Source organism: Ovis aries, chromosome 10 (assembly GCF_016772045.2).
Source record: "Ovis aries strain OAR_USU_Benz2616 breed Rambouillet chromosome 10, ARS-UI_Ramb_v3.0, whole genome shotgun sequence".
NCBI classification, from domain to species: domain Eukaryota; kingdom Metazoa; phylum Chordata; class Mammalia; order Artiodactyla; family Bovidae; genus Ovis; species Ovis aries.
Window position 1 is genome coordinate 35,612,358 of NC_056063.1, and position 60,948 is coordinate 35,673,305.

At 47.6% G+C, this 60,948-nt stretch overlaps 1 protein-coding gene and 1 long non-coding RNA gene across 2 annotated transcripts; one reads left to right on the forward strand and one right to left on the reverse strand.

Moving 5' to 3' along the window:
• Nucleotides 1-12,370: 12,370 nt before the first annotated feature.
• Nucleotides 12,371-41,844, reverse strand: FGF9 (fibroblast growth factor 9). Its single transcript, XM_027973665.3, has 3 exons — nt 41,176-41,844; nt 32,308-32,411; nt 12,371-15,721 (listed from the first exon to the last, which is right to left on the reverse strand). The coding sequence occupies exons 1-3, from the start codon at nt 41,450-41,452 to the stop codon at nt 15,476-15,478; spliced, it is 627 nt and encodes a 208-aa protein (XP_027829466.1). The 5' UTR covers nt 41,453-41,844; the 3' UTR covers nt 12,371-15,475.
• Nucleotides 41,845-44,066: 2,222 nt separating this feature from the next.
• Nucleotides 44,067-60,383, forward strand: LOC132657255 (uncharacterized). Its single transcript, XR_009595132.1, has 2 exons — nt 44,067-45,330; nt 55,796-60,383. It is a non-coding gene; the product is annotated as an uncharacterized LOC132657255 (long non-coding RNA).
• Nucleotides 60,384-60,948: the final 565 nt, after the last annotated feature.

Sequence of the window (60,948 nt, forward strand, 5' to 3'; positions counted from 1 at the left end):
AAAAGCTACTTCTGGACCATGTCCCACCTCCCTGGAACATGGTGAAGCCATGCTTGCCCTCTGCTTTGCAGTCCGAGACATGCTGGCTAAACGTGGTGTTCTGGCTGCCCAGGCAAAGTCAGGAGGTACACATGGAGTCCACCATGATTGAAGGTAAACGCTAGGTGGGAGTTTCCAAAACCTAGAACTTGAATGGACCCATCTCTCCGGTGTTGAGTCAAGATAGGCGAGAGAAACTGAGGCCAAGGTCAGCGAGCCCAAGTGCAATCCCAGGACTGGCGTGAATCAGCTAGTGTGTTTTCTCTTAGACAGACATGATTGTGTGATTTCACGGATGCAAATTTGAGGTGTGGAAGGAGAGGTGCACCCTGCTGTGGCCTACGCAGGTCAGGTTCTATTCAACACGCTTTACAAACCTCACTTACCCCATCCTGACGACAGCCCGCTCAGAGGCAGGGATGAAGGGCCATGCAAAAACACACTGAGGAACATGGTGTGTCCCTGGCCACAAAGTTAGAAGAAACCATGGATACAAGATTCAAACCCAGGCCACCAGACCACAAAGCTTATACTTGTAAACACTGTGCTAACCAAGTTGGTAGGATGGGTATTTAATAAATGAATAACGACACTCATGCAACTTCCATGATCTAAAAACATCAATCAGCCTCATTGACCTTCCATGCCATGAGAAGGTGCAAATAAATACTATTTGTAAGCTGGTATCACCCATGTGTGAATTAACAGCAGAATAAATGATTACTACTTCCGCAGGTTCCATCCTTCTGTAAACAGTTAGCACAGTGGGAACGTGTCATGTTGAAGTCCAATACAGTGTAGGCACAACATGGCCTGATTTCCATCAAGACAACCATAGCTGGCTTATTTGCGGCCCTCCAAATATAAAGTTCTCATTCTAGTTGTGTAGAAAATAGAAAAGAGCCTTTGATTCTCTTCTGCCTTACAAAAACTTGTTTTCAGACCATTAATCTGCAATCCTGTATACAGTCTTGACATTCATGTCGTGTCTTCAGTATAAAGTCCTACGGTCCTAAGAACAGGTGAGTCAGTCACTGTGTTACACGTTGTATTAATTCTTCCCTCTAATCTCTAGTGAACTTCACAGCATCGTCTGCATTCCCAAGTTTGCTTCAAACGCTTAGCCCCTGTCTAGAGAGCAGTAAGTAACTGATCGAATGGTTTTATAAATTGTCTGTACATTTGTCACATGCTCCTTAATATAGTCCCCTGAGTGTGCTCAGAACCATCGGGTGTGGCTCCCGATTTAGCCCCATGACAAGTTGTCACGAGATAAAAACAGCTAAACAGGAATTCTGAAACTTAACTCCTTTAGTTCTGAACTAAAAATACAGAACGAATCATTACAAAGCAAGCCCAGAAAGGTATTCTATATGACACCACATGTATGTCTTGATTTTTCTTGCTGTTGTTCTTTCGTTTTGCTCACAGGTCTCCTTCACAGGAGGTTGTAAGTCAAGCCTCTCTCCCCTGCAAACAGTGTGCAATGTGGTTTGGGGCTGGGGTGGAGGGATCCCTGGACCACCACCGGTAATGAGCTGCTCTTTCCCGCCCCAGACGCACCTTCCTGTCTCTGGCAGATCAAAGTCCAAGGAGCCGGGTTTTAGAAAATGGTGATCAGGGACAAATATCGTCATGGTTTCCCTTCCTCTGGGTGTTCCTTGTCCTGCTATTCAGCAGATGTGAGGATCTCCTTGAAAGAGGACATGAGGCTGTGGTTGTCAGGAAGGGGGCTGACTGATGCTCCAGGATCACACTACCACCATCATCTCATGTCAACTACATGATGGCTGTTTATATAAATATGTAAAATATTTTATGTAATATTTTTTATTTTTTCCCTGCTGTATAATGGCCATACAACAAACTGTACAGAAATGTAGAATGTGAGGTTTGACATGTCTCTCCAGCCAGTAAATCAAGATCATTACCAAACCCATCACCCCAAGGTCTCCTCACTGCCCCCTCTTCCCACTTCTGCTGGCCCTGCTCTTCCCCAGGAAACCACCATCTGCTTCCTATAACTTCACATTTAGATTTAATTTTCTAGAATTTTATTCAAATAGAAACACGTACCATGTACTTTTTTGTGTAGCGTCTTTCATTCAGCTCAATTATTTTGAGATTTATCCATGCTGTGGCATGTTTCAATAATCCACTCGTCCTTATTGTGGAGTGGTACTCCATTGTACAGACATACCAGGGTTAATTCATTCCCCTGGCATATATATATAATATATTTGGGGGTTTTCCCAATACTTGGCTATTACCTTAACAGCTGCATATGTCTTTTTCTATTGGGTACATACATAGAAGTAGAATGTCTGGATCACACAGAACAAGCATTCCAGTTCCTCTGAATCCTTACCAACACTTAGAAGGGTCAAGTTTTTCAAATTTTAGCCCTTTTAATAGGTGTGTAATGGTATCTCAATGCAGTTTCATCTCCCATCTCCCTAAAGAGCAATGATGTTGAGTATCTTTTTAGGTAATTATTTGCCATTTTAATAATCCTTGGAGAAGTGACCATTTAAATATTTTGCCCACTTTACTGAGTTTCAAGAATTCTTTACACATTCTAGCTCTAGATCCTTAGGCAGGTAAGTCTGGACATAACTGGAAGATGTTATATTCTGTCAGCCTGTGGCTTTTCTTCTCATTCTCTTAATGGTGTCTTCGAAAGAGATTGTGCTCTTCCTATATTGTATCTGAGAAATCTTTATCTAAGTTCACAGATATTTTTTTCCTATTTGATTCCAGAAGTTTCATAGTTTTTGGTTTGATGTTTAGGTTTATAGTCCATTTTTAGTTAATTTCTATATATGGTACAAGGTATGGATTGAAATTTTTGTGTATGATCTATTCGATTGTTCATACCATTTGTTGAAAGGCTGTCCTTTCTTCATTGAATTCCCTTTGTGTTTTTGTCAAAAATTAGTCGTCTTGACTGGTAAGGATGTGAAGCAACAGGAACCCTCATCCATTCCTAGTAGGAATCTAAAACGGTACAGGCAGTTTGGAAGACAGTTTGACAGTTTCTTACAAAACTAAGCATACTGTTACCATATGATCCAGCAATCTTACTCCTTGATATTTACCCAAAAGAAATGAAAACTGTGGTTCACCAAAAACTCTGCACAGGGATGTTTATAGCAGCTTTATTCATAATTAACACAACTGGGGAAAAACCAAGATGTCCTTCACTGCATGATGGATAAATAAGCTGAGGTCCATCCAGGCAATGGAATACTATTTAGTGCTAAAATGAAATGAGCTATCAAGCCATGAAAAGACTGGGGAAAATCTCAAGTGTATATTACTGAGTGAAAGAAGTCAACCTGCAAGGGCTACGTTCTATATGATTTCAACTGTATGACGCTGGAAAAAGCAAAACTATGGAGACAGCAAAAAGATCAGTGGTTTCTAAAGGCTTGAGGGGTGGAGGACAGAAGATTTTTAGGACAGTGAAAATACTCTGTATGATACTATTAATATAATGATGGATATGTGTCATTATACATTTTCCAAACCCCAAAAACGTACACCAAGAATGAACTATAACAGAAATTATGGACTTTAGGTGGTTAAGATGTTGTATGGATTGGAGGGGAGGGTAGTATATGGGAAATCTCTGAACATCAAAATTGCTCTAAAAAATAGTCTTAATTTTTCAGAAGTATAGAGATAAAAGTAGTGAATTTAGCACATCAGATCTCTTTTTCAGTGATGTTGCTGCTATAATACATTTTCTTTATGAGGATTTGCTTTTTAGCATAAAATAGAGAGTAACAAATACAATTTTTAAAATGAGGTGTCTCCCGATTTGTGGGTCTCTTTATGGACTTTGTATTCTGTTCCAGTGATGGGTCGGCACAGTCTCAGTTACTGTAGCCTTATAAGCCTTGAGTTTACATGGTGTCAGGACTCCAACTGTGCTCCTTGTTCTGGATGTTCTCACTCCTTTCTGTTTTCATATGAATTATAGAATCAATCTCCAATTTCTTAAAAAAAAAAAAAAGCCTGTGAAATTTTGATTGAGGTGACCTCTGATCAATAGGCCAGTATGCAGGAGATATACAGCTTAACAACACATAAACATGGTGTATTTCTCCATTTATTTGACTTCTTTTATCTCAGCCACATTTTGTAGTCTGTGGTGAATTGGTATCTTGAATATCTTCTGTGATATTTGTCCCTAAATATTTGTATCCTATTAAATGTTACTTTTATTTCAATATCTGATTGTTCATTAAGTATAGACCAGACTTTTGGACTCTGTGGGAGAGGGTGGGGATGATTTGGGAGAATGGCATTGAAACATGTATAATATCATGTAAGAAATGAATCGCCAGTCTAGGTTCGATGCAGGATACAGGATGCTTGGGGCTGGTGCACTGGGATGACCCAGAGAGATGGAATAGGGAGGGAGGTGGGAGGGGGTTCAGAATTGGTGTACACCCGTGGTGGATTCATGTTGATGTATGGCAAAACCAATACAGTATTGTAAAGTAAAATTAAGTAAAATTTTTTTAAAAAGAAAGAAAAAATAAAAATAAAAAGATTAAAAGAAAAGAATATGTAGAAATGCAATTGGTTTTTGTAGTGCCTGGTGGCTCAGTGGTAAAGAATCTGCCTGCAATGCAGGAGACCTAGGTTTGATCCCTGGGTTGGGAAGATCCCCTGGAGAAGCGAATGAGAACCTACCCCAGTATACTTGCCTGGGAAATCCCATGGACAGACTGGCACGCTACAATCCATGGGGTCGCAAAAGAGTCAAACGCAACTTGGCGACTAATCGATAACTTGCATTCTGCAACCTAAACTCGTTTTTTAATTCTACTGGCTTTTCTGTAGATATCATCAAATCTTCTACATAAATGGTAATGTCATCTGCAAGAAAAAAATGGTTCTTCTTACTTTCCCATCTGGATGCCCTTCATTTCTTTCTGCTTAGGATCTCCAGGACAATGTTGAACAGAAGTGGTAAGAGGGAACAACCTTGCTGAGGGTTTTGTCAGGAATTATTTTTAATTTTGTCAAGTGCTGTTTCTAAATTTACTGAGATGATAACTTGCTTTTCTTTTTTGCTTGGTAATAAGTTGAATTACACTGATTTTCAATTGGCCAGTCAACCCTGCATTCTTGGAATAAAGTCCCACTTTAGACATGATACATAATTTTTTCTTTAAAAAAAAAAAGGTTGGATTCAACTCGCTAAAATTATATTTAGCTAAAATTATATTTAGAAGTTTTAAATCCATATGTTCATGATGGATACTGATCTGTCATTTTGTCTTCTTGTAAAGTCATTCTCTGACTTAATTCATAAAATGAGTTTTAAATATTTCCTTCTCTTCAATTTTCTGCATTTATCTTAAAGTGATATTTCTTCTTCTTTAAACATTTGGTAGAATTAACTAGTGATGCCTCTGAGTCTAGAATTTAATTTGTGGGGAGGTTCTTAATTGCAAATTCATTTACTAATTTTGTAATTAATATGAGTATCTGTATCTGTTGGTAAAGTTAATATTTCACATTTAAATATTAATAGCAATAATATTAATCCTATTAGTAAAAATAGGGCTATTCATGTTATCTATTTCTTCCTGAGTAAGCTTGGTATGTTGTAGTTTATGTTTTTCAGGTAATTTGTCCATCTAATCTAAATGTTTTAATTTATTCAACATTAAATTTTGTCATCAATTGTTCCTAGTATTACCTTATTTCATTTTAACATCTATAGAATCTATAGTAATGTAACCTCTCCATTTTTATATCTCTAACTTGTATCTTCTTACTTTTTTCTCTGATCAGTTTGGCTAAATGTTTATCAATTTTATTGATCTTGTCAAAGAACCAGTTTTTTGTTTCATTAATTTTTTTCTGCTGTTTTTCTATTTCATTAATTTCTACTCTGATCTTTATATGTCTTTAGTCCTGCTCACTTTAGGCCAAATTTTCTCTTCTTTTTCTAGTTTCTTAAGATGGAAGCTGAGTTCATTGGTTTGAGGATTTTTTCTTTTCTTTTGTTTCTTCCTTTCCTTTTTCTAATAAAGGAATTTAGTAAATATCGATTTCCCCTAAGTATTAACTTAGCAGTGTTCCACAGTTTTTGAGCTGTTGTATTTTAATTTTCACCTAGTTCAAGCTACTTTATAGTTTCACTTCTGACTTCTTTGAACCATGGGTTCAAAGTCAGAATATTTAGAAGTTATGTTTTCTTAGTTTTCAGTGTTTATGGATTATCCAGAGACCTTTCTGCTAAATTGGATCCTATTGTGGTCAGAAGGTATTTTATCTTACTGGTTGCTTGATATTTTTTATTTCCATAGATATTATTGAGCATTGTTCTGGGATAAAATTAAGCTTACTTTAAAATAGTTTGATCCTTTTTGGTGTTTCTTTTAAAGTATATTAGGTAGAACTGGAACAGTGTTTAGTCTAAGGCTAATTACTCTCCACTATTCACTGGATCAGATCTTTCTGTGTACTCCACCCAAAGCTCTGTAAATCCTGAGAGGTTTTAGTCTATTCCTCTACCCTTTCTAGAGGGCAATTACTAATCAAATGTATTTATAAATTGTTCATACATCTGTCACATGCTCCTTAATATAGCCCCTTCAGTGTGCTCAGAACCACTGGGTGTGGCTCCCCAGTAAGAGAACCTCATGATGAGCCATCACATGTTTCTGAGATAAAAACAGTCACACAAGAATTTGGAAACTTAACGACTGTTCTGAATTACAAATATAGACTAATCATTATAAAACGTGCCCAAAATGTACACCAAGTTATATCATACTGACTTTATGTATGTTTCATTTTTCGGAGACACTTTTCAATTCCAAGTAAACCAAGAAGGAATACCTTTGAGAACAATTCTAAACATCCAGTTGAATGGGAATCCAAAGAAGATCTCCAAGAGCCCAAATCCATTATATTATAAAGCACCAGATGACACTCTGCTTTAAACCACATCCCAGTCCTCTTCTCCAGAAAGAAGTGATATTTTATACAAAGGGGGCAAGAAGAAAATTACGACAATCAACTCATGACATTTTCACAAGAGGTAGGCGCAAGTTGTGTTAGGTGTTCAGTTGTGTCCGACTCTTTGCGACATGGACTGTAACCTGCCAGGCTCCTCTATCCATGGGATTCTCCAGGCAAGAATACTGGGGTGGGCTGCCATTTCCTTCTCCAGGCACAGCTAAGTGAGTCCATATAGATTCATATTATATATGAAAACAAATTTTAACAATTCTGTTCTGCTTTATAATCCCCCAAATATATCAATATTTGCTTGCTGAATAAATTAAGGCGTTTCAGTTGAAAAGTTCCCTTCACTTAAATTTTGGTCAGATTCTAAATGATCCAGTGCGTATTATGTTGAAAGATCATGACTTTCTCTAAGAATAAAACTCTATAGTTGACCAATTTTAAATGGCTTAAAAATTTAAAGCACCAAATGTGACCTTATGACTACAAAAAAAAAACCTTCTATTTATCCAAGCTACAATAATAATATTTATTCTTTCTATTTTAGTTTTAGTTTTCCTATAATTTGAGCTCCTGCTATTTGAAAAAAAATGACTGAAGTGTCCATAGCAACCAACTAATTAGGATATAGAGCAGCTCGATGGAGTGCAGTTTGACTTTTTCAAGGAGTTGGTGTGTTTGGCAACACATGTATTACCACGTAGAATGCAGAGCAGGGCAGTGGCTTGACTTATTTTCAGGCACGTTAATTCATGTACTTTGACAGGAAGCACTGCTGATATGATTCTTCCCCTTAATAATCCGCATTTTAAGAGAAGTGAGCATTTTGCTTCTGGAACCAAATGAAAGCTCTGAGATGAGAACAGCAGAATCCAGCCTTCTTGAACAGGAAATATGCCAGGAAGAGGGAACAGGAAGCATGGACATAGGCACATGAGAGTCACCTCAGAATTTAAAAATGCTTCTTGGAAGCAGATCATCATAAGAAATCCAAATTTTGCACCCTCCCTGGTGGCTCCACAGTAAAGAATCTGCCTGCCAATGCAAGAGATCCAGGTCCAATCCCTGGGTTGGGAAGATCCCCTAGAGGAGGAAATGGCAACCCACTCCAGTACTCTTGCCTGGAGAACCCCATGGTCAGAGGAGCCTGGTGGGCTAAGGTCAGTGGGGTCGAAAAGAGTCAGACACAACTAAGCAAGCACAGGCAAGCACCAAAGTAGCATTTCAGGACTCAGATCTATCTCTGGATGGCACCACACTGGCGGACGGCCATGTCAGGGAAATGTTCTGCCCTCGGGTTCTCTCCATCCAGGGCTGGTCATGTGTGTCTCCTGAGGATGGCGCTCTCTCTTCTTGCCACTACACTCTGCTTTGAATGCTCCTGGTGGTAGTTGATGCTGGTTAGTTGTTCAGTCATGTCTGACTCTTTGCAACCCCATGGACCATAGCCGATGGGATTCTCCAGGCAAGAATACTGGAGTGGATTTCCATTCCCTTCTCCAGGGGATCTTCCCAACCCAGGAATCCAACCTGAGTCTCCTGCATTGCAGTGGATTCTTTATCATCTGAGGCACCAGGGAAGCCCTGCTTTGAACGCTGCTCTAACTCAATTAGCCCTCATCCCACAAACCAAACACATCATAAACTCCTCCAGAGAAATTCTAAAGACCACCCACCACATCCCACTCATTCCGTTTATTCTGCAGCAGGCACTGAAGCATCTCTACTCTTCAAATACGGGACATACAGAGAAGACCCAGGAAAGCAGGAAGCCAGGGCCCCCTAAACTAGAAAAGGATTAACTACAGATTTTTAATTCTGGTGAAGACAAAATTAGAAGTTTTATCCCTCTAACTACAATGTGTAATTTCACCTCTTCGGTATAAATGTTGCTGTTAGATGCCTCTTTATATTTCTCTTTTATTTACCTTTAATTGGAGGATAAGTTGTCTTACAACATTGTGTTGGTTTCTGCCATTCATCAGCATGAGTCAGCCATAGGTATACTTATGTCTCCTCCTTCTTGAACCTGCCTCCCACCTTCCACCCCATCCCAGTGCTCTAGGTTGCTACAGACCACCGGGTTGAGTTCCCTGGGTCATACAGCAAATTCCCACCGGCTATCTATTTTACACATGGTATTGTATGTGTTTCCATGCTACTCTCTCTGTTGCCCCTTTCTTTATGTTTCAGTGAGGTCGGTTGTACGGGAGATGAGGTAGTTTCCGAAGCTTCATTGGTTCTTGTACCTTCAGACTCCTGGTACCCTTAAAAGATATCACAAATATGGAACTGATAATGTTTTGAAATTCTGGTGGGTTTTCCTGTGTATTTTCCCACAGAAGGAAAAATGGGGCTGCCTCTGTTTCAGAAGAAACCCATTTACTGCCCAGGAGCAGATCATCTACAGAAAGAATCTGTACCATCAGATTCAAGGACACTCAAAACACCGTCCTGGGGGATCAGGGGTGGGAGAGGGGTGGAGTGAGAGGGTGGGTCTAGCAGATGCGAACTTATATATAGAATGGCTAGCAAAAGGTCCTACTGTATAGCACATGGAGCTACATTCAATCCTGTGATAAACCGTAATGCAAAAGAATATGAAAAAAAGGGGGCGGGGGGAAACATTGTCTTAAAACAATAGGACTTGAACGGGAGTACATCTAACTATGTTCTTATATATTCCTGTAAATTGGACACATAGTTGAAGATGGGTGAAGCTCATGGAACATTGTCCTAATTGCCTTCTCATGTGGGCCCCCCAGTCCAACAGGATCCAAACTGCACACTTACATAGCAGTCAACATAGAACCCAAACTGAATTTAAGTAACAAGCTCTGAATTTGACTTCTTTTCCTGCACTACATCTTTCGTGCTGTTTCATGTCATATAGCAGCTGCTCAATACGTATTTATTGAAAGAATGAAGTGGATATTTTAAAGCTTGTATTTTCACCTCTTGTATTATTCTGTATTTTCAGTGCTATCCCATTGTGGACTGTGCCTGTGACATGAGGTAAATGAGAGGGGGACATTAAAGTAATATTAACAAAAATTAATAGGGTCACCTTCCTCTAAACACAACGAAAGTCTGTGCGTGCAGCCCCCAAAGACACCGTGCAGCCAAGCTGGCCTGACTGCAGGCCGACTGCCTCCATCTCCAGGAACCAAGGCCCCAACCGGTGCTGGCCAATCAGCCAGCCCTCTCCACTTTCTCAGGGTCCATCACGGGCCCTGAGAGTTTCCATCCAGGAAACTCTAGTAAAAGACCCAACGAGCCCAGATTCTCCACGAACAAAGCACCGTCGACACATCCAGAGGGCCAGCAGCTATAAGCTCTCTCTCCCATCCCTCCTGCTCTTTTATGTTTCATCTCAGACATGACAACCTCAGATCCTCAAAAGTCCAGGAGGCGCATGTACATATCCCGGCCCCCGGCCCCTCCCATCCCCGGATTCATCACAATACACCAGGGTGCCTGTGGTTTAAGCTCCAGGACCCCTGGGGGACCCCGCCTGTCTCTTTACTGCTGATGCCAAATCCACACAACCAAAGAAAGGGGGAGAGAAGGCGTGAGGAATAAGGAAACAGAAAGGGAGGGAGGGAGGGCAGGATTTGCTCGGCCGTGAAGAGACGTTCAGAAGACCGCCTCCTTCTGAAAGAGCAGTTATAGTCCTCAGCATCTTCACAGGCCAGGAGAAGCCCTCTTTTTATTCATCAGAAGCAGAAATCCCACAGAGCTGCCATGCACTCGCCCTGCACACCCACAGACACTGGAAGCCAGAGACAGCAGCCAGGTGGAGCCTCCAGAGTGCTCTGCCACACCCCTCAAGGTGTTCAGGGAGAAGCCTGCCAGAGTGTGTTCACAGCAGGGTTCCCCAGGCCGGGCCACGGACATGGTCAGGACCACTTGCCTATCCCTGGAGGCCCTGAGCAAGACAGGCAAACTCAGCAGCTCAGCCCTCCACAGGCTGATACACCATCTTGTAAATCTTTCATTCCCAGCATCAAATGTGCCCGGTTCAGTCCATGAAAAACAATAGAAATCACAACCAAAACCACAACATAATCAGAAGGATCTTCAGAAGGGCTGGGAAAAACAACAGCCAGTTACAAGCAGTTGGCCAAGGGTTGTTGAGATACCTGGTGCTGTGCTCAGTCGTGTCCAACTCTGCGAACCCCTGGACTGCAGCCCGCCAGGCTCCTCTGTCCATGGGGATTCTCCAGGCAAGAAGGCTGGAGTAGGTTGCCGTGCCCTTCTCCAGGGGATCTTCCCAACCCAGGGGTTGAACCTGGGTTGCTTATGTCTGCTGCATTGGCAGGCGGGTCCTTTACCACTAGCGCCACCTGGTAATTTTGAGATACACCTGGGGATGCCTGCAACTTTTTAAATTCAAATTGTTTTAAAAATGTTTTCCAAGACATAAGCTGGAATATATTCAGAGAATAATGAGAAACCTAAAGATGGGTTTTCTCTTTGACTATCAATCAACAGCAAAGAGGCCTCTCTTTGGTGTCTTCCCAGCCTCCCTGGTCGCTGTCAAAACACCATCCAAACTTAGAGCCGGACCCACCACCCTAGTGAGTGTGAGCTGGCACAGCGCCAAGGGGTAGGACCCACATGGGCAATACTTATTACCACTTTCTTCCCAAAGATGATAGAAAAGGCCATATCTCGTTTCTGACTGCTCCCCCTACCAACCCGGTGAAGAAAATGTCAAACAAAATTCTTCTAAAGACCCTAGGGAACTGGCTGCCCAGGCAAAGGGCAGGGAGAGAAGCCACACAGAGCTCTGCTCCCACCTGGCCAGCCCTACACACTCCCCAGGATGCGGTACTCTTAGTGATGGAGGCAGGCCCCTTGCAGTCTCATAATTCCTCCCTGTCCCACTGGCAACAATAAAATATGTTTTAAACCATGAAATGCCTGTGGACACAGTATGTCACTGCATGTATCACAGATACATGCACACAGACACACGGGCTTGGTGGCTCACGCCTGTTTTGAGTCCATCTGGTGCTTTCCCCAACCCCCACCATTTCATTGTGCTTTCGCACAAGTGGCCACAAACAGTGGATCTAAATCTGGCACGTTTCGAGGTCCAATGACACAGCACACACAGAACGCGACCTCAGACAGCGCCTTTGTCCCCTCACCGTCCATGGAGGCCTGCACACAGCTCCGAGTGCTGCCCGAGGCATGCCTGCGCCTCTCTAACCCTGGCACCCCCCACTCCTTCATCTCAGGCTCACAGAAAAGACAGACACCTGGGTGGGTCTGCTCCCTCCTCCCAGCGCCCCACCCCCTCATCCCCTCAACACACACGCAACAGCTGTAAGAGCAAGGAGATCGTGTTTTTAAAATTTCATCAGTTGGTGTAGGCACAGAGTCGGAAGCAGCTCCAACATGGACATCGAGTAAAAAATACCAGTTTTCCAAAGTCTGTAATTATGTATTTACACAAATTACATAATCCTGTATGTATTTACATACAATTACAGATTATCAAGTAAATAACACAGCATAGTGTCAATGAGATGAAATCGCATGAAAACCATAAACTGAAGCAGTTCACTGACCCACAGAGCAGGACATGGCAAGGACAGATGCCCCGGAGTGACCTGGCATGTCCTTCGACAAGGCCTGGGGACAGGTGCCGCAAGGTGATGTGGCATGTCCATTGGCATGGCCTGGGGACATTTGCATGACAGATGGGGGGGGGGGGGGTGATCAGTCCATGCCCGTTAAGTCTGTGACTGAGGTGCAGGGTTGGCACCAGTTAAGACAGTGGTTTGGCTGGCCAGGCTTATGTTTGTGAAAACTGGACCCACCACTCCAGAAGTGGGGGGCAGCTGTCCACAGCCTTGGGTGCCTTACAACAAGAACCGGGTGCAAAGCCAGGAGCTGGGGGTCTTACTCCACGGCCCCGCAGGACAGTGCCGGCCCCAGACCTGAGCCATCCACTCCCCCGGCACACTTATGTACAGAAATTGCATAAGTCAGTATTTATTTATTTACACACCATTACAGTTTATTATATCAGTTGCCAAAGCATATAACATTTTTTCTTAAAAAAAAAAAAGTCACTGAAAAAAAAAAAAACACCTCCAAAAGTCGACATTAAAGTAGCACTTTCTAGGAACCCATGGAGAGGTTTGTCTTTTTCGCAGATGGTTTTCTTTCTCTCCGACGGGTCAATCCAGCATCTAGTGCTACCTTAAGATCACTTTTGGCTGTCTCCTAAAATCAGTTTCTTCAGTGCTAAACATTGTACCCACGACATCCTAGAAACGTGATCCTTCCCTGTGGTCAGAGGCTTGGTGTTTCTCAGCCAAAAATATTAAATGCCTTTTGGAAAATCTACAGCCTGAATATGTGCACATATTAGCAGCAGCAAAGGGTTAAATAATAAATAAGAATACTACATCTTGGGATTAAATGCAGCTTCTGTTTAGAGGGGAAAAAAAGAAAATAAATGAAGAGGACACTCTGACCTTTATCATAAATCAGATATTTTACATTGCTTCTGACCCCTCCCCCACAACATTTCTTAATTCCAAACACTGGACTTGGTTTTTCCTTAATGCACATCAGTGAACCTGCCCATTCTCCACTTTGGGCCAGGGAAGGGGCCCCTTCGCTCATGACAAGAACCCATGAGCTTCTACCTCAAAACAGCTTTGACTCACCAGTGACATAGTTTTATTTTTCATACAGAATGTGCATCAGAGCAAAACAAAGCTGGAATATTAAACTTTAAAATCAGTTACATAAATCCCAACACATTTTTTAACTGTCACTTTCAATTTCCCATGTAACTGGCTAGAAAGTGTTATAAGCGGTATTTGAATTTGTTATAAATTTCTTCTTCTTAAATATTGCTTTAAGAATTTGGCTCTCTTCTCCTTAGTATAGAGTAAGAAATAGTCTCCCTTGCCCAAGGGCAGGTTTTAAAATTATTGCTACTAAAGAAATATGCATTCTTATGCTTTTTAGCATAAAATGTTATAAAAGGCTAGTAAAAGAGATATTATATAGTAACTTCCCCTCTAAAAAAATCAAGTGCTTGTGAAGACCCTTTTAAAAAACAAAACACAGTCAACAAGTATTTATTTTCCCTCATTGTTATGATTGATGGAGATTTATTAGTTTCATTTTGCAAGTCATATTTGAAGGGTGTTTATTATGACAGGTCACACCAAAAGCAATTTTCTATAAAAGATGTTACAATGACCCCTATGGTGCTTGTGTAATTTAATATTTGAGAGCCAAGTTTATAAGAATTACACTGCTGTTTTGATTCAGATTGTTGTCCCCTAAAAAAAAAATCTGTACCAAGTAAGCTTTTTTTTTTTTTTTTTTCCATTTTGAGAATTCTAAACCAGTACATGTTTGAAATGAGTCCTGTTGTTCTGGAGCTCGACTAAAACAAAAACACAGTCATTTTTTAGCTTTGGTATATTCTGTGATAGATTTAGACAAGTAGGATATATTCCAACCATCATGTTCAACCGTGGAGGAAGCCACTTAGGAGAGAGGAAATAGTACAGACACAGAATAAACGTTTGAGACCCAGTTAATCTTTAATCCTCTGGGGTAAGCTATGGGACAAGCAGTCTGAAGAGTGGATACTCGGTGTCATGAGCGGTACGCGTTAGTTTACAGTAACATGGGCACAACAGCGGCTGTCGCCTTCGGGACACAGGGCCATTCGAGTGTCTGAAATCCATGCATGCCACGTTCGCACGTGGACTCACCACAGGTTCTAGCGGACTTGCCATTTAATGCTTACAGAGCCTAAAGCTTCCAAATGCCTATCTGGCCTGTACATATTTCATTAAAAATAAACTCTATATAATAAATAAATATATAAAATAAATAAAATGTCGCCTTTGGAATCTCTATAAATAAATTTAACTTTTTTTCTTTTTCTTTTTTTTTTTTACTAAGAGGTCTTTGCTTTAAATTCACTGGGATGACACCCGTGACAAGGAACCGAGAAAGTCTTGTCGGTAAGACCGCGCCCACCACACCTGCGGAGACGCAGCGGGCCCGTGGCCACCGGCCAGTCCCGACGCGTCCAGCTGGAGCAGCTGTGCTGACCAGGATGAGAAAGGACAGACTGGGCAGGTACATGCATGGCCTGTCCTCTCTCCTCCCCACTCTCTGCAGGCCCTGCCCCCACGTGCCCCCCACCCCACATCCCCGGCCGCCCTCTGCCCCAAGACCCACCCGGCAGCGCAGCGGGCAGGGGTCCCGCGGGAGGACGAGCCCGGGGCACAGCACAGTCACACGTCCCCTCCACGCCTCCGTCAGGCTATGCATGCGACAGAGTTTGGCAACAATGGATGTGATGACACAGCAAATCAATAGGGACCCACCGCGTGAAACCTTTATAGTGGTTACTTTTTTAAGGGCTCAAGTGAAGAAACGGTCTTTGTCAACTTTGGCTTAGGATATCCTTATAGAGTTCGGGTACTTTGTCGGGGTCCACGGGTCTGGGTAAAAAATGGGTGAATTTCTGGTGCCGCTTAGTCCTGGTTCCTTCCCGGGGGGTCCCGTCCTTATTTAACGCGACGTAGAACCTCCGTCCAGTGTCCACATGCTTATACAGGTTGGAGGAGTACGTATTGTACCAGTTCTCTTCAAACTGTTCTCTGAAGACACACTCTTGTGTGAGTTTTTCCTGTCAAAAAACAAAAGCAAATATTTTGCAAAATCAGCTCCTTTCTGTATTTAAAAGTTGTTAAATAACTGGTGAGAAAATACCGATTTTAACCCACTTTAAAGGTACTCTGCAAAAGCTACTTACCTCTATAAATTCAACTATGTTCTAATTTTTTTTGTAATGATTAAAGCACAAAAAGAATCTAAATTTTTTCTAGTTAAACTTTTCCGAGTCCCAATTATCTGAATGAGTCAGCAGGCAAACGCAACTAACACCATGAGCTGTTCCTGTTTTCACCACAACAGTTAGGATGGAGACCATCCTGGGGGCGGGGAACCTTCTCGTGGACAGAGTTTCAGACAGCCGCTTCATCGTCAGCGTCCTTTCAGAGTCCTTGCCGTGCGGACCAACATCGCCCATGACGTTACAAGTTTTCTGCCCTTTGAAGCAGTGGAAGTTATTTATTACTCTACAAGAATGGTTTTCAAACTTCAGCATGCAGAAGAATCACTTCGGGATACTTTTTTTCTTTCAATGAAGAGTTCCAATCCCCAGCCCTTTAAAATTCTGAGCCAGAAAGTCTGGAAATACGCATTTTGAACAGGCCCTTGGGGAACTTGGAGGCAGCCACCACTGGGTCCACATTTTGAGATACAAAGCTTTCTATCAGGACTGGGTCTTCCTTAGTACAAAGAAGTGAAGACAAACATCCCAGCCCTCGGGCTTCCTTGAACTTAGACAGAAGAACCATTCCCCTCCCGGTTTAAAAGCAGAAAGGGTCCACATTTTCATAAATGTATTGCACTTTGCCCTTCACTGGAGCTTTATGAAAGCCTGGATTCCCAGGAACCACACAACCAGGGCCCCTGCAGTCCTGTATCCTGAGCGCCAAAAGGAATAAGGACAGAGGCCCTGCTCACATCTCACCCTCACCGTGAGCTCACTCCAGGCACAGACACAAATGAGGCAATGTGGGGTGGGTTGGGGGGCTGCTCTTCTTGCCGTGCTGAAACTTCAAGGTCCATACCTTCCCAGGCGGTAGTGTAAAAAATAAACACTAAAATGACTTTTGAAAATATTCCCCTTGCTCTTGCACACCTGGCCCCTTATGTAAGAAAGAAAACCTACAAATATATGTTCACTCAGTTACACACTTGAGGATACAACTCAGAGCACTGATTCACAGCCAGCCTGATGCACAGTGAGGGTAGGGACAAGGGGGGCAAGTCCTGCTGAGGATGCTGAAAACCAGAGAGGACTCATGAGCCAGCTTCCTGACATCGTTCACCAAACGCTTAAACCACCCAAGGCACACAGGACCCACACCTCCTAGGAGGGGCACTTCTAGGTGATCAAAAACACTGAGTGGGTTGATAACAAAATACGTCCTTGGACAATCTCTGTTAAGTGAGTTGAACCAGGGGAAAAGATTGAGCAAGAAAGACCAATGGGGAAACACTGGACCGCTGAGGTTGCAGGGGGAGCAGCAGCCCCTCCCCTGGGAACTAACAGAAAGGCCCCCATCTCCCTCCATGAGCAAACCCAGAGGAAACCCCCACACTGGGGAGACCAGGCTGAATTTGATTTCTCTTCCATCTCCATTAAAGCAGACAAAATAAAACTAGTGTTAAAGACATTAACAGCTACTTCAGACTTTACTTCCATCTGTATAATAAATATTCTCCCCACAGAAAAGACTACTCTTGGCTTAAAAGGTCTGGTTTGAGTTTGCAGTGATTAAGTAAGTTTTCTAAGCAGGCGATGTTCATTTATTTTCTGCTTAATAAAGTGGACCAAAGAATGGAATTGTAGAGCCTTCAGTTCTACCATGGAAATCAAAAAAGGAATTCAAATCCAGCTTTCTTTTTCTTAGCAGGAAACCACATTACCTGACAGATGCATGTGTGTGCTAAGTCACTTCAGTCGTGTCCAACTTTGTGTGGCCCCCTGTACTGCAGTCCGCCAGGCTCCTCTGTCCACGAGATTCTCCAGGTCAGAACACTGGAGCGGGCTGCCATGCCCCTCTTCAGGGGATCTTCCCAACGCAGGGATGGAACCCATGTCTCTGACAACTTCTGCATCTGCAGGTGGGTTCTGTACCACTGCACCACCTGGGAAGCCCTGGCAGATACTTTGTTTATGAAACAGGGTTCCCCTCCTCCTGGACCCTGAGCTGTGCCCCGGCTTCTGTCTGCTCTGAATACAGGTCACACCTGCTGGACACTGGCCCTCTATGGATCAGGATGAGACATGCCACCTCAGGGTCTGCACCCATGAGGGGCCTGCCTTTGGAGCCACAGGCATGCCCCCAGCTTCAGCCTCCACAGCCCCTCCTGGAGCAGGTCAGCGCCACACCTGGGGCGGGGCCAGGTCAGGCGCACAGCTCAGGACACCGCTGGTCACCAAGGTGGCTGTGGACACTTGACATCAGAACCTCTCAGAACTGGAGCAAACCTCAGCCAACAGCAAGTGCATCTTTCCCCCGAAAATGCCCTAGATGGGGGTCCCTGCTCAGGATCCTGTTGTCATGGTGACAGTGCATCTCCAGGAGCTCTGCCCAGACTCTCCACCTTCCACTTCTCACTAACAGAGGCTCCCTCCAGATATCCTGTCTGTCCAGGGACTTCCAAGGCCCCTCCAAAGGGGCTTTACATGTTTGGGGGGTATTGTCAGTTTACAAAAAAACCTTTTTAAAAAAGTTGAACGTGGTTAAGAAACTGAACTAATCTTTTCACTGCTCCACAAACATGGCTGTTTCCCTTATGAGGCTGTTGTAACAGTTGTATGTGTACAACAGTTGTAACATATTGTATGTGTATGTCGTTACACATACAATATAACTTTTTAGACAACTCAGAAAATGAAGTAAACTGTTCCACTATGATCTCCAGACAGCAGTTTTTGTGATGGCTGAAAGGTCAATCATCTCATTCTTGGGAGGACTGGATAACTTCAGTTAACTAGTTAAATGAGGCATGCAGACAATACATTGCCAAACGCCTGGTCCAGTTGAGCTCCTGTAATTATTATGCAAGGATTACAATGCCGCTCAGATAAACCTGCAGACCTTAAAAACTTTTTCTAATTTAAAGGATCATAAAAATTAAAGACCCTGATACCTTTCTATACCATGTATATGCTTTCAAATAATTTTTTCTTACTATTTGGGTTTATGTTAATATGTGATTTTTGTTTTAGACAAACACAAGATTTACAGAATTAATCTCTTCATGACCAGACTTCAGTACTTAGCGATAAAATATTTAGTTGAGGTGAATATATTTATGTTAGGAATGTGTAGTCCAAAGTTATTTATCTAAATTAAAAATAAGTAAATAGATGCAAATCAGGATAGCAAAAATATATATATTAACCTGTATTTATATATATATATATATATATGTATATATATATATATATATGCAGAGGAGAAGAAACAGTTTCTGCCTTCAAATAAACTATACACTTTAGAATTATAGAACTCAGATGTTTTAAAACTCACCACATGTTTCCAATGCAGACGGTTTATAGAGTATTCCACTATAAAGTGATCAATTCTTGTTTTATTGTATTTCCATGTTTTAATTTTTTTTTAGATTATTTAACTGTAGCTGTTTATGGCATACCTATCTTTGAACTGCTGGATTATGTCACTAGGCTTGGGTGGAGAATGTGGCTTTAATTCAAAAGTCTTCTAAAGCCCATGCTTTGGAACAAAATCTGGTGAATGTTAGCAACTATGGAAACCTCTTTTCATTTTACATCATCAAATTCTAAGCAGTGGGAAAAACTGAAATTAAAACTTCAAAACTTTTACCAATCCTATTAAAACCAAAGCATGAGATAATAATGTGAAAATTATAGTATGCCCCAGAGAATATTTAGGAATGTTATACGACATAAACTCATATGGACACTAATTTCAACTATTTGACAATTGGAAAATGTGTAATTCACATGGGCGTTACCATGCCCAAGTCCCCATTTAAAAACTGAAATCAGAAGTTTCCAAACTTTGAGAGTCAAGAGTTCTCATTGAAAATACTTAGACTTATGCTGCTATTTTAAAACATGATTCCATTTTTATACATATAAACATATGGTGTAGTTCTAACCACACCATCCAAATGGTTGCTTGTGTTCAACACAAAGAGTTGTTTAAACCCCCAGCATAAACATACTCACAACATGTAAATTCCAAAGTCAGAAGTCACATTGATAGGAGAGTTTCCAACCTTTTATAAGTTAATATTTGATGTAATCACTCATTCTCTGTTGTTGTTGTCCAGTTGCTAAGACCTTTCTCATCCATCACTGAAGTTTCCACGTGCAGGCTTATAGATTTCAGCAACCCTGTTCTCCTTACCTCCTTGTTGTTCAGTTGCCAAATCGTGTCTGACTCTTTGCGACCCCATTGACTGCAGCACACCAGGCTTCCCTGTCCTTCACTGTCTCCTAAAGTTTGTTCAAACCCATGTGCATTGAGTCGGTGATGCCATCCAACCATCTCATCCTCGGTCATCCCCTTCTCCTCCTGCCTTCAGTCTTTCCCAGCATCAGGGTCTTTTCCAATGAGTCAGCTCTTCGCATCAGGTAGCCAAAACATTAGAGCTTCAGCTTCAGTCCTTCCAATGAATATTCAGGGTTGATTTCCTTTAGGATTGACTGGTTTGATCTCCTTGAAGTCCAAGGGACTCTCAAGAGTCTTCTCCAACATCACAGTTTAAAAGCATCAATTCTTCAGTGCTCAGGCTTCTGCCTATCGTTTACCCCAGTCATGATATTTAGACTTCCCTTAACTACAATTACTTATATAGATGCACCTTCCTCATTAATAATCTAGCTGTAAAGTCTTAGTGGGAACTACTGCAAGGATTGGGATGATTAAATACAATGATGAAAGGACCATTAATAAGAAGCCAGGTCTTTTAATGCTTCTCTCCTGGGAGAAGTCCCCAAACAGAAAGCAACAAACACAGAGAACAGGTGGGAAGACACTGTGTCTTATTTGATTAGAAGCTCCAGTCCCTTAACATGTCTCACCTCCCGCCTCATTTTTCAAAACTTCTTTAAAATCCCCACCATCCCCAATGGGCCTGCTTTTACACCTGCAATCCTGGCCATCAAATGTGCCACTGGAATTGGGGGAACATGTGAAGCAGGTGTGTCTGGTGAATGCACATAGAACAGCTGGACAGGCAACACTGTCTCATCAAATATACAGAAAATTAAGAATTCCTACATTCTCTCCACTCCTCCCGCCAAACCAAACCAAACCAAACCCTCCAGAAGCGGCTTAAGCATCTGTGGACTCAAAGGCAGGGCCCAGTCTGAATCTGGAGGAACACACCAACATCTCCTAGCCTGTATGCTCACCAGCCACGTGGCACCCACAGTTCAGCCAAAGACAGGACCTGCCAAGAGTACTGCAAGGCAGACAAGGCTACTTAGAGGTAATCTTCACAGCTACTCCCAGAGACAGACATTTGTTTGGTACATCATGTTAGTTCACATACTTGCAATATATTTTCAGAGATGGAGACCCACAGGGGAAAGAAAGTCCCGCCCAAGGTTGAAGAGAATTCCCGTTTGAGAAGTTTAATATTCACTGTAGGCAATATTCTTACTTCTGTCTCAGTGTCTAGACAACACACATTTGATTCATCTGCGAAAAACTCCACGCAAGTTCTTGAAATTTCTTTCAGGATCTTAGAACACCTAGTTAAAAAGAAAGCTTATGTAACATTTCTTACCATAATCACTATCTTGATGAGAGAAGTCATTCAATGACCACTTAAAATGCACATCACAGACTTGCAAAAGCTGAAAAAACTTCAAGCTAAACATTAGCTCTCTCTAAAACATTGCTCTCTCTAAAAACTGAAAGTAGAAGCACAGACAATGGAGGAGAAGAGGAGAGCTTCAAGGCAGGGAGGTGGAATGAAGGAAACAATTCCTGTTGTTAAGGAGGCGCCTGGAAACAATGGGACCCAGACACCCAGTCTGCAGGACAATCAACACACACTGCAGGGGGTGGAGTCAAAACAGAAGAACGTACCAAAGATTTTCTGCGGTAGACCAAACAGGCAAGATTCAGGCCTTGGGTTGCGGAAATGAAATTAGAGAAACTGAAAGATCAACAAAGACAATGGCTGTGAAGCCCAAAGGCAATTTCTGAAGAACTACAAGATTCACAGAATGTCTGAAGTGACGGTGACCTCACACCCACATACACACACACCCCAAATGGGGTTGATCAGCCATCCTGGGGGCTCAAGTTCCTTCTCTGTGAAGAGAGGGTACAGGACCCAGAGACATCTAGGGTCTTTCTCAGCCTAAGATCAAATGGTCCAGCCTTGGAGCATCCAGTGTGGAAGCCGAGATGCCCACAATGACTGGAGAAGGACGCACTGAACAGGAAATGGAAAAGGAGCTGCAGCGTCGCTAGAAAATAGGGAAGAAACCAACTAAAATGTGCAGCATCCATTGCCAACGCAGAGACACAGCCAAGTGATGCTTCTGGCAGCGGCCAAGAAGGCAGGCTGCTGTTTCGGGGAAGAAAGGACGGGGACAAAGACAGGGCCGTGGCACCAAAGGCCTCTCCTTCCCTCTCTGGGAGACTGTCAGGACATCCCCCTTACAGGGTGTCTTATGTTGGGGGACCACTGCTGACCTCTTCCCTATGTTGACCTCAATAATCACAGCTCACGAATGAATGTCTGCCTGACCAACAAAACCTGTGTCATGAGCTGCCCCAAGAGAACTGACTGGGAAGAAAAGCCAAAACCTGTAAGAAAACAGTTCTCAAAGTCACAGAGTATCCAGAGTAGCACATGTGTGCTTAGTCATTAGTTGTATCCAACGCTTTACAACCCCATGGACTGTAACCCACCAGGTGCCTCTGTCGATGGGATTTCCCAGGAGTGGGTTACCATTTCCTTCTCTAGGGGATCTTCCTGACCCAGAGATTGAACCCATATCTCGTGTGTATCCTGCATTAGCAGGGGGATTCTTTACCCACTGAGCACCTGGGAAGCCTAGGGAGGGCCTAGAGCTGGGGGCAAAGCTGAACATGTCACACAAGGCAGAGGAAAGGCAGCCCCAAAGAGAAGTGACTGAGGACTGCAAACTTCTCAGACACACACTGTCATCTCCCCAAGATGCACAGAGAAACCCCTCGGGGGGTCACACACACACACACACACGTGTCTCTGCTATCTCCTGACTCCCTGGGTGCCCCCACCACTCAGCTCCAACTGGGTTCACATCAACCCAGACTCCTCTAGAACCAAACTCATCCTCCCAGCCCTCGCCTTGTGGTAGAGAAATGGCCCCATGCTCGTGCAAAGTTACCGGTGCCACTGTCCCTTCCTCTGAGCAACACGCGGGTCACTCTCTCAGGGCCCCTCTGCTAACAGCCCACTTCCAGGACAAATACGAGCTGACACTATCAGTCACCCAGGCAACAGATCCACAGGCCATCATGGCCATTTTCAAAAGAATGCCTTCACTCCGAGACCCCAACTCTGGAGGTGGACACTCTGGTGCCGCCATAGCTGGTAGACTTCGCCAGCATGTGGATAGGAGAAACCATCCTCGCCACCATCAGTGATGGAAACTCTGTCCTTAATAAAGAAATCCAACTATTTAATTCAACAAAAAACATAACATACTAATGTGCTGCGCTTGAGAAGAAGGTATACAAAATTAACCACGGCAAACACAGCTTTATGGTTTATAGTCTGAAGGATAACACAAGGGATGTCATAATTTGACCTGAAGGAAAATGCTTATTTCCTTCCTAACTCTTAACTTCTGAATTCAAACGTTCAAGAAACACGACTTCCATGGGTCTTGCACAGGGAGCTCTGAAGTCGGATAGGACAGCACATCCGTCGTGGCCGCACTCAGTCCTGAAGGAGGCTGAGGAGCCGCTGCTCAACCCCAGGGAGCCCAGATGGCGCCCGCGCCAGCCGTTCTCACGACGGGCTGTTGTCAACCCTGGTTCCTACTCCAGCCCGCAACCCTGAGGAGGCGGCCCTGGAGCTGGGGTCCCAGCCCTGTGCTTGCCCCACTCCACGCTTCATCTCCAAGTTCAAAGTCTTCAGGATGCAAGGACAGGCAGGAACCTTCCATCAAGACACAGCAAGCTGAAAACCAACTCAAAAGACAGGGAGGGAAGGAAAAGGGATGTAAGCCACTCCAGAGGACCCGGAGACAAGCCCCTGCAGACAGCGAAGCTGAAAGAAAACAGGGTTTGGGGAGCGGGGAGGAGGGGACACAGAGATCAACCCCGGGTGGGGAGCAGACAGCAAGCCCGTGTCCACGTCCAGGGCAAGGCCCCTGCAGGCCACGCGGAGCTGCCCGGTGGCGGCTTTGGCATGACCCTAACGGGTCCGCGCTCACAGCACACGGGCACTTCCCACAAAGGAGAAGCAAACCGCGGCGGTGATGTCAGGACGGTGACAAGGACGACAAAGGGCTGAGGGAGGAGGAGACGAGCTTGGTCAGGATCCTAAGCACTCACAAGCCCTTCTTGGGCTCCACTTGATACCACGGCCTCCCCATCCTTGGGGGGCCCTCAGCGGGGGTGCTGGGAAAGCACACGCATCTTTCAGCTGCCTGTGAGATCACCAACGGACACCCAGGTCAACGGACAAGCCCTCCTGACCAGGGCAAGGTTGGGGGGGGTAGCCCCAGGATGGGAGGCTTTCTCAGGGCGGCTCCAGGGTGCCAGCCAGGACACAGAGCAGCATGGCAGCAGTGTCTCCTGAGCGGCTAAGGACAGTGACAGTGGAGGACCCCTCAAACGTCAGTGTCGTGGCCTCTGGCAGCTGCCAGGAAAACCAGAAGCAGAGACAGGACCAGTGTGTGTGTGTGGGGGGGGGGGGGGCGGGCGGCGAGCGGGGGAGCAGAATAGGGACCCGTGAGCAGCCACATCTCCAAACCCTGCAGCCCCAAGGTTGCCTTCACACCAGCCCCTCCCAAACTGCCTTCTCTGTGAACCATCCAGATCTCCCTCCCAGCCCGGGATGAAGCCCCGCCACCAGCCCTCTCTGGACACAATTCCGTTACCTCAACCATGTTTGCACATCTGACTCCCCCCAGCGTGGCAAGTTCCCCTTGAACCAGCGCCAAGGTCGCCCCAGGAGGAAGCAGCCTTACACGCGATGCCGCTCTATGTGGATCAGGCCCTGAACTGCAGCTCCTGGGGAAACGCGGGTTCGGAGCCTGTTTCTCTACTCATCACATGCTTGTCAAACAGCCAACACACAGCCCTGCTTTGTTCTGTCTCCATTTAAGTTAATATCGTGGATTTGTCAGCTGTGGACGCAGGGCAGTGACTCAGGACGGCTGAGACTCCTGTGAGGCCCGTGTTTCCTCTGTGACACACGCCCAGACTCCCGCATTTGGGACACGCACAGCATCTCAGCACTAGGCCCCAGGGGCATTCTGATCAGAGAAACCATCCTGGAAAAGCACAAAAACATGAGACCCAGGCACTAAACATATGCAGGAGAGGATGCTCACTCAGCAGGAGCTGAAGGCACAAGGCCGCACAGCCTCACAGGGCCCTGGCCAGCAGTAGCTTCTGCTGCTACTCTTGGCAGGTTTGTGAGTCACACCATTCCAGGGTCATACAATTGGGTACACAAACTCCAGCTGGTGGACAAACGTGCAAGCACGTGGCCTGCAGTCACGAGGGTCAACTGTTCTCCAGCACCTACAAAAGTGCTGGCCTGTGTACGCAATGACACCGCCAAACCCTGTAGGGTTATGAAAACGAGTGAGTGTGCACTCGCGTGTGGGCGCATGTGGCAGGGAGTGTGCACGGCTGCCCCTCAGCATCAGTGCAAGGAACGCGGGGATGCAGAGACTGAAGAGAATCAGAAGGTCATGTCCCCTGCATCTAAGCCCCAGGCCAGGCCCCACCTGTTCTACAAAGAGATGCGATGTGGCGGGCAGGGGGTGGGGGTGGGGGAATCAGAGCACTGACTCAGGAAGCTTCTGTGCTGAGATCCTGGAGCCTAAAGGAAGCCCACCCCTAAGCACGAACCCCAGTCCCAGGCCATCCTTCTCTTTCTCTCTCCGTGCACATGGGTGCACTGAGCCCAGTTCATGGGCCTGACAATGAAAACCAGGTCCCTGGTAGCTCAGACGATAGATCGTCTGCTCCAATGCAGGATACCTGGGTTTGATCCCTGGGTCAGGAAGATTCCTTGGAGGAGGAAATGGCAACCCACTCCAGTATTCTTGCCTGGAGAATCCCGTGAACAGAGGAGCCTGGCGGGCCACAGTCCATGGGCTCACAAAGAGTCAGACACAACTTAGCAACTTCCCTTTTCAGAGCCTGTGATGCCTCCCCACCTGTGAGCCCTGCCACCACTTACCTGCCAGGTTAGCCACACAGGCCTCAAACCATCAGGGGAGTCAGCTTGCTGCTTAACAACAGAAACTTGACTACAGTTACATAAAGAAGAAGATAAATTTTTTTATAAAAGATGATTTTCCACTAATTAACAGCCAGGAGTATAGATGCTAAGGAAACAAATGAACCACTAAGTAAAAACTAGGCTGCTAGAAGGAAACAATTGTTTCAAAATCATGTCCCTGAAGGACAGACTAGACACTGCTCTGATAAAAGGGTTATTTCTGGGGGGGGAAATATATACATATATATTTTTTTTAATTCACAAAAACAGATGGCCACTCTTATGTGTATCAAACAAGATTAATTCACCTGCATTCAAACCAACTCCTTCCTTACCCTCTGTGTGACCTTTAGTCCGTCACTAAGCCACCAACCCCCATCTCCTCACCTCCAGCACAAAGATGCTCTACTAGCTAAACTGGCTAATACAGTAGGAATGGTCTCCCGAGGCGCTGCCCTCCTTCACAAAGAACTGCCACGCAGTCCTCTGACAGCCAGCAACCTGCGCATAGGATGGGAGGCCGGGCTCCATCACTCGGTGTCTGCTTAAAGCCACCCGCTTGCAGAGCCCGCCTGCCCCAGGGAGGCCACAACACAGAAGACTCTTGCCATTTCCCCTGCAGGAATGACACCCCTCAGACTCAGCATCCAGGACCCGCTGGCATGGCCGCTGCCGGAGTTGTCTCAACTGACACAGCACACAGACAAACCGCTGAGTCCAGCAGGGACTGGCCACCAGGCATGGTGTCCTGTTCCACAAGCACACGCTCATTCTGCATGTGCCCACGCTGCTCACACAGGTGCTGCAGATGCCTCACGGAGACCACAGGGACCACCCCCCATCCCAGCACGTTTCCATAGCTGCACATCCTGGAAAGATAAAGGCTAATCCAGGGGCAACAAGCTTCCTGCAGGAATATCATCTCGGACTTTTCATCTCCCAAAAAGTAAAGGAATCCTTTTAAGGCCACTCAAAACCTCCTGAGGCCTGCCTATAGCCACAGATGGTTGCCCAAGGATGTGTCTGTATCTGACGTCACCTTCAGCGCTAAGCAGCAAAACCCTCACCACTGGAACTTATGGGAAGAGAAACGACATCCTTGGACTGTCCGTGTGGCCCAGGTGACACCTGGCTTCCCAGCAATTCACCCAGGAGGCCATGGGAGGAGGCCACCCCCCCAACCCCAGTAGCCCTGGGGACAGGTATGCTGCACACGAAGCTGTATCTCAGCCCCACTCAGGTAGCTTCACCCATCACATCAGACCCCGCCCACCACTCCAGAGCCCAGCCATTCCACGGTCCAGGGTGAATTTGAATATACACGTGGTTTGCGTTGCAGTCGCCAAAGGAGCACAGAGTATCTATGTGTGTACATACTCAATTAAAACAAAAATAATTTAAGGCAAATGGGGTTTGGGGATGTGAGATATTTTGCCATTTCCTCTTACCGGGGTGGACATAAACCTTCATCCTGGGATGGGTGGTCCTTGAAGCCCCCCAACCACTGCCCCCCTCCGTGGAAACACCGCACGAGGGACAGCTCTGGTTCACACAGGCCCAGCCAGTGTGGACAGGCACCCCACGTGATGTTCTGGGCTTTAAAGTTTCTACGCAGTGGAAACACAGTCTGAATCCAGCACACCCTGGTTACTGATTACACAGACTCACATGGACCCAGCCGGGTGCAGCTGTGTCTCTGGAAATGTAACAACTAACCAACGGTCCACAGGTGCCTGTGTGACCAGCGTCTCTGGCAGGTGGTGGCCAGGCTCCCATGCTCCAGCACTGGCCTGAGTCCTTGCTTTGTCCCAAAAGCTCTGGCCCAGGAGCAAGTTACCCCACCTCTTCTCTTTCAGCCTTAACAGCTAAGCAAGGTCCCAGCAGCAGAAAACCGGGGTGGCCCAGGTGGAAACCCAGGATAGTGGAGGTGGACAATGACGGTTCAGGTCACGCTATCTACGTGTGACATACTACACAGGTACAGGCGTGACCAGCCAAGTGGCTGGGGTGACGACCCTACATGCCAACAGCATGCGACACACACAGCAGGGCCTTCAGGAGACAGAGACCGGCTCCTAAGAGCCAAATTCAGTGGAAAAGACCAACGAGAATGAAAACTCCAGACAGAAAACAGCAGGTGCTGAAAGGGATACAATCAGGCGTCTGTCATCCTCCTCATCACGTCTTCAGGTCCCATGCTCCCCTTTCCTGCATCATTACAGTTCTAGAGATTGTGCTGCCTCTTTTTAATGAAAATGTCAACAACTCTCATTAAAGGCAGGTTTCTTGAAACAGATTAATTGTTTTCAAGGCATTCTTTTTTAAAGAAGTATTTATTACAGTGAATTATTCTTAACACTTTGAAGTAACCTGATGATGCTCAGATGATTTAGGTTAAGACCCTAGAGGTAACGAAGCCTTACGTCTACTCTCTGTCATGAAAACAAAAGTGAAAAATGTAAACTAATATTCTAACATTTTAATTCTCTGCCCAAGTATACACTCGTGTGTGTGTGTGTGTGTTTGTGTGAGAGAGAGAGAGAGAGAGAGAGAGGGAGAGAGAGAGAGAGAGAGAGATCTAAAGAGAGAGAGAGAGAGATCTAATACCCTTCCTAAATCTCACCCAGGCAGGGTAGTCTAATCTTTACATTTGAAAAATTACACACCGTTCCTTTTATGCCTCCCTTTTTGGAGACTCCTATACATCCCTCAAAACCCAGTGAAATGCTGCCACCCAATTTCCCCAGGCAATTACTTAGACACTCTTCTGGATTCTCAGGATATCTGTGATTCCTCTAACATGGTGCAGTTCACACTGAACTGAATTATTTATAGGTCTATTTCTCCCACCAGAGTCTGAGATACTTGCTGTGTTGTCATGCACTTAGCACAATGCTGGGCACATATTAAGTATAAATGTTTGAAGAAATGAGCAGATGAATGGACATCTAGGGATGAATTCAAAACAGGATTACAATAATCAAACTCCATCCCAGAAACAGAATGGCTCAGATCTTCCTTAAATCACATCATAGTATACATCAGCAATAGAGTTTTTCCTGTCTCCACAGTATGACAGGGTGTGTGCATGCTAAGTCACTTCAGTTGTGTTTGACTCTTTGCAACCCTATGGACCATAACCCGCCAGGCTCCTCTGTCCATGGGGATTCTCCAGGCAAGAATACTGGAGTGGGCAGCCATTCCCTTCTCCAGGGGATCTTCCCAACCCAGGGACAGAACCCACATCTCTTATGTCTCCTGCACTGGCAGTTGGGTTCTTTATGACTAGCGCCATCTGGGAAGCCCTCTGACAGGGTTCAGAATACTATATATTTTTCTGAAGAAGTATTATCCCATTCACCTCTGACCTTTTAGATCTAATACTAATATAGTCTTGGAAGCAAAAGAACCACATAAATGAAAAGAGAAAAAACAATCCTAAATACACTTTACATTAACTTTTGCTGCACTTACACATGCATAGACTTTATAAAAGTGATGGCTAATTCCCCAAATCTCCTGTTCACCTTCTTTCCCAATGAGATCAGTCTTCCCAAGGTTTCCTCAATGTTTAGAAACACACCTTCTCCACTCCGCTGAGCTTCACACAACTTCATATAGGTAAACTTCTCAGCTACGGTTTCTGGCGCACTCATAACAGAATCGCTGCCTGCTTCTCCCTCCTTCTCTCGGTCTGTTTGGGATGGAGAGGGGATGTGCGGGTCACCCCATTCTCACTGCCACACAAGGGTGATGACAACCACAGTGCAGTGTGGCTCTGGCCACCGAGGAGATGGACTCCCTCACATCTGTGTGAGGTGTGCACACAGGCAAACCAGGCAGGCAGCATGGAAGAGGCAGTCCTGCTGTGTAACATCATGGGCACACAGAGAACATCAAAGGACAGGCAGGGAAGATGGGAGTGAAGCCCAGTCAGCCCAAGGCATGAAAGGCCCAGACCCAGAGCAGAGGAGCCGTGAGGCCGCCCGAGTCTAGCCCCTGTCTGGACAGGAGGAGCAGGCGGGGGCTCCTGGCATCCCAATGGCCACCACCCTCCCCGGACACCATCCTCTCCAGCCTCTGCCCCTCCCCCAGGGATGAACGCTAGGACAACACATCACAGCGCGGCTCAACATGGGGACAGCAGAGAGGGACATTCCCTCCAGCAGGGCCCAAGGGACACACTGACCACACAGGCAGAGACAGCCAGGGCTGCACCTCAAGGGTCGGGAAGCCATGAATAAACCACAATGTTCAATCCACTGCAACCCAACGAGGACCCTCGCCAGTGCAGGCCCAGGCTGTGTGCAGAGCAACACTGAAAGGAAACCTGCAGCCCCCACCTCAACACACTAGAGAACACGGACCCACAACAAACAGAGACACAACCACATCGGAAGTCTACATTCCTGGAGTGGACACATAACAAACATGGACACAACCAACATGGACACACAACCAACGTAGACACACAACCAACACAGACAAACAACCACACCAGAAGTCTATGTTCCTCCAGTGGACACATAACCAACATGAACACACAGCCAACATAGACACATAATCACACCAGAAGTCTACATTCCTCAGGTGAGGATGGAAACATAAAGAAGGCGCTGCCGGAGCCCAGAGGACACACACGCACACACAAGATGCTGACCCAGAACTCGGGCTCCAGTGGGTAGGGAAGGTTTTGCAGAAGAGGCAGTAGTGTCACCGAATCCTAAAGAAAAAAAGCTGCCTCCTGAGGCACAGGGAGGAGGGGACGGCAGGGCGGGGTGGGGGACACGACCCCACAGCCCATCAGATGACAAGTGACCAGAGAAGAGCAGGGAGGCAGACCTGAGGCACATGAGACAGGGACAGGAGACGGCCTAGCAGAGCAGACCTGGGCAGCAAGGTTTGGCGGGGCGAGTGGATAGAGGCAGGTGGCCGCCGCCTTCAGGGCAGGAGCTCAAGCAGTCTGAGCGGGAAGCGGCGGCGTCGGGGGCTAAGGAACCCTCTGTTGGTGGGACCAGGGTGGGCACGGGGGAGGCTGGAGGCTGAGGAAGGAAATGAGGGGGTGGGCAAATGCGGGCCTGATCAGCTGTCCACCAAGCAGGGCCCCAGCCTGAGGACACCTCCAGGCAGGCAAGGACACAGAGGGCAAGGGGGCTGTCCCACCTCTGCTGGGCACCTCAGGCTCTGAACCAGGCAGCGGGCCTCACAAACCCCGAGTCAGGCCTCCCCGCCACCCCATGGTCACCAGATCTCTGCCCCAGGGGGGCTCAACCGGGGACACGCAGAAAGGGTGGGGGCAAGGAAGAAGGCAGACGGGCCCCTGAAAGAAGGCAGATGTGGCCCCACAACGGGCCACAGCCTCGAGGACACAGGTCCATCTGCTGTGGACAGAACGTGGCCTCTGACTGCCCACTCGTCCATCCCTGCCTTCAGAGCACTTCACCTTAATGCATGCTGCATAAAACACATAAAACAACATAACGTATATGGGCTACACTTTATGTACACAACTTTTAAACAATTTGACATGAGGCACTGAGATCTATGCTCAGAAAACTCTGAAGACCACAATTCCAGGTGCCCGGCCAGCTGCAGTGAGTGCTCTCTGCCTCCACAGGGAGCTTCCAACCCACTGGAGACAGGAAGGAAGACATAAAAGAAAAGAAACTCATAATACTTACAAATAATTATTATATTTTTCTATTCCTTTTCGCCTACAAGAATATCTGACAGTAATTTCCATCTCCCTTGTCTCTACATAATGAAAATCTTATGTAGCTCAGAAAAAGGGCTGATACTCACTGCATGGTCTATTTCTAGTTTTAATTACAATGCTTGCCAAAGCTGGGGAGAGATCATTTCAATTCATTTCAAAAATAACTCCCATTCAATACCAGAAGATGGGATTTTTCACAGTTTTGAATTTTTTATTTACTGGGTAATGAAAATGGCTCAGCATATAAATAAAGCGTTTGCTTTAGAAACTTTGGTCTAGTGAAGATTCAGGGCTGACATCTATTCATAACAATGAAGTGGTTTTCTTCAAAAAAGTGAAAACCTACACTCCCCTTCCCACCACCACCAGTTTCATTTCTATTTATAACCTCAAGAAAGAGTGGTTCCCAGCAAACGTGAGTCAGGGAGGCTGGCGAGGTGGCCCGCTGCACTTACCGATCCATATAGCTCCCCCTTCTCATTCATGCCGAGGTAGAGTCCACTGTCCACGCCACGGATGCTGACCAGACCCACGGCTATACTGATAAATTCCAGGATCCCTGCAAGACCAAGACAGAGGGACACAGGTCAGGGCCTGGAGCACTGCCCTCCACACATCCACAAGCCCAGAGCACCGAAGAGGAGCACTTACTCAGGAATCGTCTTCTCTTAAAACCACTGCCCCAAAGAACTGATTTTTCCACTAGATCTTAGCTTCTAGTTATGAGACAAAAACATTTATCAACATGACACATAACAAAAAAAAAATGTTTTTAAATAAAAAGCTAGCATTTATTTTCTCTTTTAAACTTTTTATTTTATTTTATATTGGAGTATAGCTGATTAGCAATGTTTTGATAGCTTCAGGTGGACAGCAAAGGGATTCAGCCATACATATACATGCATCCATTCTCCCCTACACTCTCCTCACATCCAGGTTGCTACATAACACTGAGCAGAGTTCCCTGTGCTGTACAGGAGGTCCCTGTTAGTTATCCATTTTAACTACAGCCGCGTGGACATGTCCATCCCCAACTGCCCCCAACTATCTCTTCCCCCTAATTTTCCCCCCAACCTTCCCCCATCCTCATAACCATAAGTTCATTCTCTTAAGAAAAAATCTGGTATTTACATAGATATGGTAAGAAATGACAGGTCAGATAAGCCAGTGTACATGTTTTAAGTTATACGAGTATAATGTAAGAGAAAAGTTACTTCTACTTTAAAACTGTGAAATGAAGTATCCGTGTATGGGCATGGATTGGAAAAAAGTTCTATTCAGAGAGAAGTCTATGTCTCTTCAGTAAGAATGGAGATGCCAACCAAAGACTTGTCTGGTTTACATCGAAAATTATCCGGCTCTCTCTATCCAATATAACTGTATTATGCTCCATCTGGAAAACTAAAAGGCCTACATCCCAAATATTTCTGCTTAAACAAAGTATTGATTTTTCTCTGTGCTTATCTAAGCCGCAAAGAGATAGTTAAGCAATTAAGATAACACAATATTTGGAGGAAAAAAAAAATGCTCATTCCAAAAAAATGCTCTTGATTTAAAATAGGCATGGATTACTATAACCCAAAATCAAATCAACATAACAATCTTATTTCCTTCTTTCCTCTTGCTTACCTCACTAAGAATAACATTGCCTAAACTGGGCATAAATCCAGAATTTTATAGTCACACAACAGCAGCTCTAGGTTCCATAACAATAGTGTTGTTTTAACATGATTATCCAACGGCATTTTGGGACAATAGTAAGACACTCACGCTCAGCCATTTTCTCCACATTTTGTATTAAAGTGCTACACTCTGTGTAAACCTTGCATTAACACATACCAAATACTGAGCTGTTTTAGAAATATCTGCAAATATTAAAGTAATTTACTTACATTTAAAAAGTTTAGAAAAAATAGGGATAACTGCGCTACAGTCAGTCTCCTGTGACTTGTAAAAAAGCACTTACATGGATTTTTAAACAATTAATTTTGCAACTCTCACAAAACAGACTGTGCAGCAATCATAGCAAGACATGGAGTACATAAATCTAATAAAGCAAAGGTTCCAAGGTGATGGACAGAGAGAGAGAGACTGCTTATAAAAGGGTGTTCCTAGTCCTGTTATAAGCACAAAATGTAACACATTCTTTGAGCTTAGTTTACAGGCTGTCCATCTGAACATGCGAAAAAAAAAAAAAAAACACAACAACTATGTATTTTAACAGAATGTGAAATAATGTGTGGGAAAATATGATGAGAAATTGCCTTCTGAATCTGATAATCGGTGAGTCTCGAATGAAAAACACATCTGAAATAAGTTCATTAATCAGCCATTCCCTACCTCACAAAGCAAATGGAAAGACAAATAAGGCAATATTTCCATAAGAGTCAGTTCATGTGAGATGCACGCCCTTATTGATGAATCATTTTATTTCATTATGCCACATCCAACTCTTAGGATTAAAAATAACTTACACTGTGGCATTTTATTACTAAAGGAGTCACATACTACAGTGTGTCTCTTCTTAGCTACCTGAAAACACACACTGTAAATCATAGTAATCCTGAAATAGGATAAGGAATTCATTAAGGTCCAATTTTCACTGTAAAATGGAAACATTTTGCCCCATTGCAGCTGAACAATTTAATACAGTATGTCAACTGAAAGTCATAAAACTAAAAGATACTTGCACCTTCTAAGAGGGTATTTGATGATCTTTTCTTTCCCTAACATGAGGCAGCTCTGAGAGAACTAATAACAGCTATCAACGAACATTGCCCATCAGCCCCAACAAAACCTAAGTACACGAGCTCTGACAAAGCCATGTGCCTGGCTGGTCTACAGGACATCAGAAGCACCAGTCTCGTCAGTGACAACCCAAACAGCCAGGGTCCTCCAGCATCTAGTGTGTGCCCTGTGAGAGGCCTGACACTCGGGCCACATAACAGCCCAAGGCGTCATCACATGCGAGCCGTCAGATGACATATGGGGACACTAGGCTAAGGACAACCTCCCCGGGAGCAATCAGACTCCAAGGCCTAGGTCCTTACTGACCACGCACATCTTCCCATCAGCTTTACCTTTCCTCAAAAGTCTGGGATTTCTGTACTACTTTTTTTTTTAATTAATTTATTTTAATTGGAGACTAATTACAATATTGTAGCAGTTTTTGCTATACATTGACATGAATCAGCCATGAGTATACATGTGTTCCTCATCCTGAACCCACTCCCACCTCCCTCCCCATCCCATCCCTCAGGGTCATCCCAGTACACCAGCCCTGAGCACCCTGTCTCATGCATTGAACCTGGACTGGTGATCTATTTCCCATATGATAATATACATGTTTCAATGCTGTTCTCTCAAATCATCCCATCCTCGCCTTCTCTCACAGAGTCCAAAAGTCGTTCTTTATATCTGTGTCTCTTTTGCTGTCTCACATACAGGGTTATCATTACCATCTTTCTAAATTTCATGTGTATGCGTTAATATACTATATTGGTGTTTTTCTTTCTGACTTCTTCACTCTGTATAACAGGCTCCAGTTTCATCCACCTCATTAGAACTGATTCAAATGCATTCTTTTTAACAGCTGAGTAATATTCCATTGTGTATATGTACCACAGCTTTCTTATCCATTCATCTGCTGATATGGTCATTCCCTCACTAGGGAAATGGAAGATGTTGTCGAGATGAGGCTTGGCCGAGCCAGCGCTCAGGACAAGCAGCAGCAGAGGAAATGAAGAGCAGGCGGGCTCCTGTGTCTGCACTCTCTTTACACAGGATGTGGGAAGGTGGGCAGCTCGGTGTGTTAATATACTGATTTTGTGCACACACAATGTAAGTTCTGAAATGATTATTACACATTTTGGAAATGAAAGTGGTAAGAGATCAATCTTGTTATCTCCTGGCATCAATAAGACATGTACTCATTCATTAAATCAACAAACTAAGGAGTAAACCAATGGGCATGCCCGGTGGTTCAGCAGTAAAGAATCTGTCTGCCAAGACAAGAGATGTGGGTTTAAACCCTGGGTCTGGAAGATCCCTGGAGAAGAAAATAGCAACCCACTCCAGTGTTCTTGCCTGGGAAATTCCATGGACAGAGGAATCTGGAGGGCTACAGTCCATGGGGTCACAAAGGAGTCAGACACCAGTGAGCAACTGAACAACAACAAATTGTAAGCCAAGCACCACAGCAAGGACTAGACTATGACCTCAAAGAGCTTCCCATCTAGTGGGCAGAAGGACAGACAACCAGGTAAGTGTAATAACAATGGGGGAGATGCAATGAGAGGTGGGTATTTCTGGTAGGCAGGCAGCTCACTCAGGCTGGGAAAGGGGAGTCTGGGGTGCTTCCAAGGGTTAAGACCAGAGACAAGTCTTCAAGGAGAGAGACTTCAGATGAGAAGGAGCTACATCTAGGGACCCCAGATGAAAAGGATGTCATCACCTCAAACTAGCATCCTTAGCTCTGCAGCCCCTTAAGATGCAGAGACCTCAAAAAAACAGCCCAGCTTTTCATGAGGTCATCTCGTGATCTGAGGGCAAACAGAATCTAGAACATCTGAGTCACAGCTGCTCCCCCACATGCAGAGCTCATCAGAGCTACAAGGCCAGGAAGACCTGGCAACATGGCAACAAGCCCCTGCCCCACCCAGACTAGAATCCTTGACATTCCTGGTACTATCCTGTCCACCAGAACTCCAGAACCTCCAGCAGGTAGGCTATCCTCTCTCTGGGCCCAAGCCAGTGCCAAGCATCTGCTTCGGACTGCACTTATCTGAGCAGGGATGCCCCCTCCATGGCTGTTTCCACCAGCATGAGACACAGGGTGGGGTGTGGCTGTTGGCTCAGGAAGAACCTGGGGAGAAAGCTTCTGTGTAGACACAGAAGGGCAAGAAGGAAAGAACTAGGAAGAGTAGAAAGGAGGGAGGGAGTGGCCCGTCTCTCTTAGGCAGTGCAGGAGGGCCACAGCCATAGGCACCGATGGAGTGACCTGGGCAGCCGAGCTCCGTGATGGTGGCATCTAGCTGGGCCCTTCCACAGCAGGCAAGCACTCCCATGAGGATGCAGTCCCCGGGCCCAGAAGGCCTGGTGGGGTCTGACAGGGCCCACGGTCATCTGTGGTCCACAAGAAGCCAGGTCAGTTCCTGAACCCCTTCAGGAAAATGACCTCAGCACAGTATCCCCCTGACCCCAGACTCACCAGGTAAGCCGTGTTTGGCCCCAGGCTCTGTGCACATGGACCACTACCCCAAAGCTGGCCTTGCTCCCAGGAGGCCCTCAGCCCTGGGCCACACCTCCGCTGGCCCTGGGAAGTGCGTGGGCCATGTGAAACAACCCTCCAGCCTAAAAGCCCCCAACACTTAACAGACCTGCATTCTTCAGAGGACAAGAATGTGTGCAGGCTGTGGAGAGAGGCACCAGGGCAGGCTTTCTAAAATAGATTAACCTCCCCCCTCCAGCCCCCTGCTTGGAGAGAACGGCACACCAGGGCTGCCAGATCAGTCATCTCAGAGCCTGAGGCCTTGAGCAAAGCCCAGGGTTCATTTGGGAAATGACTAGCTGAACGGGAGCCACCACCTCACCGATTTTTCCAGAATCTGGGCCTATCCTGAGAACAGCATCCTTTCCCTGACTGATACTGAAGAACAGATACACAGAACTAAGTCGTTTCAAGCGAGACCCTTGGAAATTGGATTGTTTAACCTGTTTTTTTAAAGCTCAGCTATTGATCATATTTCTCCCCTCTGGCACTACTACTACACCTGACCCCGGGACCGGCCGCCCCAAGGCCCCGGCGAGGACCAGCCGGCTCCGCACCAGGCTGGGTCACCCGGCTCGGCTTCCGCGTGCCAAGTCAAATAGCGGATCAGGCCCCAGGCTCCCTGTTTTTATTATCCGCATTACCATTTCCTCCACTGATTTTTCTGCTCACTTTTTCCGTCCAGCACGATTAGGGAACGAACCGTCTGGTTCCCCTGGGCCTATCACCCCAGATGGGATCCTGGGTCCCCTTCTCCGGGCCTGGCCTCCGCACCAAGCCAGCGCCCCCCACCCGGGGAAAACAAAGGGCCCCCCGCGGCCCCCGCGCCCGCGTCGCGGACGTACAGCTCCCGCAGGCACAGCCGCAAGGCTCCCCGCCCCCCGCCCGCACTGACGATGCTGTGTCACCGCCGCAGCCGCAGTCACCTGCGTGGGGGCGCGGGGGGGGCGTCTCTCCCGCTTCCTCTGCCATTTCCCGTGGCAGGTGGAAAACGCACCTTCTGTTTTAACCGAGGTGCAAGCCCCCTTGGCCCCCTACCCACAGCTCCTCTCCTCTAGAGGCTTGGAAGACAAACCGGGGGTGCTCTCGAGGTCCCCAGGGCGCGGCTGGAGGGATGCGCGCGGGGGAGACGAGGGGGTCCTAGGTGCGGCGGGCGGGGCGAGGTGGGCGCCAGGTGTGCTGGCCGCGCCCCCCCGCCCGCCCCGCTCAGGGTCCTAGCGCCCACTCGCCCCCGGGCGGGGCCCGGAGCCAGGGTGGGCGGCCTGCGCCGCGCTGCGGACATTGCTGACACTGAACCTGCCGCGGCGGGAGGCCGCGGCGCTGACGGATCCTGTGGGGGCTTCTCCGCGCCGCCCCCGGATGGAAGCCGCAAGAAGCCGGCCGCCGCGCCCTCCCTCCCCGCCCCCACCGCGCGCGCAGCCCGCTCCGCCGCATCCGAACCCGGCGCGGGCGCGCCCCTCCCCCGCCGCCCGCGGCGGCCGACCCCAGCCCCCGGCCCCCACCCCGCCCAGCTCCGGGCCCGGGCTTCCGCTGCCCGGCCCCCCAGCCAGCGCCGCCCCCAGCTGCCCGCCGGCCGCGCGGGCGGACGGGGAGAGGACGCGTCACCTCCGGGATTGGGGGCGGGAGTGCCGAGGCCGCGTTTTGTTTTACGGTCTCCGTGCAGCCGCCGGGCCCGCGTCCTTGTCGGCTGACCCCGGAGCGCGCCTCTCGGCCGCCACCCCCCCATCCGGCCCCCGGCCCCCTCTGTCCACCCCGGTCCCTCGCTGTCCCCGAGGCAGAGGCACTGGATTCCTAATGACCGGGTTGCGTGTAGCGAACGTCCTACCCGAAAGGTGACTGCGTTTAAAAAACAAACAAAAAAAAAAGCGCACGGAGAGGAGGAGAAGCCCCAAGCGGAGCCTCCCGGTCTCCCCGGGCGGGCTCGGCTGCTCCGCACCGGAGGTCGCCGGCCGCAAGCGGGAGCCCACGGCGGGCTCCCCAGGCGGAGAGGGACGGCGGGTCCGCAACAATGGCACGCGGCCCCCTGCCTATGCCGCCCTTTGTCCCCTCTCTCTACCCCGCGGCCCCGGCCCTGCCGGCCGGCCCGACCCACCTCCGGCGCCGCGAGCCCACCGCTCCGGGACCCGGCTGTGCGCTCCGAAGGACGGAGAGGGGTCCGAGACGGGACTGGACTCCGGGGCCTCGGCCCCGCCGCGCGCGCCTCCGGCGGCTCCCGCCCCACGCGCGGCCACGCTGCTCCCGGCGGCGGCCCGATCCGCTGGACCTGCGTTCTCACGCCGCGAGCGCGAAGTGACGCGGCCCCGGGCTCAAGGAGCCCGATCCCTAAATGCGGCCGGAGTGCGCCCGGGCCCGGCGCCCCGGACTCGGCGGTCCCAGCAGCCCAGGACGCGCGGGGCGGGGGCGAGCCGCCGAACCCGAGCGCGTCTAGGACCGCGCGGAGCAGGCCGGCGGCAGCCGAGTGCGCGCGGGGCCCGGGCAGCCGAGTGGCACCTGCCGGCCGGCGCGCGGGGGCCCGGGCTGGGCGCGACGTCCACGCACCCGGCCGCCCGCCCTGGTCCGGAGCGCGGCGCGAGCGCTGGCGGCCTGGGGGCGGCCGAGGTGAGCGCTTGTGCGAAGTTTCGTCCTCGTTCCGCAGCGGCCGGAGCCGCCTCCACTTCTCGAGCTTCCTCTGGGTAACTGGAGACTGCAAAACGGACGGGGCCGCGGGAGCTGGGCGGGGGGGGACCCTGAGCCGTCTCCCTGGTGGGTCCCTCCGGGCCGAGGCTCGGAGAGGGAGGACAGAGGCAGGAAACCCCGGGGCCGGCCCATCTCAGGCCCGGGCCGGCCTCACGTCGGCCATCGTCTGCAGCCCACGAGCTACACGGACAGTTGAGACCGTGCTCAGCATCTGGCGTGAAGCTTGACGAACAGAAAGCACCACAGGACTTTGCTTTTACGACCTAGTTTAAGTTGTCAGAGGGGTTCGCTCAATAAGTTAACTCCTTCCAACAGTCCGGTTGCCCAAACACCGCCACCTCCCCCACCCCACCCCCAGCTTTATTTTGTAAGTATGGGGGGAAAAAAAACCAGGAGAAGCCCCTCCACCCACCACCCCCGGGGCGCTGCCGTCGGGCCCGGCGGCTCAGCGGGCACGTGTGTGCAGTCATTAGAGCGGACGGTCTCCAGCCTCCGGGGTCTGCAGCCCTCGTGCTGAGTCACAGACACCCTCCTCCGGAGATGAAGCCCTAGGAATGCCCTTTAAAATTAGCTCGCCGCTTTTGCATGCGCGCACACATGCACACCCGCACACCAGAGGCACCCAGGAATCCTACACAGGGCTGCGCGTGGTGGGAACTAGACAGCACAGGGCATAAGTCGATGGCTGGAAGGACAAACGACCCTAGACAGGGCCCTGCCCCTGCCCGAGTCCGTCCCCCAACCCCCCTGCGCCCTGCCCCTGCAGCCCCGGAGTCTGAAATACGACTTGAGTCTCTCCTCCCACGGAACAATCTGCAACCTTCGCCTAAAGCGCCCCAGTCCCACTCGGTGGGAATCAGCAATACGCTTCATTTACAATTTAAGCAGGACACTTTTTGGAGGAATAAAGGGAAGGGGCAAAAACTTCATTTGGCACGAGATGGTAAGCATTGCCTTGAGCAAAATGCATTTTAAGTTCTCCGTAGTTAATGATTAAAGCTTGAAACTCGTGGAATCACTCCATTCAAAAGAAACTTCCTAAACCCGATCTTGCCGGCCTATATGATGCAAAAGAACTAGGGGTATGTGTTATATTTATAAATCATGCCCTCCTTTAAAAAAAAAAAAGCCTTCCAGTGTAGACCCGCATCAGTGCCAGCGGCAGGTCTGCAATTCCGGAGGCTTTTTTCTCCCCTGGAGTTAATGAGACCGAATCAGTCCGAGACCAAGGGAGGCAGACCCCTTCCCGCAGACCCCTTCCCGCAGACCCCTTCCCGCAGACCCCTTCCCTCATCCCCCGCCCGCGCCCGGCCGCCTTCTGGGTAGCTGCGGTCCGAGCCTGCCAGCTCGGGCCCTCAAGGGTTAACGGTGCACCTACCGAACCGGCTGTGGTCCTTCCTGGTTCCCTGGATAGTACCGTTGGGGAAGATTTCTAAGTGAAATCCAGTCCTGCAGTACAGCTGCCTCCGCCTGAGAATCCCCTTTAAGTGATCCAAGTCCGTGACCGCGGGTCCCCTGGGAAGCCCCCCTGCTTCGGACTGACCCAGGTGGTCACTTAGCAAGACCGGGCTGTCCACCGGCAACACCGGCCCGTTCCCGAACGGCACCGCATCCTGCACGCCGAAATAGTTCCCAACTTCACCCAGGGGAGCCATCGGCAGAGTCGGCAGGCGTTCCGAGCACAGCGATAAACAATGATGATGGTGCCAACCCAGGAGGTACTCGGCGAGGTAAATCCAACTCCCGTCCCTCACTGCAGTTGCAGAGAGAAGAAAAGAAAAAGAAAAAAGGTCCTTTTCTTCAATCCATGAAATGCATCAATAAAAGTAACCTGCCGTTTCGCTGGCTCAGGTTCAAGGTCAAACCGCGGATAGTCTAAGCAAGCACCACTTTATACTCGCACACTGACATATTGATAAACGTATCTATGTATCTCTACACACAGATCCCCAGCTCTCGGCAGGCACGCAGGTCTTCATCTCATCCGACCGTAGGGAGGGAAAAAAATCCGGAGTTTCTCCATTAGGCTTGCGACCAGAATGACCATAGCAACTTAAATGCCTAGGCGTTATTATAGGGGTTTTTAAGATGCACGGGCTACGTCAGAATTTACGGATCCTGACTCCAGGAAGGCATGCGCTGTTTTTACTCTAACCGACTCTGCAGACATCAGCAGGAATCCTTCAAGGGAGGAAAAAAAAAAATCTCACGTTGGTGGCGGCGACGAATCTGCAGCCCCGTCCCCTCCTCCAAAAATGAGAAGGATGATAATAAAACAAAAAGAAGGGAAAACTTTAGGCGTCCAAGGCTGGTGTCCAGAGTCCTCCGGGGGCTCGGCTGGCGTCCATCGGCCGGGCGCGGGCGGCGGGCGGCGGCGGCGGCGGCGGGAGCGAGGGGCGCCGCGGCAGGACCCGCGTGCCGCCGGCGGCCGCGAACAGGTGTCGCCGGGGCGCGGGGCGAGGTGGCCGGAGCGCTCCTCCTGCGCAGCCCCGCGGCGCGCAGAGTGGCGCAGGCGGCGGCATTGGGCCGGGTTTAAGGTAGCGCCGCGCCGCCCGCGCTCCCCGCGGTCCTAGCGCCCGCCTCGCCCTCCGCGTTGCGGCAGGCCCCGCGCCGCGCGCCGGAGCGCGGGGACCAGGGGACGCCCCGAGCCTCCGGTCGCACAAAGGAGGCGCGAGACCGCGGGCCCCTGGGCCTCTGCGGCCGCGTCGCTCACGCGGAGTCGCAGCCACGAAGCTAACCCCTCGTTCGCTGCGGCGGCGGAGGTGCAGACTGAATCGGGAGAACTAGTTTTCCCACTTGGGGCTCGGGGGCTGCTTTGAGTTAAATAAAACTTAGCTAAGAGTTGGAGTGAAGGGGGCTGATTTAATGAGCTTGAACGGACCCCACAGTTGCGCTCTCATCTCTCCTGCAGACAGGAGCAAGCGGCGCGGCAGGTGGGACCGGTGAGGCGGGGGCGGGGGAATGTGCGCCCAGCCCCCTCCCACGCGCGCACACCGGCCGCAGTGGCCGCTCCTGGCCGGGTTCGGGGCTCTCCCGGCGTCTCACAAGCCGGCGCTGCGTTTAGGTCCCGCCCCGCGGCGCGGCGGGCTTGGGTGAGGGGGCGCCCGAGCACCGCCTCGCTCCGCGAGCTCGCCTGCGTCTGCGGAGAGTCCGGGTGCAGGAGCGCGCGCCGGGGGCTCCCCCTACCCTGGAACCCTGGACCGCGCTCCGAGGGGCGAGCTGGACCCGCCCTCGGGGGATGAGAAAGCCGAGGGCCCCGGGTCCCTCGCGGCCCCGAAGCCGCCGCCGAGCTGAGGGAGCCCGGTGCGGGGAGCGCCCAAGGGTCGCGGACGCTGCTTCCTGCTCTAAACCCGCGGGACGCACGTGGAAGTCGGAGCCCCGAGCCCGGGGCTCGGTTCTGCTCGCGGCCGGCGTCCCTCGCGCCCAACCCCGGGCTTGGGACAAAGAAATCCGGCGCCCGAGCTGCCAGGGAGCCGCGCGGCGCGCCCTGCGCCCGATCCCCGCGGGGCCGGTTGGAGCGCGGCACCCCCACGCCCACCCCCAGCCCGCCAGAGCGCCCGGCTCGCCCCTGCTCCTCTTTGTTCACATTGTCTTAGAAACGGCCAGACTCGCGGGGCCAGACGGTGAAAGTTGCCGAGACTGAGCACCGCTCCAGGCCGCGGGACGTGCCAGGGAGAAGCAAGGTGGGACGCAGACCGCGGCCCCGGCACTGGGAGAAGTAACTGCAGCGTTTTTATGGGGAGAAGTCGGGTCCGCCTCTGCGGCCGGCTCACGGCTGGCGGCGAAGGACCGGGCTGGCCCTACTCGGCACGGAGGGCTGTCGCCGGAAGACGAAAGGGAGCAATGAATCTGCAGATTTCTCGGGCGCCGGAGGTGCCGGCGACCCGGGGCGACCTGCCCCTGCCCCCCAGGCTGGAAGGCGTGCTCGGCCTGCCGGGGGGAGGGAGGGGGCGCGGCGTCCTGCCCCTCCGTGCCCACACCCGCCGCCGCAGTCCCGGGTCACTGCGCGTCCGGGGCTGCCTCGTGCGTCTCGCTTACGTGTGCGCGGAGCTCCGGAGCCCTGCCCCGCGGCCTTTACAGCAGTCACGTCGACGGTGGGCTTGAACCTGAACTGCCCGGCGGCAGACACCAGAGGCGGGGGAGGAAGTGTCCCTTCTCAGAAACCACCCGAGCTGCTCGCATCCACCACGGAGGCGGCCAGCGGCGCTGGGCTAGGCGGGGGCGTTACTGGACCACTTGGGTACAATGCGCCGGGTTGCTTACTTTTTTTTTTTTTTTTTTTTTTTTTTGGTAAAACCTAATGAAGAAAGACAGGCAGGCGGGCAGACGGAAGGAGCGATGCAGAGAGAGGGAGCCGCCCGACTCGGCAGGCCGAGCGGCACGTGGGCACGGGCCCTGAGGCCGGGCTGGGGACGCTTCCCACCCGCCGGCCGCGAGCGCATTCTTTCGGTCTGGATTTGGACCGGCAGCCAATGAGCCGAGAGCATTTCCGCTTCCGAACCCCGCAGCCGCGTGACGGCTACAGTAAAAGCGCTGCGGCGGCGGGCGAGCCCCCGCGAGCCGGTGGAGCACCTTCCCCGCCGCCGGGCGCCCCTCTCCGCCGCAGTCTCTCCGCCCGCGCTCCTCTGCGGCTCCACCCCCGGCTGCAGGCAGTGTACGCGGCTCCCTCGCCCACCGGCTAGCTCCCCCTGCCCCTCGTGCAGGGACGGACGCCGTGTCCTTCCTCTCGCCCATCACATCCCGTTTCTGCGGACCTCACCCACCCCCCGGGGCGGACGCCCTGCAGACCTTCCCGGCTCCGCCGTGGTGCACGACTCCCCTGCCCTGGCCTGTGTGTGTGCTGCACGGGTATTCTTCAGTTAATGCACAGAGGCTCAGCTCCGAGAGGACCCAGGCCTTGCTTTCTTAGAGGCACGCGGTGTCACCGCCTCGGAAGACTGTTGTTAGGAATAAAAGAGAAAATGCCCATGAACAGGCAGCACACAATAGAAGCTTAAGACGTGGTGGCTGTAACCACACTCTTCCTAACAGAGCTCCGTGGCTTCATCTGCCCGCGGGGTATTCAGCAAACATTGTTACTGATTTGAACCCAAAGCCCCCGTTAGGCTACCTCTTCCCAGTACGTTCATCCTTCTGGTTTCCCCGCCTTCCAGTTTGCCCCCTGTCTTTCCTGCTGATAATTTAGTCCCCGGACCCAAACAGGAGACTTGACAAGGGAAGTGAAGAGATTCGGAGGGGAGTGCGCACTAGGACGGGGTGGCATGCCTGCACCCGGCTTTGCCACCCCACCCGCTCCCTGCGACTTCCGGTTCCTCCCTCGCAGTCCTGCTGAGCGGATGCAACGATGGGGCTAGGATACCTGTGTGTTAAGTGGCCTGAAGCTATTGACTCGCTACAAACCTAAGGAGGCATTGGAAATAGTGCTCTGTCCACCCCCGCTGCTTACTCCATCCGCGTGTGTCTCCTTTGATTTCCTTCGACCCCCAAACGCAGACCATCCAGAACCCTTTTATTCTTTTCCTACAACAACCAGGTAAGGGGTCTCTGTCCTTCCATCTCCATCCCCCCATCCCCCCACCCAATAGCCCTTCCTCTACTGGTGGGCTTCTTGTGAGAAGTGGGAGGAGGGGCAGTGGTTCCCGCAGGTTGAAGTCAGTTCCCACACTGACCCCCATGGACTAGATTTGAGCTTTAATGATGAAGACAGAACCACAGTAGCCAACATTGATCCGTGGCTTCCTGTGCTCCAGAGACTCTACTAAGGGCTTTCCTGCTTTATCTTTTTAACCCTCAGACTACCTTACGAGGTAGGTACTGTTGCTATCCCATTGTACACCAGAGGAAATTGGCTTATAAAAGTTAAGTAACAGTACCCAGTGCCATGGTGCTCCTAAGTCGTGGAGCCAAGTCCACAGACCTCAGACCCCTATGGTGCAGACCCCAGCTGCCCTCTGTTTTACTGAACATATGCTTGTAAACGTTTAGAAATAGCATGTTTCCGTAAAATAAACATATACACATAAAAACAACCAGTTAAAATATGTAAGGAAGAAATAAAGGCCACACTTAAAATAGGAAAAAGATAAGATTCACAGGAAAAAACTTAACAGAAATGCACAAGATTTATATGAATAAATGTGTTTAAAGCTCTCTAGGGACATAAAAGAAAACGTGAACAAATGGAATGCCACACAATGTTCTTAAATGGAAAAACTAAGTTTCATAAATATGTAATCATTCCTAAATTAATCTAAAAACAGCATCATAATAATACTATCAGCTGTTTTTATTAGAACTGATGCTAAAATTAATATACAAATTTTAAATTGACAAAAAATGTTTGAAATTGACATTAAAAATGAAAAAGTAACTAGCAGCCATAAATATTTTAAAGCTGTACTAATTAAAACAGAGAAACATCATCCTATAACATTCATTTTAGCATGTGAATAAAGAGATAAAGCAATAACACAGAATAGGAATCACAGAAATAGACACAAATGCATATTGGAATTTAATACATAATAGTCAATGGGGGAAAAATGTGAACTATTGAGTAAATGATTTTGAAACAACTAGAGAGTAGATATCTAAATAGTATATAGTAGTGTCTATACTTCACATTCTACATGAAGATGAAACCTAAATGGAGCAAATATTTAAACATAAAATATAAAATCATAACAAGTACTAGAAGGAATAATGGAAGAGTTCCTTTATAATCTGAGTTATGAAGGCCTTACTAATTGTATCACAGAATTAAAATGTCTAAAAGAGAGTAATAATAAATTCAACACACACAAGACATTTGTTTAACTGCATGGGGAGAAAACGCAAATTTAAAATATAAAGGACAAAATGGGGAAAAAATGGTCATCTTATATCAAGACAAAGGACGGATTTTTCCTAATATGCAAAGAGCTCCTACAAATCAATAAGGCAAATATGACTTCTGGTCTCAGTTTGGACATGCAGAGCTTGGAAGTCTCTCTTCACAGAAAGAAAAAGGTTGAACAAAGTGAAAGTCAACAGCCCTTCTTAGATCCATCAGAGAATTGAGGTCACAGGACAAACTGCTTGTCTGAAACTGGAGAGACAGACAGATGCAGAGAATTCTTAACTGGAGCCCACAGCTGGAACCAGGATCAGTAGGAACATTTTAAACTATAATTGATGAATTTCTGGGGGCTCAGTGTGGACAAGTTTGACAATTAAAAACTCAGAAGAGCCCCAGTCTTAGAAGGGGCTCCACACTTTCCTGAGATTTGCCTCCAGAAATCCTACTAGGTTCTCACTGAGGAGATCTGAAAAAAATTCCTTCCTGCTTCCTTCAGGAAGAGGAAAAATAGTAACCATTTTGAATCATGTCCAGATCTCTCTGTTTTCCTTAACACAGCTTGCCTTCAAGGAGAACTATCTACCAGCACCTAACACACAGAGAAGGCAATGGCACCCCGCTCCAGTACTCTTGCCTGGAAAATCCCATGGACAGAGGAGCCTGGTAGGCTGCAGTCCATGGGGTCACTATGAGTCAAACACGACTGAGCGACTTCACTTTCACTTTTCATTTTCATGCATTGAGAAGGAAATGGCAACCCACTCCAGTGTTCTTGCCTGGAGAATCCCAGGGATGGCGGAGCCTGGTTGGCTGCCGTCTATGGGGTTGAACAGAGTCGGACATGACTGAGGTGACTTAGCAGCTTAGCAGCAACACACCTGCAGGGAAGGGAATACACAAGTCCAGCCCCTCCAGCCTTCAACGTGGGGGAGGGGAAATCCCAGACTCAAGCTCCCTGAGAGACTGAGACCTAGTCATGGGATCACAGAATACTCCCCTGCCCGCACACCTCACTGGCTGCATCCACCGGGCTTCTGTGGGATAACAGGGATTAGAGCTAAAAGAACTACATGGGCTCAGACCCTATTTAAGGAGTCTCCAGGGAAACCCAAAGACAACAGGGGAGGCAAAAACAAGGACACCAGAAGAAATTTTAGCCCCTGACACCATAACTACTACAAACAGTAAAAGCAGCCTAGCTCCCAGACAGATAAATATAAAACCTCACACTAAGGGACTATTGACCTCAGCAGTTTTTACCCAATACAACTAGCTTTCAACAAAAAATTTACAAGGTGTGCTAAAAAATAATTTTTTAAGCCTGTAATATGAAGAGACAAAGGACTCATTGGAATCAGACTCAAACAGACTCAGACATGATAGAGATTTGAGAATTATCACACCAGGAATTTGATATAACCATGATAAATATGCTAAGGGATCTATTTGGGGAAAATGGGCAACGTGGGAACAGACAGACAATGTAAGCAGAGAGATCAAGGCTAAAGGAAAGAATCTGAAGGAAATGCTACAAGTAAAACCACTGTAACAGAATGAAAAATGCCTTTGATGGACTCATTCATAGACTGGACACAGCCAAGGAAAGAACAAGTGAGTTTAATAATATGTTAATAGAGGTTTCTCAAGCAGAAATGCAAAGATAAAAGAAACAAATGGAACAGAATATCCAATAACTGTGGGACAATTATGAAAGGTGTAACATATATGTAATGGGAAGATAAGAAATATTTGAAATGATAATAGTTGAGAAGTTTCCAAAATTGATGACAGATTCTAAGCCACAGATCTAGAAAGCTCATAGATACCAAGTAGGATAAATACCAAAAAAATCTATGCTGTATCCCATGTTCCTCATATCATATTCCACGTCTACAATGTAGACAAACAAGGACAAAGAGAAAATCTTGCAAGTGGCCAGAGAGGGGATAAAAAATCTTGCCTATAGAGGAACAAGAGTAAGAATTACATCAGACTTCTCTTTGGAAACTATGCAAGCAAGGAAAGAGTGGAATAAAATATTTCAAGTGCTGAAAGAAAAAAGAAAAATACTAACAATAGGATAAAATAGTTTACAGAAAAGAAAATATAAATGGTTCTTAAACATTAGTAAATAAGCTCAATGCCATTCATACCAAGAAGAAATAAAAATAAAGCCACTGATATACCATTTCTTACCTATAAATCTGACAAATACTAAAAGTAATATGAAATGGTGTTAGAGTTTGGAAAATTCAGGTACTTTCATACATTACCACGGAGGTGAAATTGACACAGACTTTATGAAAAGAAGTTTGGTAATATTTATTAAAATTACAGATGCACAACAATGTCTTTGATGCAACAATCTCTCTTCTGGAAATTTCTCTTAAATACCTGAACATACATGTGCAAAATCATGTGCTTAGGAGACTCCTCACTGTTGCACTCTTCATGTTAGCAGAAGACTGGAAGCAGCCCATCAAGAATATCCATCACGAATAACTAACTGGTCATGTGACTTGTAATAAATCCATAAAGTAAAACCTTGAGCAGTTTGTTAAAGGAAAAAAAGGGAGGAGAGTAAAGTTTTCTTATACAGCTCTGAACCAATCTCCAAAGAATGTGCTCAGAAGCTCAGTCACATTGGACTTCTTGCGACCCCCATGGACAATAGCCCCCACCAGGCTCCTTCTGTCCATGGGACTTCCCAGCCAAGAATCCTGGAACGGGTTGCCATTTCCTTCTCCAGAGAATCTTCCCAAGTCAGGGATCAAACACAAGTATCTTGTGCCTCATGTGTGGGCAAGTAGGTTATATACTGCTGAGCCCCCTGGGAAGCCACAAAATCAGGGAGACCTTGATAAGAAATAAGAAATCATTCCAGGTGTGGTGCACAACCACTGTGACTGACGACAATTCCCTTGCAAGGGTCTGCCCAGTGGCCTTCACATTGCACTTGTTTCTCTTTTCAGACATAACAGACACAGAGCAGGGTTTAAAAACACCATGGGTGTCCTCTGGAATTTTATTAACTCGTTAGAATCGGTCCTTATCTTTCCGGTACTTCCTGTGACTCCATATTCTTTCCCAAGACTATATTTTCCCAGGTTTCCCCACACCCACTTCTCCCCAACTGAAGCTTAATTTGTAGCCAGGCACCCACTGCATCATCTGTCCATGTCCCGCACTCATATTTCCTGCCTCAGAACCTTATCATTAATGAAACATCCAGCTGCCTCGTTTCTCACAGTCCTATGCCTTTCAGCAATTCAATGGGTAATTACCTAGTTATCGTTCTTATAACAAGTACCTAAGAACATAAGACATAGAAAGAAGAGAAAAACTATAAAAGCATAAATTATATTAAGGAGAAAAAATAGTTTTAGAAATTTTTTTAATTTTAAAAATTAAATTTTAATTTTTTAAATTTTAAATTAAAAATTAAAATTAACAAATTTCTAGAAGCCATACATCAAATGTGGTAAAGGATGAGTGAAAAAGGAAAGAAGGGTAAAGAGAAAATCATTATTTTTTAAATACTTTTATTATTTATTTATTTTTGGCCATGTGGCATTTGGGATCTTAGTTCCTCGACCAGGGATGAAGCCTGTGTCCCCTGCAGTGGAAGCGTGGAGTCCTAACCACAGACCACCAGGGAATTCTAAAGAGAATATTAACAAAGAAAATAAGGGCATCTAATTCCTATTATCTCTCCTAGCAAAAACTTTATAATTCATGAGAAGGGCCAGGAGGGGCTTGTCCAAGGGCTTCACTGCCCTAGCCAAGCTGTGTCTTCTGCTTTCTCGTAAGGCCAGCTTGGTAAGGCTCTCTAGAGAGACAGGAAGGATAAACATGTCTTCCTCTTCTATGATATCGATATCACAGGAAGACATGTTTATCCTTCCTGTCTCTCTAGAGAGCCTTACCGAGCTGGCTTTACGAGAAAGCAGAAGACACAGCATCTTTGAGCACCTTCTTGTGGACAGCTTGGCCAGGTCAGCGAAGCGGGCACAGTGGCCACTCTCTGGCCCAGCTGGTCCTCAGCATGGCAGTCAGCAGGGCTTCTGCACTGACCTCTGGAAGCGATCCAGAAAGTCTCCCTGACCAGAACTTCACCCCTTGGACTAATGCAATTAAAATCGAACAATATTCATGCTGATGTATGGCAGAAACTAGCACGATATTGTAAAGCAATTATCCTACAATAGAAAATTAAAACAACAAACAAACAACAAGAGCAAATCAGAAGGGGAAGGGCTGTGGCCTTATTCACAAACTGGTCAGACTCTGAGGACACCATTAATATCGGTGTGGGAGCATTTACAGGGCTTCCCTCATAGCTCAGTGGGTAAAGAAAATGCCTGCAATACAGGAGACCCAGGTTCGATTCCTGGGTTCGGAAGATCCCCTGAAGAAGGAGATGGCAACCCACTCCTGTATTCTTGCCTGGAGAATGCCATGGGCAGAGGAGCCTGGCGGGCTACAGTTCACGGGGTCCCAAGAGTCAGACACAAATAAGTGACTAAAGAGAGAGAGAGTGCGCATTTACTCAGGAATAATTAAATAGCATGAGCTCAGAGAAAAGGAGGAAAACGCAGCCGCACCCAGCACACTGCATCGCGGTGAGTGGTTAATGTTGGTGAGGCATTCTTCTTTGCAATATACAGGAGTGACTTAGCAAAGGAGGTGGACGCATGCTCTAAACACCAACAGTGCTGACACTCCCTCCTCCACAGGGCTGTGTTTTAATCCATCACCCATCAGCGATCAATGCAAAGAAATAGAGGAAAAGAACAAAATGGGAAAGACTAGAGATCTCTTCAAGAAAATTAGAGATACCAAGAGAACATTTCATGCAAAGATGGGCTTGATAAAGGACAGAAATGGTATGGACCTAACAGAAGCAGAAGATATTAAGAAGAGGTGGCAAGAATGCACAGAGGAACTGTACAAAAAAGATCTTTATGACCTGGATAATCATGATGGTGTGATCACTCACCTAGAGCCAGACATCCTGGAATGTGAAGTCAAGTGGGCCTTAGAGAGCATCACTATGAACAAAGCTGGTGGAGGTGATGGAATTCCAGTGGAGCTATTTCAAATCCTGAAAGATGATGCTGTGAAAGTGCTGCACTCAATAGACCAGCAAATTTGGAAAACTGAGCAGTGGCCACAGGACTGGAAAAGGTCAGTTTTCATTCCAATCCCAAAGAAAGGCAATGCCAAAGAATGCTCAAACTACCGCACAATTGCACTCATCTCACATGCTAGTAAAGTAATGCTCAAAATTCTCCAAGCCAGGCTTCAGCAATACGTGAACCGTGAACTTCCTGATATTCAAGCTGGTTTTAGAAAAGGCAGAGGAACCAGAGATCAAATTGCCAACATCTGCTGGATCATAGAAAAAGCAAGAGAGTTCCAGAAAACATCTATTTCTGCTTTATTGACTATGGCAAAGCCTTTGACTGTGTGGATCACAAGAAACTGTGGAAAATTCTGAAAGAGATAGGAATACCAGACCACCTGACCTGCCTCTTGAGAAATCTGTATGCGGGTCAGGAAACAACAGTTAGAACTGGACATGGAACAACAGACTTTCCAAATGGGAAAAGGAGTACATCAAGGCTGTATATTGTCATCCTGCTTATTTAACTTTTATGCAGAGTACATCATGAGAAATGCTGGGCTGGAAGAAACACAAGCTGGAGTCAAGATTGCCAGGAGAAATCTCAATAACCTCAGATATGCAGATGACACCACCCTTATGGCAGAAAGTGAAGAGGAGCTAAAAAGCCTCTTGATGAAAGTGAAAGAGGAGAGTGAAAAAGTTGGCTTAAAGCTCAACATTCAGAAAACGAAGATCATGGCATCCGGTCCCATCACTTCATGGGAAATAGATGGGGAAACAGTGTCAGACTTTATTTTGGGGGGCTCCAAAATCACTGCAGATGGTGACTGCAGCCATGAAATTGAAAGACACTTACTCCTTGGAAGGAAAGTTATGACCAACCTAGATAACATATTCAAAACCAGAGACATTACTTTGCCGACTAAGGTCCGTCTAGTCAAGGCTATGGTTTTTCCTGTGGTCATGTATGGATGTGAGAGTTGGACTGTGAAGAAGGCTGAGCACCGAAGAATTGATGCTTTTGAACTGTGGTGTTGGAGAAGACTCTTGAGAGTCCCTTGGACTGCAAGGAGATCCAACCAGTCCATTCTGAAGGAGATCAGCCCTGGGATTTCCTTGGAAGGAATGATGCTAAAGCTGAAACTCCAATACTTTGGCCACCTCATGCGAAGAGTTGACTTATTGGGAAAGACTCTGATGCTGGGATGGATTGGGGGCAGGAGGAGAAGGGGATGACAGAGGATGAGATGGCTGGATGGCATCACTGACTCAATGGGTTTGAGTCTGAGTGAACTCCGGGAGTTGGTGATGGACAGGGAGCCCTGGCGTGCTGCGATTCATGGGGTCGCAAAGAGTCGGACACGACTGAGAGACTGAACTGAACTGAACTGATGTTTGAGGCTGTTTAGGATGGCATGGTTTACCTCAATAGGTTATATACACAGTGAAAGGACAATGAAGAATTCTTAGTGTTTCTAAGCATACCCCAACATTGAGAGAATGCTACATTTTGAATCAGTTCTCAGTGAAAAGGTACAATGAGATCCATTTGACGGTGCCCATTAGTAGTCTTTGAATGTTTCTTTAAGGACAGCTGGATTTTTCTTAGTGTGCTTTCCATCCTTCCAAAAGGGTTGGGTGTCCATGGAAGGGGTTTCAAGTATGTAGCTGACTATGTGGATTTCAAATGGGATAGTTAACCAGTGATGAACCCAAACCTAAAAACTATGGCTTTTTCCTCTGCAAAAAAATGATTGGAATGTGAACTAAATATGAAAACATAAATTGAAGCCAAACACCAATATTCATACACTTAAAGAAAAAAGGCGTGCTCCCCTTTGCTGAGTTGTAGAAAACCATTTACACTATAACATAAAATACAGGGCCAGATCCTGGGTCTCTGACATATTCTTTTCCACAGAACAAGATGCAAAGGGATGTTCCCCACAGTTCATAACTCCTGGATCCACAGATGATCAGGTGAAATAAGCAAAACATGACAACATAGCAAGGTAGAAAGAGGACAGTCTTCAGAACCCTGCCACCTGGCAAACTGGACAGGCTGGACAAGCTCATGAATGGTCCTGAGACCAATTTCCTCATCGGATGGTATTTGCCATGTACTTGGTTTGAGGATAAAAACAGAGAGACCATGGAAAATGCCTGGTACCTAAAAGAGACTCAGTAAAAGTTATTAATGAGCATAAATTAATGTTATGTACACAGTAAAGCTATTTTCAACAAAGGAACAATAAAGAGGAAATGATATTTATGAAGACTGTTCATAACAAAGGGAAAAGCAACAAAACAAGAAACCTCTTGAGACAGTATGACCCCCACCACACAGATGCACATTTGCCTGGGGCGGGAGGGCAGGAGGGAACCCTGGCGGACCTGCGGGATGCCTGGCCCTGCTGGTCACCGCCGTGAACTCTCCGCGTGTTTGTGCCCTAGTTCACAGACTTTCAATGGTGGGCTGAATGTTACTTACATAATGAAAAACACTGTTTTTGAATTTTGAAAGCTAAACGATGCCCTTTTCCATAAAAATCACCTCCTTCCTAGCAGAGACATTCAAAATATTGTTTTCTATACTCCAGAGCTGTTTGCATAATTGCTCATAATAATTTCATTCAGTTCATCATTTATTGAGCGCCCGTGTGCCAGGGTCCAGGAGGAAACAAAATAAATGAGATAGGGTCCTGTCCTCATTATGTCCCTTGACAATAACAATGGTGGTGGTTCTCCTATTGTAAATCAGTTTGTTCATTAGGCTTCCAGGGAAACAGAGAAGGGGGAGGGGTGGGAGGTTGATTGAAAGGCACTGTGGGGGCTGGCTTGGCAAATTCCAAGTTGGGCAGGCTTGCAGGCTGGAACGCTGGAGCACAGCAGAAATTTCCTGCACTTCAGGGAAACCTCACTTCTGCTGCTTCTTCTTTTTTAGAATGAGCATTCTTTCTTTCTTTCTTTCTGGTTTTTTTTTTTTTACTTATTTTTTCTATTTTTTGACTATGCTGAGCAGCATGTGGCATCTTAATTCCCAGACCAGGGATCGAACTTGCGCCCTCTGCAGTGGAAGCACGGAGTCTTAACTACTGAACCTCCAGAGAAGTCCCCTCACTTCTGCTTTTAAGGTTAAATTGATTGGATCAGGCCGGCCAGGTTATCTAGGATCATCTCTCCTGCTTCAAGCCATGTGGTCCAGACATTAAGGACATCACACATACTGGAGAACAAGCCTGGTGGATGGTTTGACTGGGTAATAGGGAGCTGCAGCCTCTCCAGGTGGACACTTCACACTGACCACCCAGGCACTCAACTTTCCTCTCCCTCATCTTCTCCTACTTCCTCCTTTGCTTAAAGCCACTCATATCTCAGCTCATTTCAGAAACAGGGCTCTCAGCAAACAACATTCTTGCTGATCCTCGGTCTTCCCTCCTAGGACCGGCAGGACACACGCTTGGTGGTTGTGGAACTTTCCATGGAACTGAACCATCGTTACTCAAACACAGTGTCATTACTACAGGGTGTAAGAGCTCTCTCACTAGATGGTGTTCTTACTCTGGGTAGGCTGCAGCCTTGATCCTGGCGAAACTAGGGTGGAGAGGGACCAGGGAAGTCACGCACAGCAAAACCCCTTCCTCTTAGCCACATGTCAAGTGTGAGGAGCCAACACTGCAGGCTCCAAACGTTTTGAGATTCCTTGTGCATGGTCAGTTGCTCAGTCGTGTCTGACTCGTTGCAACCCATGGAATGTAGCCCAACCAGGCTTCTCTGTCCATGGGATTCTCCAGGCAAGAATACTGGAGTGGGTTACCATTTCCTTCTCCAGGGGATCTTTCCCACCCAGGGATTTGGCAGCTGGATTCTTTACCACTGAGCCACCAGGGAGGCCAAGGGATTCATTAACTTTTACCTTTCTATCAAGCAGGCTCCTGTTTGAACTTACTTGAGGCTGCGGTCCCTCACTTAGTCACATGCCTGGCCTTGCTCATGGCATCTGTGTCTACACTGCAGTCATTCTCTCCCCAGGGACTCCAGGCCACTGCTGGAGATCTGTTTGGTTGCCACCAACGGGGGAGCAGGAGTACCACTGGCACCTACAGGGAAGAGGTGCGCTACACAGATGGGCAGGACCCCCGATGAAGCATTATCCAACCAGGTGCACCGATGCTGAGGTTAAGAAACCGTGGTCTAGCGTGAGTTCTGCCACAAATTCCAATCAAGTACCTCAAAAACTAAAGCTATACAGAAAAATAACTTGTTAAAATTTCTTAACTTTTAGTTTCCAGACATTACTGAAATTGCCCTTCAATATTATGTTAGAGTTTTTAGGGATTTTGAAAGCGAAAGATGAAGAAAATACATCTGCTTTTAAACTAGCTGAAATAATGTTCTGAGTGAAAGTAACTGATTGTGGTAAGAGTTTTAAATGTGATCATGTGTATGAGATGTCTACCACACTATTGTTAGTTTTTCATGAGGCAATTTACGTTATCGATGTAACATGTTTCAAGTGATTTAATCAATTTTCATTTATTCTTTAACTGAACCTACATTAAGTCATTTGCTCCTTTCAAAATGCATTTCATCTCAAATGTGGAAGGAGAGGAAGTTTTCCAGATCACAAGTGTAGCATCCTCATGCCCAGTGGTTCTGACTGACAAACAACACATTTACTTTTCTGCTAACAATCTGATATGTTTATCATTGAGGAAAAAAATAAAGGCTAAAAATACATGAAATACTCTGAACTTTTCATTCCCCATTGTATTAATCAGAGTTCTCTCAGTCCAGTTCAGTCACTCAGTCATGTCTGGCTCTTTGTGACCCCATGGACTGCAGCACACCAGGCTTCCCTGTCCATCACCAACTCCCAGAGCTTGCTCAAGCTCATGTCCATCGAGTTGGTGATGCCACCCAACCATCTCATCCTCTGTCATCCCCTTCTCCTCCCACCTTCAATCTTTCCCAGCATCAGGGTCTTTTCCAATGAATCAGTTCTTCCCATCAGGTGGCCAAAGTACTGGAGCTTCAGCTTCAGTCTTTCCAATGAATACTCAGGACTGATCTCCTTTAGGATTGACTGGTTTGATATCCTTGTAGTCCAAGGGACTCTCAAGAGTCTTCTCCAACATGCTTCTCCAAAGCATCAATTCTTCGGTGCTCAGCTTTCTTTATAGTCCAACTCTCACATCCATACACGACTACTGGAGAAACCAAAGCTTTGACTAGATGGACCTTTGTCAGCCAAGCAATGTCTCTACTTTTTAATATGCTGTCTAGATTGGTCATAGCTTTTCCTCCAAGGAGCCAGCGTCTTTTAATTTCATTGCATAGAGAACCAGGGTTGTCTACAGAAATATAATCAATATGACATATGTGTGCATGTATATATATGTAGGGGCTTCCCGGGTGGCACTAGTGGTAAGGAAACCACCTGCCAATGTAGGAGACACGGGTTCGATCCCTGATCCGGGAAGATCCCACAAGTCGCAGAACAATTAAACCCGTGCCTCACAACTGCTGAGCCTGTGCTCCAGAGCCCAGGAGCCACTGCAGTGAGAAGCCTGCACCTCTCAGCTAGAGAGTAGCCCCTGCTCACCACAGCTGGAAAAGAACCCTCGCAGCAACGAAGATCCAGCACAGCCAAAAAATAAATTTAAAAAAAAATTTTTAAGGGAGAAGAGGGAGAGCAGAGGCGGGGGGCGACTGGCTCCGAGGACCCTGCGACCCTGCAAACCTCCGCTAACCACGTCCCCAGGCCCCAGCTGCCCCCAGCAAACCTCCTCTGACCACGTCCCCCTGGGCTCAACCTCTCCAGGGGTGAAATCGTCCAAGTGCGTCCCATCCAGTTCTCCTCTGGCAGATGCTGGCTGTACATGCTCAATGAGAAAGGAAATAAGCTCATAAATAAACACCACAGAAACCTGCACTGAGAGTGGAGGTGGGCACACAGACAGCGCACCTGGAAGTGTGACCCAGCCCCCCGCACGCGGATGGTGCGGACTCCTTACCTCTCTGGAAGAACAAGTCCTTTCCGGCAAGCGCATCCTCACCTGCGAGTCAGACACGAAGCGTGCTCTAACCTGCAGAGCTGTGCCTGGTTCACGTTCCGTGTTTCTCTCTCTAAGACGATCCGTTACTGAGCCACGTTCAGTACATTAGGGCTGGATCAGGGGCCATTGATCTCCTTGTTTTTCCTCCACTGGCTCCGTATCCCCTCCTTGCACCTCCTTGAATTCAGATTTCTCTCCTAGTTGACTTTTCCCTCTGCTTTGTCCTCAGAGTCATTGTCGTCTCCAGATGACAATTCTTCCTGATAAGAATACCACCCTAAGTCTCCTCTCCGCCGATTCTGTCATCCCACTTTCATTGTCCTCATTTCTGACCTTACTCTGTGTCTTGGGTTTTCTCCGCACCTCCCATAGAAGAGGACGTGCTCCCAACACCACCCAGGGGTGAGCCCTGCAGTCACCTGCACATTCAGGTCCCCAGAAGAGGCTGCCCTATCGCAGGGGCTCAGCAAAGAGGATCTGCCACCTTCCAGGTCTGATTCCACATGACAAGTGAACTCTGCACCAGGAAAATTCAGTTGCCCTCTCCTGACACAACAGCACTGGAGCCAGGGTGTTTGATGACACCGCACAAGAGGAGACCCTGGAGAAGGAAATGGCAACCCGCTCCAGTATTCTTGCCTGGATAATCCCATGGACAGAGGAGTCTGGCAGGCTGCGGTGCGTGGGGTCACAAAGAGTCAGCACGACTGAAGCAGCTAAACAACAACACAAGAGGAGATGTTCTCAAGTCCTATGAGCTAGTACCTGTGACTTCTTTCCAGAGTGTTCCTTTTGCACTCAAGCTGTCTTATGCACATCAGCCTTGAGGTTGTAGCGCTAACTTTGCCTCTAACATGTTTCATTCCTGGTTTCCAGAAAGAACGGCGGTGAGGTTTCATGCCAAGCCCCAGCTTTACCCTTGCTTCTGGGTCAGCATGCCCTCTGGCTTGATGGAACAGAGACTGTTGACACTGGGTCAGAAGCCAGTTTTGAACAAAGGTTGATGCTAACATCTTCCTCTTCCTGTGTGAGTGGTTATCTCCTCCTCGCGTTCGCTCCGGAGCACAGTGACTTCCGGAAGAAGGTCTCCGGCTTGGAAAACTGGGGGCAGGTTGCCCCTTAGGGGAACTAGGAGCTCGACCCTCCTCTCCCTCCATGCAGGGACATTTGCTGTTGTTCCTCAGCCTATGCGGGAAGGAGAGGAAACCCTCCAGGAGGAACCTGAGCAGCCCTGACGGCTCCATTAGACCCTGGCAAAGGCCCAAAGAGACCACCAAGCTCGCTCATAAATGCACGGTGTCTAATAAACATGTGGTGATGATTTCTATGATACATTTATTGAGCAGAAGAAATGCGCTACATTTAAAAATGCATGTACTCTGCTTTTCATACCTCCTGATGGGTGTGTAGAAACTGCTAGCTGTATGTCTTCCCCAGTAACTGCATCTTGCTCTCCTGGCCTGAGGGCTGCCCAAGGCCACCATTCTGCTCATGTGCTGGGGGTTCTGCATGAACTGAGGGCTGACCGCCATCCCACGTCAGGACCACTTAACTGGGGCGAGCTTCCGTGTACAGATTGCGTCAAGGATGTTTACTGACCCCATTGGATTTTTTGTTCTATTTCTCCAGGGGAAAGCATTCGTTTGAGCTTTCAGAGTGAGGGATTTGCTTCTTCACCCCAAAACTACACACACACAAATGCCATCTCGCACCCTGAATCCAGTTCCGATATAGAAACCACTGCAGGAAACCAGGACCCTCGCAGCCTCTTCTGTTTGGAGAACAACAGCAAGAAATTGGTTCCTCAGGGAATTTCCCCCAACAACCATGATGTTACAAGCACTTTATCAACTCAGGCAAAGCATCTTAAACAGCACGTGTTTAACAAGTGGGAAACCGCAAGTTGTGTTTCAAACCAGAAATTGGTGCTCTGTGCTCACTTTCTCTAAACTCTGCAAAGAAAAGAATAAACCCAGTCAATAGAAAACTCTTTAAATCAGGTAAAGTCTGTTTTTCTTCCTTCCACTCCTTAAAAGCTAGAAGTAAGCAAAATGACTCAACCAAGGCAGAGAAGGCGCATTTCAGGACCCAGCACAGGAAGGCCAGTACTCAAAATAACCGCCCCCCATTTTCACACCTGCAACTATTTTCAGGCTCAATAATAGAAGTAAAATTGGTCACTTGTGAGCTGAACTCAGCGCTGGCTCCTTATTTTGACTGCATCAGAATCATCTTCTAGTGAAATTATATTTTACAACCAATTTTTGTATCTGCATGTAAGGGCTGAAATGAACTACTGCACAAACAACAGCAACTGCTCTCCTTAAAACTTAGTAAAACACACAACGTGTTTGTCATTTTCTCCCCTCCTTGCTTTTCTAAGATGATAAATTAACACTTGCCATACATGCAAAATTAAAAACAGCTAAAATAAATTCAAAGTCTCACATGTTTTGTTTTCCAAAAAAAAAAAGGTCTGGGTTTAAGTCTATCAGTTATGCTTAAGAAAAATTCCTGTGATGAAAATGACCCAGCTTATCTCCAAATCCACTCAGTAAAAGTATTGTCCTATTTTTTTCTGAGTTTTTGTGTTTAAAAATAGTCTGTAATTCCCGCAACTCCTGTCTTTCTGCACAGAGGAAGTGGTATATGTGTCCATGTTACTGAAAGCTCACCAAGGTCTTAAGTGAAATAAAGATAAATGAATGAACTCACGTAAGAGAAAGCACCCATGACTAGAACCCAAGGGGCTCGTCTGGGGAGGAACTGGGGTGGGCACATGAGGTACCCAGGATGCAGAGTTTAGGGGAGCTTTGGGGAGCTGGCCCTGCCCTGGAGGGACCCTAAGCAGGAGGCTAGCTTCCTCCCTCCCCTGAGTCTGGGTCACTCTGGAGCCCTCAAGGATGAGGGGACCAGGCAGGGCTGGTCCCTCTCACAGACGGCAGCCCTCACAGCCAGAGCTGGAAGCCCCCGTGCACCCCCTCCTGCTGTTTAACCTGTGATGCTGAGCTGGGCGAGTCCTTTGAGTAGGAGCCCTCCCTCCCTGTCCACTGTTCCAGGGAAATGTAGGTGGAGGTGGGGGGCTCTGTGCTGGTTGGAGGTGCAGAGATGTCTTTGCACTTTGTA

What these genes read in the sequence shown, in the direction of transcription:
- FGF9 (XM_027973665.3), bottom strand. Translation starts at nt 41,452, where the DNA reads ATGGCTCCCCTGGGTGAAGTTGGGAACTATTTCGGCGTGCAGGATGCG. An exon ending in GAAGGACCACAGCCGGTTCG is followed by an intron (nt 32,412 to 41,175) that starts GTAGGTGCACCG and finishes TTGGTCTTGCAG; the next exon opens with GGATCCTGGAATTTATCAGT. An exon ending in AGGGGGAGCTATATGGATCG is followed by an intron (nt 15,722 to 32,307) that starts GTAAGTGCAGCG and finishes GTTTTTTGACAG; the next exon opens with GAAAAACTCACACAAGAGTG.